General features: G+C 40.5%; 1 long non-coding RNA gene across 1 annotated transcript; it reads right to left on the bottom strand.

Moving 5' to 3' along the window:
• Positions 1-12677: 12677 nt before the first annotated feature.
• On the bottom strand, positions 12678-34063 carry LOC148130054 (uncharacterized). Its single transcript, XR_015750328.1, has 2 exons — positions 33756-34063; positions 12678-12875 (listed from the first exon to the last, which is right to left on the bottom strand). It is a non-coding gene; the product is annotated as an uncharacterized LOC148130054 (long non-coding RNA).
• Between the last annotated feature and the right edge of the window lie 38026 nt (positions 34064-72089).

The raw sequence follows: 72089 nt of genomic DNA on the forward strand, positions 1-72089 counted from the left end.
ATTTTCAGCTGGAGTCCCAGAGTTTTGCCAAGGCCTTATTGATGCACCAAAAAGCTCATTGAAAGAAGTGATGGTACACAGATCTGTTGGCAAGGGACAATTTCGGTAAATATGAACTTTTGCAAATGCCAAAATGAAATAAATTAGATATTATTTCCTGGGCTGATGTGTGAACTGGGAACTAATTGGCTTTGGCAATTTTATTTGACACTTTCTCAGAGCACACACAAACACACACACACACACACACACACACACACACACACACACACACACACATAAAGAAAGAAGTCATATGTTAAATATGCATGTGGACTTTTTAAAATGCAGAATTAGTACAGTATAGAGAAAACACTGAATGATCTGCCGGGAGAATACTGATAAAGGTGGCTTGAACCCAAATGAATAGTTGACATTCTTATTCCAAATATTACTTCCAGTATTTGAGGGGGCTACCACAAAAAAGAGGGGGTCAAATTATCCAACAAAGTACCGGACGGCAGGCCAAGAAACAATGGTTGGAAACTAACCAAAGAGAGAAAGCAACCTGGAATTAAGGAGAAAATTCCTAAAAGTGAGAACAATTAACCAGTGGAACTACTTGCCTCCAGAATTTGTGGGTGCTTCATCACTGGAGGTTTTTAAGAAGAGACTGGACTGTCTCTTGTCTGAGATGGTATAGGTTCTCCTGCTTGAGCCAGGTGCTGGACTAGAAGACCTCCAAGGTCCCTTCCAGCTCTATTCTATTCTAAATTCTAAGTCTCCAATTTCAAGGTCATTCTACCATTCTGTCTTTCATGATGGCTAACCTGGTTCTTCACGAACTTCTTGAAGTCTCTGGTCTTTTGCTGCTTCTATTCCTTCCAACTGGAAGCATAAGACCGAATTAAACAAGAGGAATTTAGAAAGTTACATTTTTGACTGAGGACATAGCCCCTTTCATTTGGAAAATTAAGAGTCATTCATGGTTCTCTGGTTGGTCCTCATCATAAATAAAACTTCTCTTTCTACCAATTGCCCTCCTAAAAAATATAGAGACCAACTTGAGATACAGATAGGGGCTGGGTGGTGGAAAAAGATGCTCAGTTGGGTGGAGATTAAACTTTCAGTGATGAGATTCTAATAAATCCATTACAGCTAAAGCCTTGTCTCCTTTTCTGGAAGTGGTGTCATCTCCACTCAATGGGGCAATATTCAAGAGGACTTTTTCTCCACTTTTTTTTTAAAAAAAGACATAAATAACATCCAGTTCTCAATATACAAAGAAGGACATTCTCTAAATGCAAAAATAGAAAAAAGGGAAAGTCAGCTGTAAGAAGAGTAAAATTGGGGAGATACACCAAAAAATGGACTGAGCTATCAATCGAAAGGTCTTTTCTGATCAGCTACATCTTGGCTAGTTAACAAAGAATGGTTCATTTGCAAAGCTCTTCTGTAGTTCCTCTCATTAACATAAATATTGTTTTCCATTATTAGCCGGGCTGCAGATTCAACAGATGCATATTAATCTGTCATCTCAATGGATCTGAGGAAAGGGCAACTCTGAATTCAATTAACTAAGATGTATCATATTCTTCTTTCTGGAGGATGAAAAGGTGGTTGTTGGTGGCACAGAATGGCAATTGCATGATTATTTTCCAGTTTGACACCAATTGTTTCTGGAACTATGTGATTCCTACAGGCAACAGAGAACGCGAATACAAACAGCGTAGTTGGGGACTATATGGGTTTTGGCCTTTGCTCCTTTTGAGGATCTTCAGAATGGCTGAAAATAAGAAGTGGTCCATTTCTGGAGGTGGAAGGAGGCTTTAATAGGGAAAGAGAAGAGAAGAGAGGAGAGGAGAGGAGAGAGAGGAGAGGAGAGGAGAAGAGAAGAGAAGAGAAGAGAAGAGAGAGAAGAGAAGAGAAGAGAAGAGAAGAGAAGAGAGAGAGAAGAGAGTATTGGAATAAAGAATATAATAGAATGAAAGAGAAGAGAGTATTGGAATGAAGAGAAGAGAAGAGAAGAGAAGAGAAGAAAGAGAAGAGAGAGGAGAGGGAGGGAGGAGAGAGAGAGGAGAGGAGGGAGAGGAGAGGAGAGGAGAGGAGGGGAGGTTAAGAGAGGGGAGGGGAGGGAAAGGGAGAAAAGAAGAGTTGAGTTGGCCTTAAGCTTGGCAGATGCTTTAACAGGTTGTCTCTGAAAGATGCAACTCTTCAATCCCTTGAACCCTTTTAGCAAAAGAGTTCCTTGTCATACCCAATTTTGAAGTGTGGCTTTAACATGCTAGAGAAAGCCTGTGTAGAACCATAGATTCAAAGGGCTAGAAGGGGCCTTGGAGGTCTTCCAGTCCAACCTCCTGCCAAAGTAAAGATTATATCATTGGGGACAAATGGTTGTCCAATTTTTTTTTCTCTTGAAAACCTCCAGTGATTGGAGCACCCACAACTCCGGGAGACAAGCTATTCTGTCAATTAATTCACTATCAGGAAATACCTCTATTTCCAGGTTGGATCTCCTACTGATAAGCTTCCACCCATTACTTCTTATGCTGCCCTCAGGTGCTATGGAAAATAAATTAACACCCTCTTCCCTGTGACAATTCTTGTATTGGACGATGCTATCAGGTCTCTCCTAACCCTTCTCTTCATTAGGCTAAATATACCTAGTTCCTTTAGCCATTCATCATATGGTTTAACTTACAGCCCCTTTATCATCTTTGTTGCTCTTCTCAGAATTCTTTCTAGGGACGTAGCATCTCTTATTTTTATCCTGGGGACCAGAACTGGACACAATATTCCAAAGGCGGCCTCACCAACGTGGCCTGGAGTGTTACTTATCTCATCCCATGATCTTGACGCTATGACTCAAGATAATGGAAGTTGCAGGGCTAAGCAAAAAATAAAAAAATAAAAATCATTGTCTCTATTGGTTTTGTTTTCCACTCTAGATTTAACCAAGAACATTTCTGTCAATCATCCCACTGCATTAAATAGCCAAAGAAATTCCTGGGACATTTTTCCCCCGCCAAGGCTATCACTTTACTGAAATGCCATAAAGGTACAGAAAGAGAAAAGCCAGTTCTGACATTTTTGCACACAAACAGCATAGGGAAACTTTTCCTCCCCCTCTCCCTGGACCTCCATTCATTGTCATCAATCAGTTGGACTTGCTTTATTTTGGGAAGAGTCTTTCTGCCTCGGACCGTTCCCAGGTGATGTCCTTGGGATTTGGGTCTGTCCCATGCTTCCAGGTGGATATTTGCATTCCAGAGCTTCCTCCCAAACCTCCCTTACATGCCAATGCCTCATTTCCCCTCTTTCCATTCCTGTTGTCCAATTGTAAGCAGGGCTGGTAGTGAGGCAAGTATGACAATTTCTTAAATGAATCCTGGAATTGGATGTGTAGTTCTTTTTCAAGTTATTTGCCTTTTTGTCCCCCCTCTACATACTAATAAGGGACACGGTGGCTCAGTGACTAAGACGCTGAGCTTGTTGATCAGAAAGGTTGGCAGTTCGGCGGTTCGAATCCCTAGCGCCGCTTAGTGGAGTGAGCTCCCGTGACTTGTCCCAGCTTCTGCCAATCTAGCAGTTCGAAAGCACATCAAAAATGCAAGTAGAAAAATAAGGACCACTTTGATGGGAAGACAACAGTGTTCCATGCACCTTCGGCATTTAGTCATGCTGACCACATGACCGTGGAGACGTCTTCGGACAGTGTTGGCTCTTTGGCTTTGTAACAGAGATGAGCACTGCCCACTAAAGCCAGAAATAACTAGCATGTATGTGCGAGGGGAACCTTTACCTTTACATCACTGATGCATTGACATGCTTGTATACATTGATACAAACATTAAACACAACAGCTTACTGCCAACTAAGCCCACATTTTCAGGAAAGGACATTCTACATTAAAAATTGAATTTGAAAGATGTTAGGAAAGTCCATCCTGGAAAATTCTACTTGAGCATTTCTCCACCTAAACCAAAATTTATTCCAGTTTCATACTAAGCGATAAACTAAGAAGTTGGGTTGCCACAAAACAAATATTGTGTTCCCTTCATCAGGTTCCCACCTTCTGGATCCCTACATTTCTTCCATTTTCCCCTTTAGAAACAGCTTGTTAAGAGTATTCAAGACAATGTCACTTCAAAACAGAAATGAACAATGACATGTGAAGCAGCAGAAGGTAAACGGATTTTAACTGGATAGATTATTTCCTTTCTTGTCACTTCTTTTTATTTTGTAGGGTTGCTTGATTGGTTGTTACTGACAACCTCTGAGAAAAGTTTTGCCCTCAACCCTTAAACGTGACAATTACCTTTACAGTTGTCTGAATAATATGGCGACTGAATGAGAGCATAGGTACCAAAAAAAAAAAAAAAAAACTAAGTCATTGTTGATCTTCTTCGTTTTCCAATGTTCTTGTTCAGAGACTCTCAAAGTAAGTGCCCAGATATTACCTCGCTTGGGGAAAGGTGCTGAAAGAAGCTTGATTGATGCTAAAAAAATAAATAAATAAAGGCCAAGACCATTCAGAAGAAGTCAGGGATCTTCTAATGTATTGATCGAACGTTGCAAGATCCCACTTCTTCCCCCACAAGCAAACTGTAGCAAATTAATGCATAAACTCCATGATAGCAGTCATCCAATATTTGAATGGCTGTCACAGGGAAGAAGGGATCAATTTATTCTCCATACACCTGAAGGTAGGACAAGAAGAAATGAATGGAAGCTGGTCAGAGGGAGATCCAACCAAGAACTAAGAAGAAACGTCCTGACAATGAGAACAATTAATCAGTGAAATAGCTTGCCTCCTGAAGTTGTGGATGCTACATCGCTGGTGTTTTCAAGAAAAGGTAGCACAACTATTAATCCAGGGTGGAATAAGGATTCCTGCCTTGGGCAAGGGGTTGCACTAGAAGACCTCCAATGTCGCTTTCAGCTCCATGAGTCTATGGTATACTCTATGGTAAGAGATTGTGGGATTCTGAGGTTTATGCCATTTCCATCAAAGGATCTGATAGAAACCCTTACTAGCATGCAGAGAAGATAATCAGAACAATCTTTTCAGACCAACCCTTCTGATAGATCAGCAAAGTTGGGTTCTATCACCAGCCGGTCTTCTACTGCATTCACTAAGCACCAGAATAGAATTATACAGCCTTTAGACTCATAATCCTGGAAGTTTACCTACCATCCTGGCTTAATTTAAGATGATTGGAGAACAAGTCTCCCTTCTGGTGGGGAATGGAATGGAATGGAATGAAGGGAGAAGGTGGTATCCATCATAAATTATTTATTACACCTACAAAGTTTCTACAAAGCATTAAAGATATCAAACCGTCTCTCATCCTGCTAATTAAGAAGAAAGTGAGTTTTAGTGTACCAAAAGAAAAGTCCCACTTCCCTCCTCCCAAGTTCCAGTTTCAGAGACGATAATTGTGTCTAATTACTTAATTTTCATGCCAGTATTGTGCCTGCTTCCCTGTTAATAAGATGCAAATGCCTGTTGCCCATTTGTGGATGTATTTAATTGCAGGGTAGTTCATGTGTGATTGGTTGGCATATTAGCCTTTAATTGACTGCTGTAGCTGGTTTGATCTGCTAATCTTTTTCCTGGACCTATCATCTCCTTGGAGATATATGTCCTGAGTTTTGGAAGTAGCAGTGGCTAATTGGGAAGAGGTAGACCTGTTTCTGATTCTTCTTGCTTGGACCAGGAATCCTACCCATCTGAGAGGACATCCAATTCTTGGAGCCCAACTGGTTTGAAAAACAGCTCTTGTCAAGATCCAGCAGGCTCTGAAATGTGGACTAGGTGAGAGATCACTGTTTGAGTACCAAGATATATATTCTGAAATTTATTCTGAAGAAGTGTTTCAACCCTTTCACTCGATCAAGTTAATGGAGACTCTTAGTGGGCAACAAACAAATTTAATAAATAATACTAATAATCTTTGTTTCAAACTCACATCCAAGATTGCACAAAACCTTCTGATTTTAATAAGCAGAGCAGTGTTATGCTCACACAAAATCTCAACTTCTTTGGAATTGTTCTTTGTATTTTTCTTTATTTTTATTTCCATATCTTTTATTTCTAGGTCTTGTCTAATATTCCTGTTTAACACTTCCAAGGTTAATATAAATAGCAATGGGGACAGTGAACATCCTTGTCTTGTGCCTTTTTTTATACTAAAATTCTCTGTAAAGTCCCCATTTATCCCCAGTAAAGTCCTCAACTATTACTTCTGCTGTTTGTCTATAGTATATTGTCTTAATCATGTTTATAAATTTCTCTACTTTGGAATTGCTCTTAAAGCAAATGTCGACCAAGATCCATCCCTCTTGTTTCCCTCCTTCTTTCCCTTCCTCCTGTCTTCCTCCCTTCCTCCCTTCCTCCTAGATATTAGATTGTTTTTGTGTCTGCTATTGAGTTTCTCTGTTTCTGTGCTATAGTGTGTTTATTGCCCAGCAAAATTGCCTAGAAGTTTGTGGAAGGTGGGCAGGATGCACACATTTCAAATAAAGGAATAAAGCACCCACGATCCCCGCTAGTGGAATGGGTTCATTCCCCTGTCTGCCATCCCAAAGAAAAGTTCTTTGCCAGAAAAAATATGAGAATACGACTGGAAAGCAAGTCCAGTTCTGACCTCTGATATCATACAATAGAAGCCATGATTGCAGGCCAATAAGTAAGCTTAGCTATCTCTGGAGAAAAAAAAAACCCACACAAAGGCCTTTTGTGCTGATTGTGTAAAGAACAAAAGAGCATCAATGAAAGAGCTGGCAGCTCAGAGGATGATTTAAGAACATCGGAGAATTAAGTTATTTGGAAAGGTCAAAATAACCCGAATCCGTCAATTTAAGAGGGTTGTGCTTTTGGGATAGGTTTTGAACAGGTCAATTACAGAAGAGAGAATAGATTAAATGAATCTAGGGGTAATATTTTAAGTAACCAAGAGGTGAGGGGAGAAGGAAGAGGTGGGACCTTGCTCTTCAATCTGCCCAAGTCACCCTTTTCTTTGCTGTTATAGCTGAAGCCAGCTGAGGCAGCTGTAATTGGCGATGCATAAACAAGTTCATCACTTTGGGCTGCATTACGATTTAGGATCACCTATGTATTTATTTAAGTCATTTGGAGGCTGGATGATTCATGATCATTCTTACTGACTTGTAGTTAAAAAGAAGAGAGAGCGGAGCCCTAAAAGATTAATCAGTATCCTGAATCAAACCTATCAACAAGAACCCATCGGACCAGGCTCAATCCTCAACCTGCTCCCAGGAAGAGTAGCCAGACCTTTCCCAATGTCATCAGCATGGTTTCTCTTTTCTCATTCCTCACTCTCAGAGGAACTAGGGGTGTTTGTTTGTTTGTTTACACCTCACCTTTATTATTTTTATAAATAAGTCAAGATGGCAAAAATATCCAACACACCTTTCTCCTCCTATTTTGCTCACAACGGTAACACTGAGGTGGGTTGAGCTGAGAGAGAGAATGGTTGGCTCAAGGTCACCCAACTGGCTGTCATGACTAAGGTAGAACTAGAACTCACAGTCTCCTGGTGATTGCCTCGAAGTTACTCAGCCAGTTTTCATATCTAGGGCAGGACTAGAACTCCCACTCTCCTGGTAATTGGCTCAAGGTCACCCAGCCAGCTTACATGCCTAAGGCAGGACTAGAACTAGGTCACCTAACTGGCTTTTGAGCCTAAAGGGAGACTAGAACTCCCAGTCTCCTGGTGATTGGCTCAGAGTTACCCAGCCAGCTTTCATATCTAAGGCAGGACTAGAACTCCCAATCTCCTGGCGATTGTTCCAAGGTCATCCAGCTGGTTTTCATGACTAAGGCAGGACTAGAACTAAGTCACCCAGCTGGCTTTTGTGCTTGAAATGGGATTGGAACTCCCAGTCTCCTGGTGATTAGCTCAAAGTTACCCATCCAGCTTTCATGCTTGAGGAGAGACTAGAATTTACAATCTCCCGGTTTCTAGCCTGGTGTCTTAACCACTAGGCCAAACTGGATCCCATCTTTAGTGCTAATGAAGTGCAATTCACAGGTAGACAGTGCAAAAGGCATTTTTCTCAGGGATTTTAAGAATGCACAGCCATATGGCTTCTTGTCCACCACTGTTGTCCATGCATAGATTTGCAAGGATGCAAGCTGGGAAAAGTCTGATGGGCAATATATATATATAGATAGACATATGTGTGTGTGTGTTGTGTGTGTGTGTGTATATATATATATATACACACACACACACACACACACACACACACACACACACACACACACACACATATGGATCTATGGTTATTCTGGTTTTCTCCCGCGTAAGATACTTCCAATCTTATTCCAATTGCCTAGATACTTCCAATCTTACGCGGAGAAAACCCGAATAACCAAAGATCCACATACAAATACCCGAGAACCTCAGAAAACAAATATATATATATAATATATATATATATATATATATATATATATATATATATATATAATATATATATATATATATATATATATATATATATATATATATATATATATATATATATATATATATATATATATATATATAATATAATATAATATAATATAATATAATATAATATAATATAATATAATATTTTTATAGAGAGCATTTGCTGAGAAAACTCATAATCACCAAACCAAGGCTGAGCTGGAAGGAATTTACTTAGCCCTACAATCCAGGGAGTATTTATCAAGATTTGCAGGTTATAGTTATAGCCTTAGTACATTATAAGGATTTCCCTGAGCGCTTAGAGCCGTGTACAAATCTATCTCCCATTTCATCCTCACATCAATATTCCTTAGAGGTGAGTTGGGCTGAACGAGGGTGATTAGTCATTGCCTTTTTCTGGTGGGGGAATCAGACCCATGGGATGCAACAGGGTTTCTTATTAAGAGTCCACAAAGCTTTGCTTTCCCAGGCAATTATGAGTTGAAACTTCAAACTGAATGGGAAAAGTCAAACAGTATCATCAATGGGAAATCTTCAAATGGATTCAAGAGTCAAACCAATTGAACATGTCTGCACGGAGAGTCCTCAGTGTACTATCAGAATTTCAGTTCCTACGCAAGGAAATGGTTAAGTGAGCTGTCTCTGATTTGATGCCCCCCCTTTTTTGCCATTGTTGTTAAGCGAATCGTTGCCATTGTTATCACACAATGGTTAAGTGCATCTGGCTGCCCCCTTTGATTTTGCTTGTCCACAAGGTCAGAAATGGCCATCAAATGACCCCGGGATGCTGCAACCATTATAAATATATGCCTGTTGCCCCAGTTTTGATCCCATGACGGTGGGGAGGCTGGTTGTAAGTCTCTATTCTATGGAGTAGAGGAGAGGAGAATAGAATTAGAATAGAAAATAGAATAGAATAGAATTAGGAAAGAATAGAACAGAATAGAAAACAGAATAGAATATAGAATATAGAATATAGAATATAGAATATAGAATATAGAATATAGAATATAGAATATAGAATATAGAATATAGAATATAGGGAGTGGAATAGAATAGAATAGAATAGAATAGAATAGAATAGAATAGAATAGAATAGAATAGAATAGAATAGAATAGAATAGAATAGGGAAAGAATAGGGAAAGAATAGAGTAGAAAATATGGAATGGAATAGAAAATAGAGTAGAGTAGAGTAGAGTAGAGTAGAGTAGAATTAGGAAAGAATAGAATAGAATAGAATAGAATAGAACAGAACAGAACAGAATAGAATAGAATAGAATAGAATAGAATAGAATAGAATAGAATAGAATAGAATAGAATGAAATTAGGAAAGAATAAATAGAATAGAATAGAGTTCTTTATTGGCCAAGTGTGATTGGACACACAAGGAATTTGTCTTGGTGCAAATACTCTCAGTATAGAATAGAATGAAATTAGGAAAGAATGAATAGAATTAGAATTAGAATTAGAATAGACTAGAATAGCAGAGTTGGAAGGGATCTTATAGGTCTTCTAGTCAACCCCCTACCCAATCATTTATATGTCTTCCTATGTCTGAATGGGCACTGAACAAATACTTGTGAGGTGAGAACTACCTGTACAATGATTTTTAGCCTGTTAACCTGGCAACAGCTTTTCTCCACTCACTCACCTCCTTGCTGGGAGTTGCTATGTGTGCAGCGACTCATCCAAAGTGTTCCAGACGGCCCGTCTATTGCAGATTGATGAAAAGGCTATATTGAAAACAACAAGTGCCACAGTGCATTTAAATAACTACTCCCCCCCCACATACACACATTTTTTCCTATCCACCAAAGCAATGCTTATTATTACACTTGTTATCTGATGATTGTTCAATTACTATTGGGTAATTAGTTCCCTTCTGCCTTTCATTGTGACATACATTAATTTTCCTGTTACGTTGAAGCAGTGACCTACATTATCCAAGCTGCAGAAAAGTCAATTATGCTGCCTATGATTTTTCAAGTGGCGTTTAGCAAATGGGCTTTTGTGTATTATCCCAGCCCATCTGCTGGCTGACTGTCACAAGCAGGGCTCCTCTGTTTGGGGATCATGTTTGGCATTTTGGGTTGGCCTGAGGAGGCCACTTAACAGAATCACAGAACAGAATAACGGAGTTGGAAGGGACCTTGGAGGTCTTCTAATCCAACCCCACTGCTCAAGCGACTGTCAGTGACGGTCCAATTTATTCTTTAAAACTTCCAGTGTTGGAGCACCCATAACTTCTGAAGGCAAGTCATTCCATTGGTTGCTTGTCCTCACTGCTAGGAATTTTTTCCTTAGTTCTGGGTTGCTTTTCTCCATGGTTAGTTTCCATCTGTTCTGACCCAAACCTGGTTCCAAGAGAGCAAACATAAGACAAAGGCAGCAGCACAACCTTTTAACGTTTCATCTGTGAATCCTGTTTCTTTGCAGATAAAAGGCTGCTTCCAACTAATTAGCTCCGACAAGAAAGAGCCTTGCCAAGTTTTGGCAAGGCTGCCAAAAAACAACAGATAAGAAACAGTTTACAAGAGTCTTCAAATACCAACTGTAATGTCCACGAGGCTGAGTTTCAAAACGTCTTTGCTTCCTGCAAAGAACATTTGCTTCACAGCTGGCTTTTATCTTCTTGAAGGAGGGGCCATTACCTTGCAGCCTTACTCCTGAGTTGCCCATGCTGTTGCAGCTGCTCTTTCCTGCAAGCAATCCTGTGCACACGTGCACTTGGCACAGGCTCCTCGGGAACCTCCTCATCGCTGCTGCCAGCCCCCACAATCTCTGAAGGCAGCAGTCCACTCCCTAATGGTCCTGGCCCCTCATCTGAGTCCTCGGTCTCCTCAGCCATCTGCACCTGCTGCTGGCTAACCACAACACCATCCATTGTCTTACCTTCTGGTGCTTTGGACAATAGGTTGACCCCCTCTTCTTTGTGGCAGCCTCTCAAATATTGGAACACTGCTATCATGTCACCCCTACTCCTTCTTTTCATTAAACTAGACATATCCAATTCCAGCAATCATTCTTTGTATGTTTTAGCCTCCAGCCCCCTAATCATCTTTGTTGCTCTTCTCTGCACTCTTTCCAGAGTCTCAACATCTTTTGTATAATATGGTGACCAAAACTGGATGTAGTATTCTAAGTATAGTCTTACCAAGGCGTGATAATGTGGTACCTACAGCACATGATAGCAATAGCATTATATACCACTTCACAGTGGTTTTACGCCCTCTCTAAGTGGTTTACAGAGTCAGCCGATTTGCCCCCAACAATCTGGGTCCTCATTTTACCCACCTCGGAAGGATGGAAGGCTGAGTCAACCTTGAGCCTGGTGAGATTTGAACTGCAAATTGCAGGCAGCCAGCAGTCAGCAGAAGTAGCCTGCAGTACTACACTCTAACCACTGTGCCACAGAGGCTCAACATGGGGCAATTACATTAACCCAGGTCAATGCTTGCACACAGGAATTAGATTAACTGACTGCTATGTAAGCTACAGTACTGGCTGATCAAAACCCAGTTTTGATACATGTACATGCACAAGTATGTACACAAACATGCACACACACACACACACCAAACATAACACTCCTAAGGAAAAATAGTACACTACTCTTAAAAAAATAGGGCAAATGTAACTGTGTTTTAAAATCAGGCTTAGATGTATGTATGTATTCAATTTATATATCCACCCAATCTCACAATACAGACATTCTAGGTGCGTACAAGGATTAAAGCCTAAACATATTATAAATAACAACCAGAACCAACATACATTGCTTGGGAGAAATACGGAGTTTTATCCTGCCACAAAAAAGGGGGGGGAGGAGGCGGGTTATTGATTTGTTGTTTATTTAATATATTTATGAACAGTCTTGTTGGTTAATAGGCACTGGAGATAATATATGAAATCAAGTAAAACAGTAATAAAATTCAAATCAACACAATAGTGGGGTAGGTGGCGAGATGGATGTTATTACCGCTGCAAAAATAATATTGGAAAACAGAACGCAAGCATAGGAAAGGGAGACGTGAAACCCCTTTTAAATGGAAATGGGACTATAGAGTAGTGTTGTCTCAACCTTGAAAACTGTAAGTTGGGTGGACTTCAACTCCCAGAATTCAATTCTCTCTCTGTGTGTGTATGTATGTGTGTGTGTGTGTGTGTGTGTGTGTGTGTGTCATCTGGGTGTTTAATTTGCTTAACAATACAGATTACATTTTTAATCTCCACCCCTTTATTTCCAACCACTGGTAAAATAAATTCCACATTTGATAATAATCTGTATCTTCTTTCGTTTAATTTTCAAGTCCATCTATCCCTTTCTGCACAATGCAGTATCTTCCTAATTATCTCTTCATCTTGCGATGTTTCTTCATTTTTCCAATATTGTGTGAATGTAATCCTCGCTGCTGTTAAGACATACAATGTGAAATATATACTTTGCTTATCAAGTTTTTTCTGGTGTTATACCTAATAAGAACAGTTCATCTACATGTTTCCCTATCATCTTTTCTAACCACCTGTGTAACTTTGCCCATTTTTTTCCCCTTTAACACAAGTCCACCACATATGATAAAATGTGCCCGTTTTTTGGTTACATTTCCAAAATTTGCTGGACATATTTTTAAACACTGGAGGCTTATTCTATTCCAAATTGTGGTCATAAGTTGCGAAGTACCCTTAATTCCTGGTAGGGAAAGCGGGAACAAGTAAATAGGGTAGTTGTGTTGAGCCTGACAAATGACTTCATGAATGTTTCTGAACAGTTTTCTTGGTGACAATATCAAAGTGGTTTGCCGCTGACTTCTTCCAGAGATAGTTATTTTGTATTGTTTTGTCTTTTTGATTCGACTCCTTACTCTAGCCTACAGTTTTTGAATTCACTGGGGAATCTGCCATCAAAAGGAATTGTAGTAACCCTTGCATAACCACCTTTCTTTTCTTTTTGTAATTTTATTTATAGTTTTTTTTCTTTAACATTCATAAGTGCTTGGTGAACAATGAATTGTTTGGGTCAATGTATATAATGTATATTATACACAATACTAATAACAATAACAACAATGCTATTTAGATGTGCATATAAATAATCTTTCAACTTCTAACATTTACGTATACATTATAATTATAATGTATTCTATTATATCTCAGTATGCATAATGCTATTTTCCCAATTTCTACTTTCTACCTCTATTTTCTAACCCTTAATAAAGCAGTTACCATATTAAGAAGTATTCTATATCTAACCATCATCTCTTGTTCTTTTTAGTATTTCAAACTACCTTTATTTTCAACCTGGCCTCCTGAGGCAATGAAATATAGAACAGGACAGTTATAATGACACATCAATGACAGGTTACAGGTAGTCCTTGGCTAACAACTACAGTTGGGATCAGAATTTCCTTGGCTAGGCAAGGCCGTTGTTAAGGAAGTCGTACCTGATTTGGGCCACCGTTCTTAAGTGAATCATTGCAGTTCTTAAGTGAATAACACAGTTATGAAACAAGACCGTATTCCTTCATTGACTGTTTGCCAGAAGCCAGTTGAGGTAATAAATGAGGATCACATAAGCCGAGGACACTGGAACTGTCGTAAATACAGGTCCATAGCGAAGCGTCCAAATTTTGATCAGGTCAGGATTGTGAGTCACTTTTCTTAGTGTTGTAGTTTTGAATAGTCACTAAACAAACAATTGTAAAGTGAAGTCTACTAGTGTGTGAAAAAAAAAATACTGTTCCTTCAGTTTCTTGGCTCATGACTTTCAGATAGAAGAATAGAATATAGAATATGGAATATGGAATATGGAATATAGAATATAGACAGTAGACTGTAGAATATAGAATATGGAATATACTGTAGAATATAGAATATAGACTGTAGACTGTAGAATATAGAATATGGAATATAGAATATAGAGAGTAGACTGTAGAATATAGAATATGGAATATGGAAAATGGAATATGGAATATAGAATATAGAGAGTAGACTGTAGACTGTAGAATATGGAATATACTATAGAATATAGAATATAGACAGTAGACTGTAGAATATAGAATATGGAATATAGAATATAGACAGTAGACTGTAGAATATAGAATATAGAATATGGAATATGGAATATGGAATATGGAATATGGACTGTAGACTGTAGAATATAGAATATGGAACATAGAATATGGACTATAGACTATAGACAGTAGACTATAGACTATAGACTATAGAATATGGAATATAGAATATAGACAGTAGACTGTAGACTGTAGTGTAGAATATAGAACATGGAACATGGAACATAGAACATAGAATATGGAATATGGAATATGGAATATGGAATATGGAATATGGAATATGGAATATGGAACATGGAATATAGAATATATATACTGTAGACTGTAGACTGTAGAATATGGAATATGGAATATAGAATATAGACAGTAGACTGTAGAATATGGAATATGGAATATGGAACATAGAATATGGAATATGGAATATGGAACATAGAATATAGAATATAGACTGTAGACTGTAGAATATAGAACATGGAACATGGAACATGGAACATAGAATATGGAATATGGAATATGGAATATAGACAGTAGACTGGAGACTGTAAACTGTAGATTGTAGAATATGGAATATGGAATATAGAACATAGAATATAGAATGTAGACTGTAGAATATAGAATATAGAATATAGAATATAGAATATGAATAGAAGTGTTGGAAGGGACCTTGGAAGTCTTCTAGTTCAACCCCTTGTTCAGACAGGAAACCCTATACCATTTCAGATAAATGATTGTCCAACATCTTCTTAAAAACTTCCAGTGTTGGAGCATTTATAACTTTTGAATTGGAGGCAAGTCATTCAACTGATTAATTGTGCTCACTGTCAGGAAATTCTTCCTTAGTTCTAGGTTGCTTCTCTCCTTGATTGGTTTCCATCCGTTGCTTCTTGTCCTGCCTCCAGGTGCTTTGGAGAATAGCTTGGCTCCCTCTTCTTTGTGAGGCAGTCTCTCAGATACTGGAATCTTGCTATCATGTCACCCCAGTCCTTCTTTTCTCTAGACTCTCCAAACTTGTAAGAAGCAGAACCTTACTCGCAGAGTTATAATCTTTATTTCTAAGGGTAGGTGGACAGAGAGAAATTCTGCTCTTTTAGACATTTGTGTGCTAGAGCTCAGCCTTCACCAGTGGTCTTCTTAGTTACGATGGCTGAGATTTATTATTATTCAGCCAGATCTAAAACCTTTCTATGCCTCCTAAGATGGAAGGGAGGCTAATATTAAAGTAAGTTTAAAATATTGTAGCTCATTGAAGGCCACTGAATAAAATTGAGCTATGCGAGGAATTGATCATCTAGCATTAAGGCTTTTCTCTGGAATAAAAGGTCCATCAATCATACAAATTCCAATCATCCATCTAAAAATGTCGTGCAATCTACTCTTTTGAGCTCCTAAATCCACCCATTTGGCACCCTGTCTCAACCTTTGCGCTGGGTTGCAACTGTGACAGTAACCAAATGCACTCATCACAAGGAAGTAACTGTCAAGCAGGAGAGGGTTGTTTTATAGCTACAGGACTCCAAGAGTAGATTGTCATTGGATTTTGTGACAGGGCCTTAGATGAGTGCAGATGCTTAAATTCTTGCCTGCTCTCCCCTGGAAGGGATTTTGCCATCATTAGTACAGATGCTCTCTACGTCATTAATCAGAGCTGGGCTTGTGCTGATATGGCTTAGAAAGAACAATCTGTCAGGGGGGCCACTCCTCCTCCTCCCTTTTCACCCTACTTCCTCCTCCCTTCTTCTTCCTCCTTTCTCCCTCCTCCTCCCTTCTTCTTCTCCTTTGTCCTCATCCTTTCTTCTTCCTCCTCCTCCTCCTTCCTTCCTTCTCCCTTCTCCTCCTCCCTTTTCCCTTCTCCCTTCTTCTCTTCCTCCTCCCTTCTTCTTCTTCCTCCTCCTATTTCCTTCTTCCTCTCTCCTCCTTTCTTCTTCCTTCTTCTCCTCCCTTTTCTCTCCTCCCTTATTCTCTTCCTCCTTCCTTCTTCCTCCTCCCTTCTTCTTCTTCCTCCTACTCCTTTTCCTCCCTCTACAAAGGATTAAAGCCACCGATTTAATTTGGATGGGGAACTGGGAGACAAAATCTCTAGCCCTTCCCTGAACTGGTGTCACACAAGGGGTCAAAGACCAAGTGAGGGATAAAGATAATAAAAAATGGAAAGCAATTCCATTTTAAACTTCCATCGCTAAAGGGGATTGCAGGCAGACTGCAGAGGCAATATACGAGGAGAAATATATTCCTGGTCCCTGGTTTATTGGAACGCTGTTTTTGGTTCCTTAATGATGGTAAATCAATGGTCTAGAAAATGCAGTGCTTTCCCTATTAACCAGATGAGTGCACAAATTCTACCCAACACACCTCAAAACTTAAGATTTCTCCTAGACCAAATCAACAAAGATCTTCTTACACTTCACCTCAGACTCAGCAACAAGATTCACCCCTTACTTTGGGACAAACCAAACAACTCGCTGTCTGGAGAGCCGAAACACAGACCACCCTCAAGACAGACACACACACCAACAAACTCAGAAAACTACAACAATGCCAGAAACCAACTCCCCCCTCACAGCCACACATGAAACAAACAGTGCACAACATCTCAGACAAGATCCTCACTGAAGCCGAAACCAAGGTCCTTTCAAAAGGATTCAACTTTGCTGTTGCTCCCAAACACATCCCCACAGAAACCATCATATGCGGAGTTGAAACCAGCCTGACCAAAACCAACCCTGATGAGGCTAATAGAATCAGACTCGAAATCACCAACATCCTCTGCACTAGCAAACCACCCAAAAGCAACTTATCCAAAGAAGAACAAACTGCACTACGTAACCTGAAAGAAGACACCAGCATAATAATCCTACCAGCAGACAAGGGCAACGCAACAGTGGTTATGAACACATCTGACTACCAAACCAAGTTAACCAACCTACTCCTAGACCCCACATACAAACCCCTAAAGACAGACCCCACCACCTACCTAGAAAAAACCACCAGATCCAAAATAAAAGCCTCCCCATCAGTGAAGAAATCCAGCAAAGAATCATACCCAGAGAGAAATCATCCAGATGCCCTAAGCTTTATGGTCTCCCCAAGATACACAAAGAAGGAACTCCACTTAGACCAATAGTCAGCTCCATAGGCTCACCTCTACAAAACCTAGCCAAATTTCTGCCAAACAACTACAGCCCTATGCAGAATCCATCAACTCACATGTAAGAAACTCATTCCAGTTCATCGAGATCATAAAGAAACAAAACTTACAACCCAGCGACCTACTAGTTAGCTTCGATGTCATATCCCTCTTCACCCAAGTGCCAATAAAAGAAGCCTTGACAGCCATCCAAAACAAATACAACCCCCAAGCACATCCTAGATCTGACCAACCACTGTCTATCCAATACATACTTCACCTACAATGGACAAAAATACAAACAAATAGAAGGAGCACCCATGGGATCACCCCTCTCACCTGTCATCGCAAAACCTCTACATGGAACACTTTGAAACACAAGCTCTAGAAAAATATGATCACAAACCCAAACTCTGGCTCAGATACGTAGATGACACCTTCATAATCTGGCCACACGGGAAAGAAAAACTGAACAACTTCCTCACACACCTCAACAGCCTACACCCCAAAATACAATTCACCATGGAAACAGAAGCTAACAATCAACTTCCTTCCTAGATGTCTTGGTATACAAAAACCCAATGGCTCCCTAGGACACACCATCTACCAAAAGAAAACACATACAAACCGCTATCTACACGCACTCTCACACCACCACCCAGCACAGATCAATTCCGTAGCTGAGACACTCATCTCCAGAACAAAATGCTTAGCTGATGAACAACACCTAAAAACCGAACTAAACACTCTCACCAACGTACTAACAGCCAATGGATTTCAAAGAAAGAAGATCACCCACCTAATCCAAAAAGAAACCCCAACCAAAATCCAAGACAGAGAACAAGAGAACGGCAAAGCCCTCCTCCCATATATAAAAGGCACTACAGACAAAATCAGCAAGATCCTCCAAAAACACAACATTAAAACAGCATTCTGCACAAACAGAAAAATATCCACCATCCTAAGAAACCCTAAAGACAAAATCGAGGTTAGAAAACCAAGGAGTATATGAAATCCCCTGCACTGCCTGCCTCACCACATACATTGGACAAACTAACAGAAGAATAAGTGCACGCGTTGAAGAACATAAGAACTCAATCAAAAAGAAGAACCAACCTCTTCCCTGGTCCAACACCTCAAAGCCACAGGACATGAGATTGACCTTAAAAATACCAGAACTATCGCCAAAACTGAACACCACAGCAGCAGAATAATCAGAGAAGCCATAGAGATAGAAAACGCCCACACAGCATGAATAAAAGAGATGACACCTCCCGCTTACCAGCCATTTGGAAACCCGCCCTCATGAACAGACAGTACCCAACATGATAAATGACACCAGACCCACACCCATGAGGGCCACACAAGATGCCACCACCACACTTCCACGTAAAAATCAGACTCACACCCACACAGAAGATGAGACACGACCACAGACCAGAAGCCGCACTGCAGCTGCATCACTACCCACTTCAAACTCCTCTGAACCATACATGAAGCGAACTGACCCCACCATGAAGATGTGGCACCACCACGAACTCGAAGCCAAACGAACACAGACCCAGACCCCAAACTCAAAGCCATATTAAAAACCCAAAATGCTACATCACAGCCACCCGCTCAGGACATCACATCAGAAAACTCAAGAAATTACACCTCAAGAACTCAAGAAGTCACAACACAGCAAATGATCCAGGATATCACAGCACAAAACCAAAGATACCACAGCAATAAATCTCACAAGGTCATCACACAACCCATTACCCAAGCTGTTACTACACAGGAGGCTAATGGAAAAGAGATCAAAACACAAACGACCCAGGAGATTACAACGCAAGACCCAGGATACCACAACAAAAGAACTCACAAGCCCATCACACAACCCATTACCCAAGCCGTTAAAACACAAGAGGCTAACGACCCAGGAGATGACAGCACAAGATCCAGGATATCTCTACAACAAAAGGCCATTACACAGCCCATTATACCAACATCAACTCCATCAACCAATCAAGAGGCTGCAGCACAGCCAACCAGCCCAGCACACCATCCCCCACCACTTGTATATATAGAGAGATGGCAGCTCCGGTCACACACTGCTTGCACTGGCACTAAGCCGAAAGCACCAGCCTGAAGATGGCGAGTGGGACCTCGCCAAACGTTGCCTAGATACTTTGAATCTTACGCGGGAGAAAACCCGAATAACCAAAGATCCGTATATATATATATATATATATATATATATATATATATATATATATATATATATATATATATATATATATATATATATATATTTCTGAATAGCACCTTAACTCATGGTCCTGATCCTTTGTGCCTGACCATGCCAGAATCGCGTCCCGCGTTTTCTTTCTGGGTTCCTGGTCACCCATCCAAAGTTACAATTCAAATGAATGAGATGGCAGAGCGGACTTCTTCCTAGAGAGACGCCTCTCTTTCATTTAGCAGTGTTTCTTCTTTCTCAGGTGCCTCCAGACAACCCAGCATCAGCAGTGGTGGGATTCAATTTTTTTTACTACCAATTCTGTTGGCGTGGCTTGGTGGGCATGGCAGGGGAAGGATACTGCAAAATCCCCATTCTCTCCCCCACCCCACTAACCTGCTTTCCAGCTCCGTTCTCCTGTGCAGGGCAACAGAAGAAGACCCAGCCAATCAGCTGGGACTTGGGAGGTGGATAATAGATGGGGGCCAGGCCAACCAGAGGTGGTATTTGCCGTTTCTCCAAACTACTCAAAATTTCCGTTATCGGTTCTCCAGAACTGGTCAGAACCTGCTGAATATCATTTCTGAGCACCAGTGCTTTAAAGGGAATAAATAGTGCAAAACCACAGCTCTCGGTTTCGCCATTCAATCAGCTTCCTTTCCCTTCCTTGATCTCTGAGTAGAGCTCAAATCCATTGTAGATATTTGTGAATTCAGGGCATGCTTGTTAATTAACCACTCCACAACATGGCACTACAGGGTATGGCAAAATGAACCTGTCATTCAGATTCAACTTTTAGTCTGGCCTCCAATTTGCAGGGGTGGTGGGGGAGAGAGAGAGAGATGTAAAAAAATAAAATCGAAGCAGGAATGAAATCAGATTCTCTATCTACACCTGTGTGTCTCAACCTCCAGGCTTCATAAATGGGTGGTTGCCATGGCTACCATGTATTCAGACGAACCAGCGTTAAGTGTCATTCACACTGTGGAACCCATTTGGGAAGGCAAAAGTGTCATTTGATCAGCAGATTTCTCTAAACCGAAAAAGGGGGCAAAAAATCCGTGCTCACTTCAAAGAGAAATGGTCAGGAAAGAAGATAATTAAAATGCCCAGGATGGCATGCTAAATTGGCTAGATGCCACTCTGAAAGGAACTTTGTTCATGCAACTTGGCAGATAGGCACGTCTGGTCTTCAGTTTTATGAAGATGTAAGCCCAGAGTCAAGAGTTAGAATGAACACCAGAATGATTCTTTATCGTCAGACTGATTCATTTGGCCTAGGGAAGAAAACAAATCAAGAGGACCTCTATATTTCAAAGTTCTTGCATCCGGATAAGATAACCTTAAGCAGAAACTACTATGCTGCTACTAACACGGGAGGGGACTCACAGCAGTTCTTTTTCTCTCAAACACACACACACACACACACACACCGCACACACGCTACCAGATTTAATAGCTGATCTACAAACAGGAAGGCCCAATTTTGAATTTTCATAAACTGATTGATTGCTTAATTGCTTAATTCATTGATTCATTCACTCATTGATTGATTGATTGATTGATTGATTCGTTCATTCATTCCATCAATTTCTATAGCCCCCCAACTCAACTGAGTGACTCTGAAAATTTAGGATTCTAAATTGAATTACAATTTGAATTCTAATTGTACATTTTTCAGGGGTGCCTTGAATTGGCTCATTTATTGGGACCACAATGTATCTATCGTTACCTGTAGACCCTTTGGAGGTATGGGACTTTTCTACATGTTTCTGTTATCTTTGACCAGATCGCAAAACCACAAATGTTTGAGAAATCCAGTTCAAGGGTTCAAGGTCTTCTGATAGCTAGAGATATGTTATTCTCTTAAAGATCCTAGTTAATCCAGGAACAGACACCTTGTTTCTCTCCAATGGAGACACCTCAGATCTACTTCCCCAGCCAGTTCAACCACAGATGCTCAGTGGATTGAGCTTAGTTGAAATGGAAAATACCTCTAGTTTAAACAAATTCATGGCAGAACAGAAATCCATTACTGGCGATTTGCCATGATAGCTTTTATGGCGCCGTGAAGTTCATACCTCTAAATTATCACTCTCTGCAGAGGAACGGGTAGAGAATAGTTATCGCTTTTAAGCTCTTTTATGATCTTCTCTTAGATGTCTAATTTGAGCCATTGTGGCAGATCCAGCAAGGTTCTTTCTACCACTTTTTCTTCAATATGAGCTTTCCATTTGATTTCTTTACTTTACAGATTAACAGAGTTGGAAGGGACCTTGTAGGTCATCTACTCCACCCCCCACCCCCCTGCCCAAGCAGACCCCTACACCATTTTTGACAGATGGCAGTCCAGTCTCTTCTTGAAAGCTTCCAGGAATGAAGCTCCCACAACTTCTGAAGGCAACTTCTGTTCCATTGGTTGATTGATCTCACTGTCAGAAAATTTCTTCATATTTCCAGGTTGAATTTCTCCTTGTTCAGTTTCCATCCATTATTCCTTGGCCTTCAGGTGCCTGAGAAAATAGCTTGACCCCTTCCTCCTCTCTGTGGCAGCCCCTCAAATATCGGAAGACTGCTATCATGTCTCCCCTGGTCCTTCTCTTCCCTAGACTAGCCAGGCCCAGTTCCTGTAAGCGTTCGTCGTATGTTTTAGCCTCCAAACCCTAATCATCCTGGTTGCTCTTCTGATTTCTGATTATAATAGACTGGGAATCTATCTGTAGGGAAGCATTCTTTAAATATCCCCATATAGCATCTGGTACAATCTATGGCAACATATTCCAACTGCTAAGCATATGGTCCATCCCAATATACACCTAAAGCAGGTTACCAATGGTGTGCCAAGGACTGGGTGTCCAATAGCAGTGGCCCCTGGGACTGGCACTAAGAACTAGCTCCACGGAGAGAGGTTGTTCCATGGACCAGGGAGGGTATGTGTCAGTGATCCAGAAAAACAAACTCCAACACCAAAACTCTGAGACAGGCATTTTCTCAGAAGTTCCATTTTATTAAAGTTGCCATACTGGCACATCTGGGAAAACCCGAATCTGAGAATTCCAGGTTTTCCTCCAATAATTAAAAATCCCAAAATTCATCCCCTGCACCCACCACTCCATCACGTGCTCCAATCACCATCCGTTCCAACTGAAGACATCCCTTAAGCACTCCTCACCCAGGTGCAGGAATAACACGACCTTGACTGTAAAGAAGAATGCTATTATGTCTAACTCTTCAAAAAAAAAAAAAACCAACCCTCCCAATTTCCCAGGCACAGGAATGTGGCAGCGCGGAAGCTTCTGGTGCTAATATGGCTTCCAAAGCGGACAGTGTGGTTTTGCATGCTGCCTGCATCCTGCAAATGGGGCTTCACTTGTTTGTGCGGTCCAGTTTCCAGCTTGCTGTGACCCAGTGCCAGTCCACAGATCCGTGGTTGGGGACTCCTGTCCAACAGGACCAAATACAGCCAAGAGAGGGAAGGAGGAGATTTTTTTTTTAAAAAAAGTAATAAATTCTTTATTAACTGCCTCAATCAGAGATGAAAGGTGTAGATTTCATTTCTCTCCAAAGAGAATCTATTGCCTTTGTTGTTATATATTCATTTGCATTATTGCTTTATGAGAAAATGCAACACCTCTGCTGTCCCTGGAGTAATGAATACTATGAATTGTTTGATATGATATTTTACTTGAAGGGCTGGCTCTCAAAAGAACCCTAGAAAGCCCTATGAATGAAAGATGTGTGTGTCTAAACAGCATCATCTCTGTAATTCCATCAAAGATTCTTAGATTTGTTTCCCAGGGTTGCCTCCGAGCACACTTTTTAAAGAGGCCACTTTCCAACAGCATGTGAAGAGCTGTAGGCCAGTGAAAGAGTAACTGTGGAGAGAGATGCGGTTGTAACTCATCTGGAGTGTGCCATATTCAGGATATTTGGGGTAAACACATTTATATTTCAGTCGTGCTAAGAAATTTGAGAGACCTTAGCTTGAAAAAAAAGGGCCACCATGGGAGAACACAACCAAGGTCTCTCTCCCCTCCTTTTTTCCTCTCTCTCTCTTCTCTCTCTCTGTCTCTCTGTTTCTCTCTCTGTGTGTCTCTGTCTGTCAGTCAGTCAGTTTGTCTGTCTGTCTGTCTCTGTCGCTCTGTTTCTGTCTCTCTCTGTCTGTCTCTCTCTGTCTCTATGCCTCTCTCTGTGTATGTCTCTCTGTCTCTGTCTCTCCCCCTTCTTCCCTTTTCATTCAACAAGCTGAGATGTAGAACAGATTAAGAAAATGAATAGAACAGAATTAACCTATGATACCCCTTACAAGGCATGGTGATGTCCACTAACTAGCATGAACTTAAAAGGGATTAGATACATTCATGGAAGACAGGTCTCTGGAGGGCTATTAATCTTGAGGAGTCGAGTTACCTTCCATCAAGCACAACATTCCTGTAAGTAGCTCTTGTAGGAGAACAATGGTGAAGGGGCAGTATTGATTACTGATTAAATATTGGACAGCTATTTATCCAGAATGCAATAAAGTCTCCAGCCCTAGGCAAGAGATTGGACCAGAAGACCTCCAAGGTCCATTCCAGCCCTATGACTCTATGATTGTATGTTCCTACCTCCTGTTTGAAAACACTCAGAAGCTTGGCCATCGTGAGAAACAAGACATTGAACCAAGACAGGCCTTCTTCTGATCCCACAGGACTTTTGATAGGTTCTTCTATTTGGACTGAAGTTCTCCGGGGTGGCTTAGTCAGCAACTGATCTGAAGCCAGGGAGACAATGTCAACTACCAACTCTACATCAAGCTGTTCAAGCCATCGGCTGGTGAAATAAGACACAAAACTCCAAGTCTGAAAGGAAGGGTAGGATTTTGCCGACCTGTAGTTAAGAAAAAAAAAAAAGAGTTCATGCAAACAAGCTTTCAAGAATGGTCCCAGATGGCCTACACTGGTCAATTCAAAGAATTGGATGGGATCCAAGAAGCCAAGTACAAACCAAAGACAGATAAAAGCATGAGTCACTGAACATGCATTCAAGCCCTCTTATACAAAAGGGAAATTTCACTGCAATGGATTTCTAGAGAGACAACAGATTCCAAGGGGCTGAGAACACTTTTATTCAGACATCACCAACCTTCATTCTACTGTCCTTCAAGTAGCAAAGGAAAACAGCAGAGTTTGACCTATGGTTAAGGTTGAGTGGAAATGTTCTCCCTGCAGAAATCTCCAGTGTTTTCTTCTCTTGCAAAGAGGCCTTCTGCTTTTCTGTTTCATTCTCAAGATACTTGAGTATTTTCTTTTCTTTTTTTAAAGTTTTATTAATTTTTGACTATTGCATTAAATTAGTGCTTAATAAACATTGCGTTGTCTGGGTTATTTTGTTTGCTTAACAATACAAATTATCTTCCTTATCTTTACCCCCTTTTTCCAACCATTGATAAGACAAATTCCATGTTTGATAGCATCCTGTATCTTCTTTCTGTTTGATCTTCAATGTAAGTCCATCCATTTGTGTATAGTCCAGTATCTTCTTAATTATGTCTTCATCTAGTGGTACTTCTTCATTTTTTCCAGTGCTGCGCAAATACAGTCCTCCCTGCTGTTAATATTAAATATAAGATACTTGAGTATTTTCTGAGCTTGGTGATTAGAAGTAGTAGAGAATGGTAATGTGATGACCCAGGGTATGGCACAAAGGTAACTCAGCCAGAGAATAAGTATGGGTCCCTTTATTAACTCCAACTTTGCCCCCAATGGTCCAGGTACCTTCCAATCTGGAAAAAAAAAACTCTCCCATGAACCTGCAACAGCCTTTGGCTGCAGATATTCCAGTCCAAACATTGTAAACAGAAAACTTAAAATTATAAATCCAACAAGGCAAGATAAGGTGATAAATCTGGCAGGGCAAGATAAGGAGTTCCAGGAGTGAAGTAACTAAGCAGTAAATCAAACCAGTTGGGAGAATGCTAGGAATTCAGATAACAACAAGCCAACATTACATAAACTCAACTTTTGTTCCTGACAAATGCCCCTCCCAACTGCCTCTCCTTTAAACTCCATCCCCAGGGATGCCTTGTGAAGGGAATCAGGGCCCTTTCCTCTCTCGTAAGCCACGCAACCCATGTTGCTCTCTTCTCTGATCTTCCCTGCATGCCCTAGGATGAAGAGGGGGAGTTTGGTCTTCCTCTGAACCCCTTGTTCTACTTCTTCCCTGCTCTGTCCAGCCTGACTTTGCCCTTACCCAGTTTCCTCCACAGCCAAAGAAGCCACTCTCCTGCTCCCTGATGGCTGTTTGTGTTCCTCCTCGGATTCAGACTCCGACGGGGGCGTGAAGGTAGTTTGGGGGGGGGATGTATTTTTCGATCACTTTGAAGCATCCTTGCATTTCCCCACTCTGAAAAAGACCCATGGACTGATTTCTCTTTTTGTGTTCTTCCCACGGAATTCAGTAGAAGGGTGGAAAGCCATGGAGGTGGGAAATGGGATATTTGTACACCAGCCAGGCTTTGGTTATCTCACCACTAGGCGAGTGCAAGACCACACTCACCCACAAAAAATGTCTCCCTGATATTCTCCTTTTCTTTGGAGAGAATTTGCTTTCTTTAAAATGAGTGAGAATTGATTTTTTTTTAATAATACAGCTTTTTTTTTTTCATATGGCATTAACCCAGCTCTAAGTTTGCTGTTTCCCTGCTAAACACCAAACTTTTTCCCATCACGTATTTTCCAATAGTAAGATGTTATTGGCTGTGGTGGCCCCTTTGCTCAGAAGTTTTCATTAACATTCTAGCCAGAATTTTTAACGGATGCCATTAATTGCCTTATTAAGACCTCAAGGTTGGAGGAACTCAACTCTTGCCCAGCTGTGCCAGATGCAGGTGCCAAGACTAGAAGTTCAGGGTCAAGAAAGACTTCAAAATTGCACACATAATTAGGATGAGATCTAGTCTTATCTAAAGGATCCTGTTCATTTATTTCTGCGGTGCTCTCTGAGCTTGGTTGTTTTCTTGCAGATGTTTCATTATCCAACTAAGTAACGTCATCATCAGCCTCCTAGCACTGATGATGGTACCTCGTTGGGTAATGAAACATCTGCAAGAAAATACCCAAACTCAGAGAGTACCAAGAGCCTCACAGTTCGAACCTGAGCTATAAATAGTCCTCTGACTGGTACAATTTATTTCTTTATGTACAGTACATTCCTATTCTGTAGTAGAGAGCATGTTTTGACCCAATGCCCTTGATCACTTATGATGGATTTAAATGAATGCCTGCATAATCATACTCAAGAAAATGTTGCAAAATCACCTGCCTCCCCTCCCTTTTTTGCTCACAAATGGGTGTTTATTGCACCATAGCCTATATTGTTCTTTGCCAAGAACCTTCAAGAAAAGATTTGGCTACAGTGCCAAGGTTTCCCCAAGAGGCTTGAGTACACTCTTAAAGTCTAAATGGACAATTAAGACCTGCAGGACATTGATTTCAAGACAGGCTTTATATTCTGCAAACTCATATTGATTTTGCAGCAATTAAAGAACACATTCGGATTCCACCAATCAACACCAGCAATCAAAATGCTTCTAACATTAAACTGAGCATTAATTGTATAACTGCAGCTATTTTCTTGGCCTGTTTATTGATATTATCTCTTCTAGAAGTATACCTTCGTTGTAAATATCTCATCTAGCTATTGTGAGAGGAGGGGTAAAGAGTAGGGCACAAAACTATGTTCTTCGCTATTATTTCCTTCCTTCCTTCCTTCCTCCCTCCCATTTTTTCTCCGTCCCATTTTTTTCCTTCCTTCCTTTCTCCCATTTTTCCTCCCTTCCATTTTCTTTTCTTTTCTTTCCTCCCTCCCTCCCTCCCTCCCATTTTCCTCCCTTCCATTTTCTTTTCTTTCTTTCCTTCCTTTCTTCCTCCCTCCCTCCCATTTTTCCTCCCTCCCATTTTTCCTCCCTTCCATTTTCTTTTCTTTTCCTTCCTTCCTCCATTCCTTCCATTTTTCCTCCCTTCCATTTTTTCTTCTTTCCTTTTTCCCATTTTCCTCCCTTCCATTTTCTTTTCTTTCCTTCCTCCCTCCCTCCCTCCCTCCCTCCCTCCCATTTTTCCTCCCTCCATTTTCTTTCCTTTCCTTTCCTCCCTCCCTTTCTTTTTCCTCCCTTTCTTTTTCCTTCCTTCCTTCCTTCCTTCCTTCCTTCCTTCCTTCCTTCCTTCCTTCCTTCCTCCCTCCCTCCCTCCCTCCCTCCCTCCCTCCCTCCCTCCCTCCTCTCTTCCTCCATCTCTGCTTTTCTTCCCAGAAAACAGCAAGAAAACATTCAGGATGTTTATCTTATCTGAATGTTTAAGTTCCCTGACCAAGAAAATCCCAATTTCACCAGCAATTCTATACTACAAAACGCCCATAGACTCTTAGGCAATGTAGCTCTATCTTAGCTGTTGACGTTCTGGTTCCTAAGGCACATTTTTGCTGGACTTTAGCATAAGAGCCAGTTTGCTCTAGATCCTGCCCTAGAAATCAGTTGACAGAGAGTTCTAGTCCTGCCCTAGGCATGAAAGCCTGCTGGGTGATTTTGGAGCCAATCACTTGTAGACTCTGAGTTATGGTCCTATCTCAGGCACAAAAGCTGACTTGGTAACTTTGAGCCAGTCACACTCTCTCTCTCAACTCAACCTACAAAGTTCTGTTGTGTGGAAAAAGAGGAAGTCATTGGAGAAATTATTGAAAGTTGACATTGTTCATTGGGTTCTGCCCTTGAAAACCGACAATTTCCTTCCTCTCAACCTTAAGTATCTTCTTATTATCTCGGAATACAGGAAAACAGACTACTTCTCTTAATGAATTATTCACCTCTTCTCCTGTCCATTCCTTAATTTCCCCCAAATAGGAAGTTGTGGAGAGGAATTTTATAACTGGAGGCCCTGAAATATATATTTTAAATCAGTCAACATCAGAAATGCAGGCAGGACAATTGGATGGACGGTTTGTGGGGTCCTCGGAGCTCTCTGAACTGGGTGGTTTGTTTTTTTGCAGACATTTCACTACTCAACTATGTAATATCATCAGTGCGAGAAGAGAGTGGGGTTTGCTCTCTGTTTATGCACACATGACTTGTCCCATTAGGGTTCCAGGAGTGTTTTTGGTGGTTCCATAATTCAGCTATTGTTTCCTGTTTCACTCTTGGTTGTTTGCTCTATAGTATTGTTACTTTTTATTGAGTGTTCTGGCAAATTTAGAACTTCAAAAGGTCCAGGAACTAAAGAAGAGAGAGAACAAGCCTTAAGCCAGTTCTTTTGCATTTTCATTCCTATTTTTATTTTTTTTAAAAAACAAAGGCTTTCATTATTGTTCAATCAAGCCTGGCTTTCCATGGCTATAAAAAATGATGAACACAGAGGCACTTTTTAAATTTCAAAACAACAATGTCATGTTATTTAAGCATCAGGAAGAGCAGCTGGGCAAATGGAAAGAGAAAGCATCTTGGCAAGGGAACTCCTCATATAAATTTTTTTTTTAACTGAACAAAGATAGGTTAGTCAGTAGCCAGGCATCGTTCTGCTGAGTTGCTTGAAAAGAGAGTTGGAACCATAACAAGCATTCATTATTCATGTAGTTTTGAGCACCTCAGCATTTGCTGAAGGAAATGTCTTTTGCATAGAAATGCCACTGACTGTTGGGATGATCCAGCTTGCATGAAGTTATATCCCTCCTGCAATTTTGAAGGCATAAGCAGGCATCCCCCCTTCTCCTTCCACCCCAGATTTTATTCCAAGACTCAACCAATCAGAGATTGCTTTGTAAAAGAGATGATGTCATGACAGATGATGTCAACTCGGCATGGGTAATCACCACATCAATCACCAAAGATAAGTGAATGCAAAATACATGAATATGGAAGTTGTTTTCACATTTTTCTCCCTGCTTTGCAAGCGAGACTCCTTTGCAAGCCTTCTCCACTTCTTCATTCCCATTTCATCATCCTTCAGTCAAGAAGAAATTTTGGTGAAGTCTCCAATGTAAGGTTTTATTTTTATTTTAAGGCTCCTTTTGACTCTAATTCTGAACCAAATGGAGGGATATTTGCTTATGTCTAATTTTGCTCCAACTTTGGAGCACTAAAGTTCAGTCCAAATGATTGATGATTTTCAGGAATCCTTTCTTACTACATCCCAGCTTTTTTTTTTTTTTCACTTTCTGGTGCTGAATAATATGATTGTTTGGGTTATTGTGAGGTTGTTTTATTAATGGCTGATGGTAGGATCACATCAAATACACAGCTGTAATATCAGCCTCCTCCTAATGTGGTTCTTAGGAGGGGATCATGGATAGGACTTTTTAGATAGAAGGAAGGAACAAGATAGACACGAGGGCTATAAAATCAAAATAGTTGCGGAACAGAAATCTTTTCATTAGATCCAATCTTCCAAGTGTTCCTGTTTCTGTTTGAAAAGAAAAGAAAAATCCTGATGATCATTTGATACCATCTTAATTTAAAGTTATTAGTAGCTCCTTGATATGGCCAAAATAGTCTTTCTTTCTTTCTTTCTTTCTTTCTTTCTTTCTTTCTTTCTTTCTTTCTTTCTTTCTTTCTTTCTTTCTTTCTTTCTTTCTTTCTTTCTTTCTTTCTTTCTTTCTTTCTTTCTTTCTTTCTTTCTATTAAGACAATTCTTCAAAGTATTTATCAGCAAAAAAAACATTTATCCCAATGTCACTTAGATTTTAAACTTTTGTCTTAGATTTAGCACCACAAAGGTAGATTCCAAAGTGTAAAATTGATGTAAGACCCAGCGGGTTCTGCATAGTACTAGGTAAATAATATACATGCATACATACATACATGTCCTTGGAAAAGACTCAAGTGGATAAAAGTGCCAAATCTAGTGTAAACATCTGGCTGACTGTGCAACCAGCCATAATAAATAGAAATAGAATGACTGTGGCCAAAGAAAACAAAGAGAGTGCCAATAGTAATAGGTGCCTTGGGTGTAATCCCCAAACACCTGGAGCACCACTTGAAAACCCCTGACATTGACAAATTCAAGACCAGTCAATTGCAAAAGGCAGCTTTACTCAGAACAGCTTACATTCTGTGATGGCACCACCAAACTATACCATCTACCCATCCCACATCCTTGGATAGGACAGGAAAGGTAGATAAACATGCCAAATCCAGTGTAAACATTTGGCTGACTGTTCAACCAGTCGTAATAAATAGAAATAGAATAACTGTGGCCAAAAAAAAAAAAAAAAAAAGCAGAGAGTACCAATAGCAATGGGTGCCTTGGGTGCAATCCCCAAACATCTGGAACACCCCTTAAAAACCATCGGCCAAATCCAGTATAGACATCTGGCTGACTGTGTAACCACCCATCATAATAATATGTTGGTGGAAGAAGAAGAACAGCAAATTTCTCTGGAGAATAATCACTGCTTGAGACATGCTGCCCTACATTGGAATAATGCAAATATAAAGCCATCAAAGTTTAATATATTCTCAGCATCTTGAGCCTCTGTCAGCAATCACTGATGGCATTTCATAATCTCATTGTTAATGATTTAGCATCATTGGTAAGACACTCCTGTGGCATAACTAAGCACAACTCAATTTTAATTTTCACTAAGGTAATTCCCCCTTGACTAAATTGTGCTCCTATTTTCTGGGGGTCCTCTCTGTCAAGGACTCAAGATTTTCATTTTGACTTGTCACCCTGCTGGCTTTTATGCCTAAGGTGGGACTAGAACTTATCAGTTTCCTGGTTTCTCGCCTGATGGCCTTGACCAGACAAAATTTGGCTGATGTTATGCAACTCTTGCCTGTTTGTTTACTTTAGGGCTCCATGTCTGTTTGAAACTCAAATATCTTAATCCTAAACGGGTGGTGCAAACGCAGCCAGAGAATCTTCAAGAGAATGGAGCTATAGGGAGGTTTTGATGTTGAGTAGATAAGAAAGGAACAAAATCAAAACAAACTTAAAGAGTGTAAAAAGGTAAAGGTAAAGGTTCCCCTCGCACATACATGCTAGTCGTTTTGGGCTCTGGGGGCGGTGCTCATCTCCATTACAAAGCCAAAGAGCCAGTGCTGTCCGATGACGTCTCCGTGGTCATGTGGCCGGCAGGACTAAACACCTTTGAAGACACAGAGAGCTGTTACCTTCCCACCAAAGGTATTTTTTTTCTACTTGCATTTTTTACATCCTTTCGAACTGCTAGGTTGGCAGAAGCTGGGACAAGTCATGGGAGCTCACTCCATTATGCAGCGCTAGGGATTCGAACCGCCGACCTGCTGACCTTTCTGATCGACAAGCTCAGTGTCTTAGCCACTGAACCACTGCATCCCCAGTGAAAAAAGTGTAGCCCAGGTCATTTCACTGGTCATGTCCCCACAAAGACTGTGACAGGTGTAGTATGTCATCAGACAGCTGATAAACCTTCATTTTTATTTCACAGCTCGGCACAGATCTCAAAGTTCTTACAAAAAAAGGCATAAACGGCAGCAATTGAGTGGAGAAGTGTCACCAGCAGAGACGAGTTCCTCCTCTTTAACTATGACAATGGCCGATCGTCTCCTTGCAGTGTTTCAAAACGGGATAGCAAGAGTGTACTTTCCTCTGTCTCAGATATTGAGCGCAATTCTGGACACCAAACTTTAAGAAAGGAAACCAGAAGGGGTTCAGAGAAGGACAAGGAAGATCATCAAGGGACTAGAAGCTAAGTCCCATGAAAAGAGACGGGAGGAACAGGATTTAGTTCACTTTGAGGAGATTTGGGAGTGAAAATGGATAGTTTTGAAATGCATAAATGGATATCACAACAATACAACAATACAAGAGCACACAATATGTACAAACTCAAGGTTAATTGCACCAAACTTGATTGCAGGAAATACAACTTCAGCAACAGAGGGGTCAATGTCTGGAATCCTCTACCTGACTCTGTGGTTTCTTCCCCAAACCCCAAAAACTTTAACCTTAGACTGTCTACTATTGACCTCACCCCTTTCCTAAGAGGTCTGTAGGGGGCGTGCATAAGCGCACCAACGTGCCTACCGTCCCTGTCCTATTGTTTCTTTTTTATTTGTATCCATTTCATGTATTCATAACTATGTTTATACTTATACCTGTTGTCTAATACTTGCTTGACAAATAAATATATAAATAAAAATAAATACAAGGTCGAGATTTGTTCAGAGTGCAGGATGTGGAACAATGGGTTGTTAAATTCTGATAGAATTTTAGAAAAAAAAAAAGTAAGAATAAGAGCAAATCAGTAGCAGAATCTACCTAAATTAGATGAAGTCTCCTTGACAAAATCCAAGGCTAAAGGGTCGTTCTGGCTGTTTTAGTTTAGATTCTTACAATGAGAAAAGCTTTATAACCCCAGGGTCTTAGTGCCCCCTCTTAATTCTTAATTCTATGATTCTATAATTTACGTTCAGCTGTAATCACCCTTCTATTCAGGAATTAAGCTTTTGAAGCATTGATTATTTCACAAAGTCTGACAAAAGCCAGCAGAAACTAGTATGGAAGGACAATATCTATTTTGCATAACTTTATTCATTTTGATGTGGAACAGATGAACATGCAAATCTATGTTGCTACAAAGAACAGAGTTAGGTTTTTGAACTGTCAAATGTCTATCTTGGACTGCCTCCCAAGAAAAAGACTCTATTATTCCTCATTAAATCAAACCTTGCTTGTGTGGGTGTTTTTTTTTTTTTTTTAAATGTGGTATGAACTTCAAGCAATAAGGTAAACAATTTGCTTTTGGGTAAAATATGTAATTCAATAAGGAAAATATTCTGGCAGCTCTGCAAGGAGAGGAAAAAGATGCGGGGAAAAGATACGAAGCAAAGTTGGATGGCACAACTTCAGATCTGAAATCCTACCTGGCTTGTAGGTTTCTTGGCTCTCTCTACTCCAGCTCCTGTTTCTGAAAAAAAACCCAGAACCCTGAAATCTGGATTTCTTCTCCATGCTTGTTATGTTCGCTGGCCATTTTTGGATAATCTCACCCTTAAAAAAAAAATCTGTCTAGAAATGAAAGAGAAGAGCAAAACCTTTTGTAAGATCTCAGATACAAAAAGTGGTGAGATGAGTTTGAGAGCTAGTCAAAATGGACGTCTAATGAATAGAATAACAGCTTTGGAAGAGACCTTTGAGAGAATTCCTCGTAGTGGAATTAGTACAGTGGTAATCTTTGTCCTTTAGTATTTGGCGCTAACAGATTTATTTATGCCTTAATTTATGAAGGCAACTCTGAGCGGCTTAGACTGCATTAATGCAGCAATAAGATTAAAATAGGTTATAGAACAACCTGACTAGCCATAATAACATAATCCCCAATGATGTCCAAGCATCAGTTCTTCCAGAGCAATCAACATTTACAAGCTCCTCAGGGAATTCTCCTGGAAGAGGCAGGTTTTAATCACCTTCTGGAATGCTTGTAAGGATGAGCTTCTTTTATCTCAGGTGGTGTCAAATTTGATTTCATTGAGGGCCGCATCAGGGTTGTGTTTGACCTCTGGGGGGGGGCATGGCTGGGGGAGCATGGCCAGCTCAATGTCACTCTTGTGGGGGGCACCTGTGGTAGCCAAGTGCTAAGTCCTTCAGACTCTCCCTCCTTCTCATTATAATCTCCTTCCTTCCTTCCTTCCTTCCTTTCCTTTCCTTCCTTCCTTTCCTTCCTTCCTTCTTTCCTCCCTTTCCTTCCTTCCTTCCTTCCTTCCTTCCTTCCTTCCTTCCTTCCTTCCTTCCTTCCTTCCTTCCTTCCTTCCTTCCTTCCTTCCTTCCTTCCTTCTTCCTTCTCCTTCCTTCCCCTCTTTCCTTCTTTTTCCTTCCTTGCTCTCTTCCCCTCTTCCCCTCTTTCCTTCTTTTCCTTTGTCCTCCCTCTTCCTTTTTCTCCTTTCCTGTCCCTTCCTGGATGCTCAAATGCAAATGGGGAAACATTTCTCCTTTTGTTTTGTTTTTAGCTTGTTTTGATAGCCCTCTGCCTGTGAAAATGGCAGAGGGCTGCAGGAGGCCATCATGGCCAAAAATGGGGCCTGGGGGCTGCGCACGGGCCCCCTCAGGTCTCCATTTTCACTGGCAGAGGCATCGCGAGCCAGTCCTTCCCTGTTTCCAGGGTGGCCCCACAGGCCAGATTCGCCTTGAGTTTGACACCCCTGCTTTATCTCAATGGTTATGTTACTGTAAGAGGATAGTTACAGAGGAACCTGCTGCCAAAACTTCCTAATGGTTGGGAAGCACAGCAACCCTTCCCTCTGAGATCTTAGCTAATAGGCAGATTCAACTCAGAGTAGGTGGTCCTAAGCCTTGAAAATGTTAACCAGCACCTTGAGTTGTACCTTGAAGGCTACAACTAGCAGTGCATCTCTTAAAGCAGATTCGACCAGTTTGGAGAAGTGGTCAAGGCCCCAGACTAGAAACCAGGAGACTGTGAGTTCAAGTCCCACCTTGGCAGGGAAACCGGTTGGGTGACTTTGGGCCAATTACCAGGAGTCTGGGAGTTCTAGTACCACCTTAGGCATGAAAGCCAGCTGGGTGACTTTGGGTCAGTCACCAGGAGATTGGAAGTTGTAATTTGCCTTAAGCATAAAAGCTGTCTGGGTGATTCTGGGCCAATTACCAGGAGAGTGGGAGTTCTAGTACCACCTTAGGCATGAAAGCCAGCTGGGTGACTTTGGGCTAGTCTCTCTCTCTCTCTCTTTCAGTCCAATTCACCTCACAGGGTTGCCGTGTGAAAAATAGGAGGAAGGAATATTATGTATGTTTGCCGTCTTGAGTTATATATAAAAAATAAGAAAGGCGAGATAAAAAATTAATAAATAAATCTACAGCACATCAGTGAAAAGAAGTGTCAGGGATCTACCTAATGTTTCAGTGGGAAAAAATACTGTCCTCAATGCAGAACAGTAGGTAGATTGATACCAGAACAGGATGGGGATAATTAAAGCAAGTATTGAGAACCCAGATTTGCAGTGAGACTGTGCTTGTCATCAAACATGTTGTTGTGCAAGATTTATTCCCAACACAAGCTTTTGATAAAGAAAACATCTGTTGCAAGTGGCACAAAAGTGAGGGGGAAAAAAAAAGATTTCGGCATGGCACGAATATGAAAATACCTGTTTTAAAGTGGGCTTAAAACAGAAGGGAACACAGAAAAAAAATAGACTTTTCATGGATCTTTTCTGTTTTTCAATATTGGGTCAATCGCTTCCAATAAGCTGTAGCAATTCGTTCAAATCGTTCTCCCAAAGTTTGAGAAGCTTCATAATTTGTCTGGTCAGAGAAAAGGGGTGGGGTGGGGAGGAGTGAGTGAACTCCCTTTTAAAAACCGTGCCTTGATTGAAATTTAAAACAATGGGCATGGAGCAGATGGCCCTTTCTCTCTTCATGGATAGAAGGGAAGGAAAAGGAAAAGCGGAAGAGGACATTTGAAGGGGATGCTAATTAGTGACAGCTTTAATTGCGTCTTACTTTGAAGCTGGGGAGATACGCAAGGCAGTTGCACAGTGGGAAAAACCAGCAGGCTTTTACCTGGGCTTCCTCAAGCAGCACAAACCCACAATACACAGGTCCTAGTGCAGAGGTGTCAAACACAAGGCCCTGTGAGCTGGATCCAGCCCATGGGATCATCCTGGACCACGTAAGGGGCCAACTCACGTCGCTTCGGCCCGGTCTACCCTAGTGCGAAAAGGAAACATGCCAGAAGTTTGGGGAGTGGCGTGAAGCTGGCTGTCAACTCATAAAACATTCCTATGCCTGTTTTAGTAGTTGCCATAAAAAATGGGGGGGAGGAAAGAAATCTGGAAGAGCAGCGCCACAGTTTGAAAGCGGAAGTACATTCCAACTCTTCATCTTTAAAAGATTGTAACTAAACTACCAGATCACAATCCAGACATTTTATAACTGGCATGTATTTATAAATTTTTTGCAGGGTCCCAGGGCTACCGAAGTGCCACTGACAGCCTTCTTAGATGGCTTTTTCTAAGGAAAGTCAATGGGGGAAGCCAGATTCACTTAACAACGTTGTGATATGGTAAACAACTGCAATGATTCACCTAATGAACATGGGGAAAAGATCATAAAATCGGGCAAGACTCACTTAACAATCAACATGCTTAGCCATGGAAATTCTGCTCTCCGTTGCTGTTGTACATTGATTGCCTGCCAAAGATGATCCCTCACATATTTGTATTTACCTACATATTTATATTTACCCCTAAGTAAATAGTGCCAGATAGAACACACCCATCCGAAACAGCCACTCAATCTATCCTTCATTTATACTAAGCACCAAAGACGGTGCTTCTCACAATAGCTGGTGGGCTGGAAAAAAAAGACTCAAGGAGTTTCCAATGATGAACATCAAGCCAACTTTACACCTGCCCTTTCTGATCCACTTCCATGGAGATAAATTTGAACTGACAGCCTCCAGGCCTTTCCTCAAAGAAGTCAAAAGCAGCTCCCAGTAAGGCCCAGAACATGGTTTGCGCTCTCTCTTCCAGGAGATGAAGCTTGCAATGATCTACAGCACCACACATCCAAGCATTTTAAAGTATAATAAATTTAATGGGTGGGCAGCTGGAGATGAAATTTGTCTCACTCATCAGTGCAGACAGCCAGAATTTATTGATAGTGCCGTTTCCCTCGGAGAAGTGCAGGCGAGTTGGCTGTGGATTTGCTGGTGTTTTGAGCCATCTCCAGTCCACCACCGGTAAGAATGTTGGAGATTACTTTTTAAAAGATCTTGGGGGTTTCTTTAACGGGTGCTACAAACTCCAGGAGATGTCCGCACAATTGTGATGGATGCTGCTTGTTTGACAACAGTTTATTTTAAGCTTTTGTCATCCATCATTTCAATGACAGCTTCCCCCCAAAGATGCCAAACTCAGATAGTAGGAAGCTTCAGATTTTCCTTCAGTACTGCAGCCTGGGTATAAGGAGATTAAAAGCGGGGTAGTGTCAGAACAAAAGACTAATTGATGAGAACTAAGATAATTTCTCCAATATTTCCTACCCATCACCAGAAAGAGGCTTTGTCAGAATGTCAGCATGACTACTATTGTGAGATAACCCATGAGCAAAACACAGGATACAGAGGCTTTGTCTTTTAACAGTGGTTTATATGCACTACTATATACATACATACACGTGTTAGGCAAATACCAGGCAATCAATCAATCTTCAACTCTACATGGAGAACTACAATGGAGATAGAACATGAGGAGAGAGACAGAGAGAGATGCCCTCACATGGCTCCCTTTATATAGACAGCTTCTTAAAGTACCCTGCTGACTCATCCTCAGTTCATCTTCTTGGCTTACAGCCTTACAGCATCTGGTCAGCTATTAAATCTTCATTACCTTAACAGGCTTCTGTTTCCTTACTTCTGTTTACATTGTTTGAGAATCTGGCAGAGTGTTAGAGTGGGGGCCATTCTATTTCCCAACACCCTTTAAGAACAGCCCCCTCATTCCATCGCCCTCAGAAGCTTCAACCAAACTTAGCTCAGACAAACACCTAGGATTTGTACTTTGCGTATAGAGCCAGCGATGACCCTTACATAACCCCTACATGATGCCATGGATTATATATATATCCCTCACTCTCAACTGCATGTGGTCAGCTGCACCAGAACCAAAAACATGTGGTTCTGTTCATCAATAAATGGACCCTCTTCCTAATCAGCCTCCAGTCTCCATTGCCTTTCTCCTGACTTGGATCTGAACCAGATGGATATTTCTTCCCACAGATGGTTTCCAGCTAAGCCAAATGAACAAGATTTTAAACAACAGTTAGAAGAATTGCGTGCCTGTAATGGGAAAACTGACTTTTACAGTGCCCTATGGGCACCTGATCAAGTCCTACAGGAGATCCGCCCTGACTGCTCTTTAGAAGGCCAGATCCTGAAGATGAAACTCAAAGACTTTGCCCACTTAATGAGCAGGAAGACTCCCTGGAGAAGAGCCTAATGCTGGGAATGATGGAGGGCAAACGAAGAAGAAGGGGGCTGCAGAGAAGGAGGTGGCTGGTTGGACTCACTGGAGCAATCTGCATGAGCTTAAATGGACTCCAGAAGATGGTAGAGGGCAGGAAGGCTTGGAGGAACGTTGTCCATGGGGTCATGATGGGTCAGACACAACTTCACAGCTAACAACAACAACAACAACAATATGGTCACATCATAGTGATTTGCAAAATCTGGTTTATACTTTGGGTTTCTGTCAAAAACTGGCCTGTAATGAACCATGGCCCCCCTTAATGTCCTCAGCATTCACTTTACCATGAAAAATGTTGTACAATCAGGTTGGGTCATGCAATGACTTGCTTTATAACTGTCACCACTTCCAACTGCAATTGTCGGACCCCATTACAGTTGTAACTCAAGGACTGCCTTTATAATCCTAATTTTACAGCCACAAAGCCTAGCTGAAGCTTTTCATACCCGCTCTCTGCTTCTTTTGTAGCTTTCCCACTCCACCGATAATGGAAGCTTATGATTCAAGGACTTTCTCGAGTTGCAAGAACCCTATGAGTTAATGTCAGCCCACTTTAACTTTTAATGTATTCAAAAGGGTTTGTTCAACAGCTTTTCAGAAGGAAAGAAAAGCTATTATGGGGGGGGGGGGATACACAATTCTAGGCAGTTTGAAATGCCAGCTTTAACAACTGTGTTTAAATTTGCAAGACATGTTAAAGCACGGTTTGATTTTTTGGGGGCTCTAACAGCCTGCACAAACCCAGCTTCTGCAACCTACAATTCAGTTTAGTCATTTCTAGACTTACTTGTTGGCTTAAAGCATGTTTTTGTTAAACCCTGTAGACAGGCACTTTATTACTTTAGCTAACTTATTCTTAAAATGCATGTTTCTGCGTTCTACTACGTTACATTTTAGCATTCACAATTGTTAGCCGGCTACATAGCCGGCGAGGCAGAAATGGTGAGAACTGACATTGCAAGCGTCTAAAGGAATGTTTTAGTGACTGCAGAGGAAAATGTTATGCCATAACTGCACATTTATATTTAAGAACCATTTATCAACAGCATAAGAGAGTACAATGCTAAGTGTTTCCTGATTCAGCTGATGATTGAAATATATTTTCCAGGCCTGTTGCAAACTGCATCACATTAAACAAGCATGCACAGAAAAACAGCATCCGATGAGGTCACTGAGTTTGGGTAATGAAACATCTGCAAGAAAACCACCAAGCTCAGAGAGCACCAAGGACCCCTCATTTCAACCCTGAGCTACAAATATTCTGTTTTATTGGTGAAAAAAAAAAGCATCGGAGAAGGACAGTGCCATCCTAAACAAAAGAATAAACAGACCTGGCCATTCAAAAGCAGTCTGCACAAACTCCTTTCCCATTGTCAACATTTCTTACAGTCTCTTATTTAAGGACAAGGCAACAGAGTCACTCTAAATCTTCTCAACTTCCAATACTTTGTTCCATCTGAGAAGTGTTCTTCTTTCCCCTTTCTATTAGATGATAACTTTTCCAGGTACTGCCAGCTCCATTGGGCTCCAATGGCTTGATTCAGCCATCATGATTTATGCTTTGATGAATGGCAAAGAATGAGGTTAATTGGTTTGGAAGCTTTTTCTAGCATACTGGATTAATTCTGAAAAATTGCACCTATGGTGGGAAATGAGAAATCAGCACATGAGTATCATAGGACAAACAACCTCTAGGATCATTCACACCAACACTGACGGGGCAAGCCACTAGACCAGTGGTTCCCAACCTTTTTTTCGTCCCGCACCCCTAAAGAAATTTCACTCGAACCTCGTACCCCCTGAAATTTAGACTTTAGGAACTACTGAACGCGTTAAATATATGGTAGGATTGAATCTTTTCAGCTATGTATGTGACGGCCACTAAATAATGATACTTAACTCTAAAATGAAAACAAAGTTAATCCATTTCAAAAGAAAATAAAAATGCCAACATATAGCCAATATCCTATTATTTACCTGGACTTTTCTCGCACCCCCTGGAATATCGTCTCGCACCCCAGGTTGGGAACCCCTGCACTAGACTATAAATCAAGAGCAGAGCCCACTCTTTATAAGCACTGTGTCATCTTGTAGAATACTCCTATGCCTGTTTCCAGGTTGCCATGAGAAAGACGGGGGGAAAGAGCATACAGCAAATAAAATATGGAAGAGCATATGGAAAATAAAATCAGAAGCACATTCCAAGCTTATTTCACAAAGATTGTAACTTAGGCAACCGGGTATTCTGCCCACGAAAATCCTTTATTGGAGAACGTGATTGATGATACCCAGCCCATGAATGTGTTTCGGTTGGAGAATCTGAATTATGATACACTCAGGGGGGTGAGGGAAGACAGGGATTGTAAATTATGTGTCTCAGAGTCAGCTTCATACAGGCCATGCCAGCATGTTGCCCCTAATAAATCTTTTGAAGTTTTTTGAAGTTTGGCTCAAGGCTGATTTAATTAGGGTGATCACCGGAATCCTAACATGCTGATGATGTCACCTAGTTTGGATAATGAAATGTTTGCAAGAAAACAGAGAGCACGAAGAACCCTCCAGGTAGACCCTTGCATGGGACGTTGGTGAAAAACAAGGACAATCAGACATTCTTCTGAGTTGTAGAGCAATGGTGTCTGACCTTGGCCACTTTAAGACTTGTGGACTTCCACTTCCACATGCTGGCTGGGGAATTCTGGGAGTGTAAGTCCACAAGTCATATCAAGATTAGATATCCTTGTTGTAGAATCTTGTGGAAAGAAAGTGACTTCTGTATCACAAAACAATGAACCACTTAAGCTTTTTTGCCCATAAATATTTTCTAGCCTTTCATATCTTGTTCCAAAGGTGCTTTTCCAAAATGCAAGTGGACTTTCTTGGTCTTTTCCTTGAAAAGGTTTCGCTTCTCTTCCAAGAAGCTTCTTCATGAACTGAAGAAGCTTCTAGGGTGAGAAGTGAAACCTTTTCAAGCACTAAAACCAAGAAAGTCCAGTTGTCTTTTGAAAAAAGCACCTTTGAGATAATCATGACCTGGATGATTGAGAATCTCCATAGACACTCGATATACTTGGTTTTCTAATGACTACTTTACTTCATGAATTTTTTGTTTTGCATTTGATTTTTGCTGCTTCAGAAATCAGGCTTTTAAAATGTTTTCCTTCCCTTCTGTTTTCTTTCAGATGTTTTATGCCTCTTTACCCATTAGTCCTTGCGTTATTGTTGCAGTTTTAAATTTCTGTTAATATTGTAATCTTTAAAAGTACACTTTTGTGGGAGAGCCAGTTTGATTGAGAATACTTGGGCCAGCCACTGGTGTTATCCAACCCTTTGTTTCTCCTCCAACTATAAAAAACTAGACGTAATATTGAGGATTATATTTTCCATTGCCAGTTGCTTATCTGTTGATTCAAACCAATTGTTTGAGCCAACTTTCTCCTTGGGCCAAATAAACTCACCTTTTGCCAACACAGCTCAGAAATTGAAAAAGAAAATAATTCTGCAGTCAGAAAAACAACAATAGTCGATTGCAACTGATTTTAGATTTAAGTCTGAGTCCCTGCTGCTCTAGCCTGACAGCCAACCCATAATACACCCTCTTCTTAATTTTGCACAGTGTATTTTTTCCAAAACAAGGCTTATATTATTTCTCTGCAAGGAACGCCTATAAAACAAAACCACGATAATTTATTGGAATCAACAAAACTGGGCCAGGAATATGCAGCACTGGGCAAGAGTAAGAAAAATGGAATGAGAATTTATTACAACTCACCTTCCAGGAAAGTACTAGAATAATCAGAATTGATAGACGAATTCCAATCTTGAAATTAAAGAAAGAATGTAGGATGTTAACCCTGGCCTCCATTTGTGTTCCAGACACAGAAAATTTCCCCCTCTCCAGATGTTAAAAGGAATTGCAAAGGAGGAAAAATAGGAGATATGTATGGTGTGTTAGATCCAAGTTCAGATAAAATGTGGTAGGGGAAGGAAAGAAGGAAGGAAGGAAGGAAGGAAGGAAGGAAGGAAGGAAGGAAGGAAGGAAGGAAGGAAGGAAGGAAGGAAGGAAGGAAGGAAAATGGCAATAGCACTTAGACTTATGTACTGCTTCACAGTGCTTTCCAGCCCTCTCTAAGCAGTTTACCGAGTCAGCATATTGACTCAAAACAATTTGAGTTCATTTTACCGACCTCGGAAGTATGGAAGGCTGAGTCAACCTTGCGCTGGTCAGGATCGAACTCCTGGCTATGGGCAGAGTTAGCCAGGATTACTGCATTCTAACCACTGTGAAGGGAAGGAAGGAAGGAAGGTTTAGAAACCTAAAATATTGAAATACTGGTTTTGACTGATGCTTGGGAGATTAGAAAATCTAAAAGCAAGTGGCTACTTTTTTTCAGCAATGCATAGCATATTTTTGATGTGCTGTTCTCTGAGTCATACACTACTCTTCAGCCAAAACCACAATGTAGCCTAGCATCATTTATTAGCCTTGCCTTGTGATGTATAAACCACAATTTATGGCTTTGTTCATGGAACAAACCCAGTCGCTACTGGATTATTTGATTAACCATGATTAAGCAAACTGCAGTTTGGTGCAAGATTAAAGCCAGGCTATTCACTGCTTGCCTTTCCAATCTGTTTGGGCTTCTAAATAATCTTTTTTTTTTAATTTTTATTGGTTTTAAACATAGACAAACAAAACATAAAAACATCAAGCCATCTTCCATATATATACATACAGTGTGCCAGTTGGTTTACAAATTGTTTTGTGCTAGGCTTCTGTTAGGAATATAAGTCACTTAACAGGTATTTGGGTTAGAAATATATAAGCCAGGATAGACATTTTACTACTGTCTCTTTAAGGGAATGCAAGAACATGCAATTGGGTGTAGTTTCTCAAATGGCCATAAGATGGAGCCAGAAACCTGGATTGTTTCGTTTTAGCCTTAGTCTCAGAAGAGAGTGAATCTCTGTTTCCTTCTGTTGGAAAGTATTGCCGTTCCTGCATTTTTCCTAATTGATATTTCTGGATTTGACGTAAGTCTGATACTGAACTGTTTTTGACACTGGAATTTGTTACTGGATTATCCCTGGATTGAAAACTGACTGATTTAACTTGTGAATGACTTTGAATTGCTTGTTTGGACTTTGCTTAACGTTTCTGGAAGTAAAAACCTACATTTACTGTACAGTGTATCTGTGTGCTGTGTATGGGTATTATTCAAACACTACGCTCAAATACATCTCCCTGTATGCGCTCATTCTCCTAATGGGGAATTACCTCAACAGCTTCTAAATAATCTTTAAACTCCCTAATAAGCTGGGGACTAACTGCCCAAGATCCATTTTCCTGGTTGACTGTGATAATTATGATCAGTGGATCTCCTTTGGCTGCATGACTCTCCCAAGCTGCAGAAGTCGAGTCAATAATTGCTTCTATTAAAAGGGAAACTGTTATAATGATTGTCCAATTCCTAATTTATCTACAGCTCTGTTGCTTTCAAAAGTAGAGATCCTGACATTGTTAGGCTGATTTTATCACCAAGCGATTGGCACCTCTTGGAATTGCCTCAAGGCACTGCTCTGCTCCGTTTTGTGAATCCATGCAGCTGAGAAACTTATTCAGCCCTGTAACCATGACAAAACCTTGCTTCCATAAGTAGATCTGGGTGAAATGTTGGGATTTCTTTAAAGAAAAATACCTAGAAAGTTTCTATTGCTATCAGCAAAGTGATACTTCCCAACCACCCTTAAGTGTGAGATTCAAACATTGGTCTGCACACAAACATTGGTCTGCGCACAATTTTGATTTGGTTTAAGCATGGTTTGTTAGACCAGCCATAGTTATCACACGCCACACTCACTTCAGGTAGGGGGATAACATGCTGGGCCAAAATCCGATTAAGTACTGCAATATCAGATAAGTTGGAAAATCAGTCAGCTGCAGACATCAACTCTAGATAAACATTGCTGACATCCATCTTGGCTCTGTGTGTATAGCTCCATTCATCATCATCTTCTTTTAATAACCCCTTAATCCCTTGTGGGGTGGAGTCTAGGCAACTGAATGGAGCTGAGTGTTTAATGGCCAGATGCCTTTCCTTTTGCCAATGTGGAGTTTTCTTCAGCAGATATATTCTCATTGTGCTTAGAGAGAGAAATATATGCCTCTATCTAGGGTTGAACTCACAGCCTCCTGATTGTGAGGCGAGAGCTCTACCTCTAGGCCACAGCACCACTCTGTGTGTAGCTCCATTACCTTTTAATAATTAAGACCAATAGCTTTTGATGGGGAATGTCTTTTACAATGACAAAATCATACATGTGTCTGATCCGCAGATTTATGCTGGTCTAGAATCACTCTAGTTAAGCCGATGTTCTTCAGATAGTTTAGACTTTGGATGCTTACAGCTCCCATAAACTCTAACAAAAAGAGGTTGTGAGCACTGTCCTCCCACACACTAAAGATCCCATCAGGTTTAAGGTAATAGTGATCCAGATCTCTATTTTTTTTTTTTTTAAATAGCTGGGCAGAAAAGGGACTTTTGGCAGGATAAAGCTTCACTTGAAATCCCTCCTCCCAAACTTAGACTAAGCCAGGATATCGGTAGCTAACTTCCGTTGAACCTCCTTAGACTGGTTTATATGTAGAGAGAAAACCCCTAAATGACTGAGTTTGTACAATTGCAATTAAAAAAAAAACCCTGTTACAATTTAGCATTAAGTTGTGGGAACACCAGCAGTGGTATTCTACCAGTTGGGCGTGGTTCAGCCGAACTGGCAGTTCCAATGATCACACAGTCTCACACCCAACTGAAACCCACCACTGGGGGAACCCCCCCCCCCCATAGGAAGAATGAAATATTTTGAGGAATATTAAAAAAGGTATATATATATAGATAGATATTATATTTCCCCAAAGGGAGAAATGGAAACTATCTATATATATATAGATAGATATTATATTTCCCCAAAGGGAGAAATGGAAACACATGCTCTTAAGGAAGACAGAAACCAGCCCCAGTCTCCTGGCCCCCAAGCAGAAACTGAGGAGGCCAGCTTTTAGAAATACAGATTTGGTAATCCATTCAAGACAGGATGTTTTGAGACTCCTTGGAAGAATGGTAGGATTAGAAAGCATCTCCTCGCCCAAGATCCAACACAAGACGAAAGCCATTAGCCACAATAGGAATTGCCCAATGCCTTTCAGAACACAAGCCCCTTCATTGCACCACCCCAGAACAGTCCAAACTTCAAAGTCACAGAAAAACAATAATAATCTTACTTGAAGGATACAATAGAGAATTGACATATTTGATTGTTAACGTTTTAACTGTAGCTAGAATTGTATTTGCTCACAACTGGAAAAATGAAAAAATTCCAATAGAAGAGGAGGTGATAAAGAAACTAATGGAATGTGCAAAGATGAGTAGATTGACATTGGCAATTAACAAGAAGAAAAAGAATATTATAAAATATGGGATTTATTTTATCAGTGGTTAGATAGAAAAATAGGAAAATGAAATATATTATAATATAAATATAATACAATGGTAATGATATGTTATAATTGATTATTATGGGAGGAATTATATGAATCAGAACTTGTAAAAATTGAGATTTGCTCGAAAAGGATAATGTGAACTTGCAATTAAAGTCTAATGATGATGTAATAACATAATATGACATGGAAAGTTGATTAATATAATATGAATATAAATTTAAATCTAAGAGGGTTAGACTATTGATATTGTGCACAAGAAATATGTACCAACCAGCACACTGTACAACTAAAAGAAGGTTTTATTTGTTGTTTTGTGTTTGTTTATGTTTGTTGTTAAAAAATACAAAAAAATACAAAAAAATACAAAAAAGAAGAAAGAAAAACAATAATCCAGAGGTTGACCAGATTAGTTCAGACAAACACCTAGGGTTTGCATTTCCTCTTTTGCCTATAGAGCCAGCTATGACCCCTATATGACCCCATAGGAATCTGACCACAGCCAATAGAACAGGAAGCTCAAACACAAAGCCCAAAGAAGGTATAAAAACCTTCCACACTCAACTCCATCTTGTCAGCTGCCCAGAACCACAAACCCATGAGGTTCTGCTTCATTCAATAAACCACCTTCCCAACCAGCCTCCATGTTTCCAGTGTCTTTCTCCCAGCTTGGGACTGAACCAGATGGATATTTTCTTCCGACAAAGTGTAAACCAACATTTGGGAGAATGCCTTTTAGAACCCGGAGCCTCTCTGAAAAACATGGTCCTTACCTTCCCATTTGGAGCCAGAGAAGTTTATAGCTGCTTAATTCTATTCAGGATTGTAGCTGTCAGCCCTTCTGTTGACAGAGGTTAAGGAGTTCAGTTGGCTGTTCTTGTTAGAGGAAAATTGAATTGCCTTGATTTTTTATTATGAGCCTCACCATTCCGTTCAACATTGTTCAAGGAGCTCCTGAGATCAAGACTTCAAAGGAAAACCAATCAAGCAGGCTCTTGTGAAACATAGCTCCCATATAAGATATGCTCAGTCTCTTTTATCAGTCAAGATAAGAGAGTTTCCAGGGAGAAATTAGTTCAAAATGAGTTACGACCTCTCTTAATTCATCTCCCACAAGCCCAGCATATTTTATTAAAGTGATCATAGGTTTACATATCAAGACCCTTAAGTGTTTCCTGTAGAAAGGAGTGCAAGATTACTTTTAACATTTAGGTCTGCTAAATCTGTAAGAGTAAAAAGAAAGTTATTTAATAAGCCCAAGAAGATCCAGTTTCCTAAAATTATAAAATAGGTTAAGTCATATACCCACAATGGAAAACGGTTGGTGAAGATGATGGAACTTGCAGAGATGGCTAAATTAGCTTTTGATCATGGAAAATGTTACTTACATTTATGGCTGACTTACAGACCTTTACCATGAAACAGGGGGAAAAAATCACTTATTGTTTGTGGTTATCCTAATTCAGAAAAAACCTGGATAATAGGGGGAAAAAACCTCAGCTGTTTTGTAACCCTAGTATAAGAGATGAGTTTGCAAATTGCACTTTTATTTGCTGCAAAACCCAACAGAAACTGCTACTTATTCTTTCTTTCTGCACTTTTCCTTTTTTTCTTTCTTCACTTCTTGCTTCTGCTCTTCATTGGTTTGCGTTTTGATGTTTTTTGCAAGACTTTTAATAAAACTTATTTTAAAAAAAGAATTGGGCTGAAACACAGATCAGTCATTCATATTATTTGAGCGATGAGCAGCAGTAATTCCATCTTTATATTTATTTATTAAATTGATATGCCACCCATCTTGCTGTCCAGACTCTTCCAAGCTACTACCAGTAGGAAGCTACTGGAGACTACTTGGTGATATGGTACTATCACTAAAATGGTAAGCATCAGACTAACCAGATATGGATGACAACCAGAGGTGGTATTCAGCCGGTTCTGAACAGTTCTGGAGAACTGGTAGCAGAAATTTTGAGTAGTTTGGAGAACCGGCAAATACCACCTCTGACTGGCCCCACCTCCATCTATTCTCTGCCTCCCATCGAGTCCCAGCTGATCGGCTGGGTCTTCTTTGGTTGCCCTGCACAGGAGAATGGAGCTGGAAAGCAGGTTACTGGGGTTTGGAGGGAATGGAGATTTTGCAGTATCCTTCCCTCCCCCACACCCACCAACCCATAATGTTTTGGTTTGTTTGGCCTGGCCAAATTTTTAAACCCAACCTCCCCCCTCCTGTTTTTAGGGTGATCATGGTTTATCGTGAAGGCAATTGTCCTGGTTCACCTCCCAACATCCTGAAAATTTTCATTTGGCCTTTGAAGCCAATTACAACTGTGTTTTTTGGGGAGGCAGTTTTAAGGATTGGAATCAAAATGATTTGTCACTTTTGAAAACTGGAAAAAAAGCACGAAGAAAAAAGGTCAAATTATTATTCGATATTTGATTTTGAAAATAAAATTGGCATAGTTGTAGGGCCAAAATTCAGCCATTTCACTGTATATCAGCGAGGTTCACATCTGCAATCAATCATGGTTTGTAAGCCACACTGTCTAAGCCAAAGCAAACCCAACCAAGTTAGGGTTTAACATCCTAGCCTGCAAAAGTTTCATTTCTATGTGACCCAATATTGGAGAACAAAGGAAGGAATTCTCCCATGATTTGTTTTAGAAACACAATATTGGAGAACAAAGGAAGGAATTCTCCCATGGTTTGTTTTAGAAACACATCCCCGACACCAATGGAATTAATAAGTAACTGCTGAGTTTATGTGATGGGGAAACATAAACAAATGATCAAATCACCATCTGTTGCTGTGTCTATTTCCTCTGTATATTTATTTCTTTTGACACAATCCTATGTCACACTGTGTTGTTTCCCAAGTCACCTTTGCAACATACAAAACATATGCAGGAGGCTGTTGTGTAGGCCTGTTCAAATGTTCTTCCTTTGTCTCTTTTTTTGAGGATAGAACTCTAGATGCAGACTTACCAAATGGTGGGACATGACCCAGTAACTACAGCATGGTACCAGTCTCTGTGTACATCAATCTTGTGAAGCAACTTTCTAGTAACTTGTTCCCATCCCGGGTTTACTTAGAAAGGAAAACCTGAGAAACCCAAGACTGATTCCCAACGAAAAATCCAATTATGTGTATTGCGCCAAGAAGAAATCCAAGAAGTATGTATGGAGATTCTCAGTCCTCCAGGTCATGGTTGTCCCAAGGTTCTTGTTCAAAAGGCAACTGGACTTACTTGTTCTGCTTGAAGACGTTTCACTTCTCATCCAAGAAGCTTCTTTGGTTCTGACTGAATGGTGGGGAATGGAGGATATAGTCATGACTGATATCATCATCATCATTTTAGCCATTGTCTGTCCACTGCAGGATGAAGGCTTCTTCCACATGTTTCCAACCAATATGGTCCAGAACTTCCTTTTGCCAATTGTAATATATGCTGATGTCATCAATCCATCTTGTTTCAGGTCTCTTTTGTGGATGCATTCATATTTCGAACTGTTACCATCAGGGAGACATTATAGGTGTCTTAAAATGAGGACTAATAGACTGAGAAACAGTTTCTTTTCCAAGGCAATAATTGTCTTAAATCAAACAGTGCATTTGTGATTTAGACCTATGTACATGTATATAGTGGCATTTTTAAACTATTTAACTTACTAAATAGATAGGTTTTAGACTGGGTTTGTTATTGTTATTGTTGTTGTTATTGTTGTTATTGTCATTGTCTTTTGTCATTGTCGTTGTCATTGTTGTTATTTTTAAATACTCTAGTGTGATTGTGATGTGGTGTTTGGGGCACTATGCTGGAGTAGTTTTCAAATTTCATTGTATTCGTGGAATGCAACGACAATAAAGGTATTCTCTATTCTCTTCTCTTTTGACCAGGTGGGATCCATTCTATGACTGCCTTGGTCCCCTTGCCACATATATAAATCCTTCCAATTGCCCCCATTCAGTTTGAACTGAAGAAGCTTCTTGCATGTGAAGTGAAACATCTTCAGGGAAAAACGAAAAAACTCTAGTTGCCACTTGAAGGAGCATCTTTGGGACAATCCAGGAAGTGATTTCCCTCCCATCTTCTTGATTTAAATCCATTGGGGTGGAGATTAACCTACAAGGATATATGAACTTGAAGATAAGAGTGTTTGGTGTGCTATGGAGAGACCTGAAGGAGTCAGATCGGGGACAGATCTTCTGAGACGAGGTCTATCTGTGTGGTCGCTAACAATCATTTCTGACTTGAAGACTACAGGAACCATTTATGCCACTCAGGTGACCCTGAAGACACAGAAAAACCTCTCAGTGCTTCAATGACCCTCTAAAAGGATGCAAATGACCAGCTGTCTGCAAGGAGAGATCCTTCCATTCCCCACCATCCTGTCAGACCTGAAGAAGCTTCTTGGATGAGAATCGAAACATCTTCAAAAGAAAAACCAGAAACTCCAGTTGCCTCTGGAACAACCATGACCTGGATGACTGATAATCCCTATAGACATTGACTTGGAGGCACTCATTCCATCCCTCCATCCCTCCATCCATCCCCCAGCCTTTCATGATAGGGTTGATTTCAGAGTTGTTGTTCAGAACACAAGAGCGTAATTGCCAGCTCAAGATTTCCATTGTTCATCTCATCCTGCAGAATTAATTTCAGTTCATCTGAGACATGCAAATAAGCAATTGGAAATGGTAAAGTGAAGATAGGCCCCGAGATATTTGGCTGGGTTGTTTCCCCCTCGTGCTTCCAAGGAAACTTAATTTGCTTCTTTGATTTGATTATGTGTAAAATGCTTGGTTGGTTCGCAAGCCTCAAGAAACCAGCAGGAAGAAAAGAAAAAGAAAAAAGAAAAAAGGAAAGGAAAAGAAAAGAACATGATGCCCAAGAATGAGTTTTACTCACCTGGACCAAAGAGGACTTTAGGGACATCTCACTTGAGTTGACCTTAATTTAAAAACCGTAGATTCAAAGAAGTGCAGGAGAAGCAGCAAGGGAGAATTTGGAAGTTGTCAACTCATTGCTGTTCTACACATCCTACTGTACCTGTTTCAACAAGGTCAGAGATGGCCTTAATTGCTGGGAAGAATGTGCTCGGGAGGACAATTAAAAATATGTTTTAAATGTCCCAGCATGTTTGCAGTTGCCTCAACCATTACACACCGACAGAGGTTTTAATCTAATAGGGGAATAGAATTTCTCCTGATACCCTGATTATGAACGATCATGTTCTGTCTAATTAAACATTTTGCTTCCCTCCCTCCTTTGCCTCAGCAAATAACTGAATGAATATCTTTGCTTTTATAGTTCTGTGGATGTTTTTCTTTGCATGGAGGTGTCCTCTGATACGACTGCAGAAACCCCTTGAGTAGGAGCATCCAACCTTGGCAACTTTTAAGACTTGTGGATTTCAACTCCCAGAATTCCCCAGCCAACGTGGGAGTTGAAGTCCACAAGTCTTAAAAGTTGCCAAGGTTGGACACCCCTGATCTTGACAGATTCAGCCCTCTCCTTGGAGAATATTTAGCAAAACTGCTTATCAGTGTTGCTGCCTACAAATGAAGGGAACATTGCCAGTATAATTTAATCAATCTGCTTTTATATTGTTTAATATGGCTAAAAGGAGTTGGACATATTATGTTGTTTGCAGCTTGTTGTTAAAACAGCAGTGTGCTTTTATACAGTATTAGCTGAGCTGAATTATGAGAAATTTCTAAGATTTTTCTTCCTGATTTCTCCAAAGCGTCAATTTTCCAGAAAATAATTTAGCCTGTTTGTTGGCCTTCTTTCTAATATTCCTATTTACCTTCCCTCATCCTCTATCCTTGCCTTCTCTATTATAATGCCCGTTGTATCTGTTTCAAGACTATTTCAGTTCAGGTAGGTGTGAAAAAAAAGTTTGGCAAAGTTTCTGAACTGAGTTTTTGAATCAGCACCTTTGTGTGTTGTGAAGTGTTGCTAAAACTATGGAAAAAAAAAAGCAACGTCTTCATGCATCTTAAATAACATGAACATTTCTTGCTGAGGAAGACAAAAACTCATAAGTTGCAGTTACAAAATGGCACTTTATTGGCAGCAAAACACAAAATGTTTCATGAAGAAAGACTACGCAGCAATATTATTTATCTCCATCAATAATTAGAAACATACTAATGGGACTTATTTAAGTAGTAATACATTGGAATATATCAATTGCGTAGTTTTAGGCACAATGGAAAGTTGAGAAGAGCAAAGCAGGGATGAGGTCAAGGATATATAAATTACATTTTTAAGGATGACAGGCAGATTTAAGAGCAGCCCTGTTTAACTGCTGTGCTTCAGGATCCCTGCATTTGTTTCCTATGGCTGCACTGGAAATATATTTCAGGACTTCATGGAACACAAGATGAAAAACCCTTCCACTTTAGAACCCAGAAGGTCATTTCTAGCAGCCAATGAAGCAGAAGAAAGAGTTCCCAATCAGTAAGCCAAGCTCAACATCTCAAAATACTTTGTTCTTTGAAAGAACCTTTGAAGAGGTTATCTCAAGAGTTCTTTAGCAAATCCAAGATCCTTCTGGGGCGGAAGAACCATCTAAAGCAGGCTAGTCAGAGTCATTTCCAGAGGCTGGTGGAAGTAGAGGCTGTTCGTTAGGTGGCAATTCCTCCTCAGGTGGAGGTCCAACTTCTCCTGTTTCCGTCTCTACTATTTCATTTTCTTCTTGTGCCATAGATGATTCGGGTTCTAGGTGGGGCATTTCAACTGGAATTTCAGCGGTAGGATGCGGTTCTTCTCCTCCTGGATTAGGAACTTCAGGGATGGCTTCAGGAGTGTAATCGCTCGGTTGAAAAGTTTCTTCTTGGACGCTGGAGTACTCACACTTGCTCATCCTATCTCCCATCTCTCAATTGGCAGCGACACAACAGGCCAAGGAACTGATCTATTATGGAAATGGCAAGCAGCAGCAGCAAAGTTGCAGTGAGAAATCACCTGGATGAAAACACCACCGTGAGTTATTGATATTTTATTATGACTGTAATGAAAAAGTTGCTCATTGAAACAACTAGGTGGGGGGGGGAAAAGGGGCATTCAATTTCAAGAGGAAGCATGATATATGTCATGTTGGATCATCAGGGCCTTCAGATGATAGTGGGGTAACAGGAAATTGTGGGGTGGACACAACTAGGCTGAGAGACACCTGTGGTGCATCAACTACACAACAGACACTTAAATCTCTTTTCCCAGAAACACAGCAGTGGAAAGAAAGAGCATCTGACTGTAGCATCATAATCCCAGCTGGCAATCTTAAAAAATGAAAACAGTAAAATAAGCTTGGATGGATGGAACAATTCCACATTCCCCGACAAACTAGTGTTTGTGACATCAGGACCACTCCTGCAGCTATTTTGTGAGAACACCCAAGATTTGTTCACAATTGCAGAGAGGATAATGATATGTTTCCTAAGCTTGAAGCTGGCTAGATTAAAAAAAAAAAGCTTTTGACCAGCTCACCCCTAGTAGACCAGGGGCAAGTAATCAGATACCTCCAGATGTTTAAAATATTTTTCTCCCAGCTTAAGCCAGCATTATCAGAGGCAAGGGACTGGAGAAGATATTCCAAAGTATCTAGAGAGCACCAGATTTTCTATCCCCATGACAGAACTTCAATGGTCCCATCTGGAAGACACTTTCTCTATTTAGCTTCACGTGGACTAGTTGCCCTAGAATAAGTACAAAGCCTGTTTTACAGGACCAGAATTGAACTTTGGCACCAAGTACAGATTAAGAAGCCAAGCCAATTCATCGCTTTGGCTTAGTCAACATCCTCTGGCAGCAAACCAACTTCAGTACAGCAACTTGATTAATCTTGTTAATATAGGAGGACATTCTGTAGTTTGAGGTGAAGGATAAATGGTCTTTTCCATCTCCCTGTATAGTTCCTGTGTAGGCAATAAATTAAACCATCCAAACTAGCTAACTGGTTTAAGTTACCATAGTGAAAGGCTTAGTTTAACTTTGCACCATGGTTTGTATCATTATAGCTGAAGAACCCATGGTTTATTGAATAAACTCACCATTGGATAAATTTGACCAACATTCTATTCTGTAGAATTTGACCCTATAAATCCTATAGAGTTCAATCCTAGGTAGAGACAGATATTTTTTCCCTCTGGGCACACTGAGAATATATCTGCTGAACAAAATTCCCCATTGGCAACAGGAAAGGCATCTGGCCATTAAAACACTCTGCTAGCTCCAGTCTGTTGTCCAGACTCCACCCCACAAGGGATTATGGGGTTGTTAATCGATGGTGATTCTAGTTATAAACTGGGTTCCAAAGTAACTGGGTTCACACAGCCCACTAAGCAAGCTTAACCATCTTATGGCTTAGTAGAATGTGTGAACTCAGACACAGAGCTAAAAGAATTATGGGCCTCAGTTTCCCCAGGCAATTGTATCAGCACATTTGCTTGCCTGGTGTTAATATCCCACCTTCTGAAGTCAAACATGGGCCCACCACCCTGTAGTGGCTTTATTTGCAATTAGTTTTATAGAATGCCTGCCATTGACTGTACAAGCTAATGGCATAATTTACATACCATAAAGCTATAAAAGAGCAACCTTTATTGATAGCTACATACTTCCCTGCTGTAATCAATATCTTTTCAGAGGGAGATATAACCCTTAGCCTAGCATTCTACTTAATGCTTGTCAGTTCTATTAAGCATCTTCCCACAAAAAGGGTTTTCTTCTGCAAACACAACCCACACCCAAAAAGAAAACTCACCTGCAATGCTCTTCACCAAACAGCCTCATTTCCTGCCCGGCAGGAAGTACTTTTATAGTATCTGGGAGTCACACACACACAAAAGGCTTTCCCATGAATCTCCAAATGCTAGTTCTGCTAAACTATCATTCCTCTGAGGGTTGCAGCTATTGGCTGAAGCTAAAGGCAATCTTCCAACTGAAACCATGTCTGCATTGACAGCCATGTCTGCAAGACAGCCTTCCCTAGCAAACTGAGTTTAACCTACCATACATCCTTAGCCCTTTAGTTTATGTATGAAGTAGGATATGATAGGAACTCAAGAATTTACTCATGCTTGTATTCTCCAAAGACAATCACTGTAATATTTTTTCTTATCTTCTGTTACGGTTTTGAGTTAGGACTTTGGATAAAAAAACGGATTCAGCTTTAAAAGAGAAATGGAAGATGCAAATTATCTCTCAAGCTTCTAACTTTGAATGTGCCCTTGAGTGATTCTATTAATCTGTGTTTACACTTACAAATGATAGCCAAAGCTTTGATTTTGCAGAGGTGGATGCTGTGTATATACTCCGTGAAATTACTTTCCTTGTGCTTAAATTGTGAGTTTGAGCATGGGATAGATCATAATCCCTGCTGGACTCTGATAAATGGATTGGGGAAAGTTCTTGGAACTTTAGAACATGTTTAGAACAAAGAGGACAGGATTTGGTTCCAATAAATAATATTTGCAGCTTGGGGTTGAAATAAGGGGTCTTAGGTGCTCCCTGAGCTTGGTTGTTTTCTTACAGAGGTTTCATTACCCAAACTAGGAAACATCATTGGTGCTAGATGATCATGTGCTGTCACTGATGATGTTACCTAGTTGGGTAATGAAACGTCTGCAAGAAAACAACCAAGCTTAGAGAAATTCTAAAGACCCCTTAGGATTTGGTTCACTGACATTTTGTAGAGCAGTGTTTCTTAACTTGCATATGAATTGGTGTAGGATCCCCTTCTTGGGCAGGGGGCTGGACTAGAAGACTTCCAAGGCCCTTTCTAGCTCTATTCTGATTCTGAGAACCCTGCCAAACTTAAAAATGTGTGGCCTTCAACTCCCAGAAGTCCCCAGCCAGCATGTACACAATCTCAGATTGTGTAGCAAGAGAAGGAAAATGTTCACCCCAGAAGGATATTTTGCATTTCAAGGATTCTACAAATGAGGATGGCAGTTACCCTGAGATGTCTACCTCAATTTTTCACACTGTTTATACCCGGGGACAGAACATAAGGAACATTAAAACGTTGGAAGTGGCAGAACATGGACAAAAGGATGATCCAGTTCTTTGAGGTCTACTTCTCCTTTTTTTCTCTTTCTCCAAAGGAGTGTCAGGAAGCATTTCAACCCGAAGGGTCGGACTCATTTAATGGTGGATGCTGGGTTTTGTCCCCTGGCAAGAGAATAACAGATACCGGAAAGCAGGCAGTGCTAGTGCCAATTTTTACTTCTTTTCCAACAGAAGCTTTTGAACTATCATTTCCCTGGGATTGTTGGTAGACTGAGATAAAGAGAAGCCAATGCTAATAGGCTTCGAAAAATGTAGGATTATTTCACAGCCAGCCAGCTGTGTTTGCTTCTTTTCTTTTACCTGCCTTTGTTCCAAATTCCCCATCTGAATTTATTTATTTGCATATAGGGTTAAGTGCCTTTGCTCATGATACATGATGCGCTGGGTTGCTCATGATGTTTGGTGCAGGAGGATTAGATTAACAGAGTTGGAAGGGACCTTGTAGGTCATCTAGTCCAACCCCCCCCCACCGAAGCAGGGAGACCCTACTGACAAATGGCAATCCAATCTCTTCTTGAAAGATAGATTCAAAATTTGTTTAAGGTTTTTTTTTTCCTCTTTTTTTCTCCCTCTTCCTTTCTGAATTCTCCATAGCATCTGGAGCAGGACAAGAAGCAACCAGTGAAAGTTGGTCAGAGGGAGATCCAACTTGCAAATCAGGAGGAATTTCCTGACAGGAAGAACAATTAATCAATGGAGGCTTTCAAGAAACAATTGGACAACCATTCACCATGGATCATTTAAGGACTCCCCCCTTGGGTAAGGGGCTTGAACTAGAAGACACCAGCAAGATCTCTTCCAGCCCTTTGATTTTCTGAATGCCATTGTCAGCCTCAAGATATCTTCTACATCTTATATCTTTTGCATCCTATCTGCTGCATCTTTTCTTTCTCATTTCTTTCGGCTGTCATTAGCAACGGGGAGGGGGACCTGGAGGGGAAGAGAGCTGGAGGTGTTTTGCATTCTTTGCTGTGGGTAAGCAAGGGGAGGGTGTATGAATTCTTGTCTTTAACTTTCCATTTCCTTGCTAGCTTCTATCCCTTTTGCGCAGCTGCGAAGTTTTATCAAAATATGTCAAGGTCAACGGACAGAGGCCTCATCACCACCTGAAGATGCCCACATGATCATATTCAGAACTTTTAATTGAAAGAGTCATTTGGACTTTGGGGGTGGGAACAATTCCATTCCTTTGTATATGTGATCTGCGTACAATTCCTCAGATTGAATTCAATCTGTAGCTTCCACTTTGATTTCCAGTAAAAGGAGAACTTTGCTCTAATCCATGGAGTCTGAGTATTTCTTTCTTGGATCTTGAAGGGAGCACACACTGACAGCCATGCTTTGGAACATGGGTCCCCAAACTTGTCAACTTTAAGACTTGTGGACTTCAACTTCCAGAATTCTCTGGCAGTTGAAGTCCGCAAGTCTTAAACTTGACAAGTTTGGAAACCTCTGCCTTGCAGAGACAGGCTTATATTAAGCCAGTTATATTACGTATTTCTCATTCTAGGGCTATTTTCTCCTTGATGTAGGAAATGAGCAGTTGTGCTACAGTAGTAGTACCTTGTTACTCATTATTAATTGGTTTTAGGAGGCATGATCAATAGCAATAGCATAGCATTTAGACTTATAAACTGCTTCACGGTGCTTTACGGCCCTCTCTAAGCAGTTTACAGTCAGCATATTGCCCCACAACAATCTGGGTCCTCATTTTACCGACCTTGGAAGGACGAGTCAACTTGGAGCCTGGTGAGATTCTGCCAAATTGCAGGCAGCCAGCAGTCAGCAGAAGTAGCCTGCAGTACTGCATTCTAACCACCACGCCACCGAGTACCAAAAATGATGAGTGCCAAACCAATTTTTCCCATAAGGAAATATTTTCCCATAGTGAGTCACAAGGTAGCCGACACCGGCAATTTCTAGCTTGTGCCTTGAGCACTAAACAAACAATGAGTACTGGGTCAAACTTTTCATGTCAAAATGCATTGAGTACCAAATTTGATGAGTTTCAAAGCAGTTGGGTATCAGGGTACCACTGTACTTTAATGATGTAGATGTTAAATTAATGACTTGAGATTAGGATTCATGGAATGCTATTTCCTTCCATGTGTTGTTCCTAAGTTGGACAGTTGGATGGAGAGGGTTCTGCTTCGGTCTCTTTGTTACCATGTGATGGTAACTTCATGTTTAACGCACTCCAAGTTCATCTATCTTTATATTTGGTCTGCTAAAGCACAAGTTATCCCTCTGTAGAAGCTATCCCACTGAGTCACATAGAGCTACCAAGCAAGCTTCAAGAGTTTGAATCTCAGTTAATAGATTGTTAGGATCACTCTGGAAGCCCTCTGGAAGTCACAAATTGTAGCTTATCATTGTTGTCACAAATTGTAGCTTATCACAAGACTTCCAACTAATGTGATCCACACCTACTCATCGCAAGAGCCATCACTAAACCCTTACCTGATATGACCCTCCCATCACAAGACCTACACAAGACACAAAGCCCTTATATTGGCCCATAGATTTCCACTGCTCTCCTCTCCTCTGCCTTCTGCATATCCACAAATCAGGCACTGGACCCAGCTGTTCCTCTTCTTCTTCATCAGCCACCTTCATTTGAGGGCTGATGGACGGCCCAGGCTCCACTCTCTCTCTCTCTCTCTCTCTCTTTCTCTCTGACAGCTCCATTCCCTCTTCCCCATTGGAGCTCTCAGGTTGCCTTGATGCTGGTTCTGACTCCCACGCTGTCTCCTTATTTGATTGGCTGCTGGAGGGGCTGGCAGCTGACAGGCCATAACACAGAAGAACACCAATACTGACATTCCCTAAATTGCACTGAAGACATTACTTAGCCTAGTAACATAACATTCAGAAAACAACCCACAAGCTTGGAGGATAAACCGCCACTCTCATCTTATACCTGAGCTTATAGCTATTTGCCACTATTGTAGCTTTTTCATCTTATGGTCATTTCTGTACAGGTCTTGTCAATGATGGCCCCTGATCCTCAAAATGTTCTATGCTAATATTCAAGAATCATGCATTGTTTTGGTAACTACAAAAAACTTCTCTTTTTTATTTAGACCTTCTATGGAAGGCTAGATTTTATTTTTTATTTTTTTTAAAAAAAAAACCTCTGTCCATCAATCTATCCAGCTGTCTCCTGGAAGAAAACAATGGCAAATTCTTTTGTGGAGCTGCCAAGAAAATTGCATGGCTTCAGTCAAGAGGAATCAGGCGCAATTTATGAGAATCTTTACGCCTAACTGGAAGAACCCACACATTAGCTACACACATTTCAGAGAGCCATTCTTCTGCTTCGGGGAGAGAGAAAAAAATTCAAAGGCAATATCTTTTCATAGAACTGAATGAGAACGGTTTTAAAATAAAAGAGAAATATTAGGTAGAGCGCTAATTAATAACAGCTTAAGTGCTCCATAAATGGCAGGTCTTACTACTTCAGAGATGCCTTTGTAGAAATGTGCAAGAGACTTTTTTGCTAGCCAGAGTGACAGGGAAGATTATGTATGAGGCACAGAACATCAGTGACCCAATGAGATTTTAGCTAAGAGCCAGATTAAACAAAGATCACAGAAAGGCAATCATTACATTTAGCAAAATAAAAGATGACAGAATGAGAGTTTCTTAATCAGTGTCAAGTGCTCTGCTGGCATCACAGCACAGAGGGGGTTTTAATTAAAGGTGAGACTGTAATTATCCAGAAGTGGTCACTCTTTATCAGCTGAAAATAGTGGGGAAAATAGTGCTTTTTTGCACATCAAGGTTTAAATCGGATGGGTGAGTTGGAGCTGAATAGTAGATAATGGAATGGCTTTCAGAAAATCAAAGGAATGAGTCATTCTCCAGTTCATTGGTGGTTCAACATGTTTTGAATTTGCCTAGGAATAGAAAAAGCAAATAATACAATGGGAGTACCTACATTTATATTAGAAAGAAAAGAAGAAGGAAGGAACCAATTTGTATTAGAAAGATAAGAGAAAGGAAGAGAACCAATTTGTATTAGAAAGAAAAGCGGAAGGAACCAATTTATATTAGAAAGAAAAGAGAAAGGAAGGGCACCAATTTGTAGTAGAAAGAAAAGAAGAAGGAAGGAACCAATCTGTATTAGAAAGAAAAGAAGGAAGGAACTAATTTGTATTAGAAAGAAAAGAGGAAGAGAGGATCCAATCAATAAGGTGGCCAACCGTCCTCCTTTAGGGAGGACAGTCCTCCTTTTGTAAGTTCAAAAAGTGTCCTCCTACATGTCCTTTTTTTTTTTGATATTTGAAGACTAATCTGTAAATCTCCGTATTTGATCGATACCTATCCGATCCATTGTGTGTGATGTGACGTATTTGTATTTGACATGGCGATTCGTCAAGGCTCGGTACAGTGCGGCGAGACGCGATTATGAGAGGCATGAGCTCCACACAGGAGAATTGTTTTGAGAGAGTGCGCCGTGCGCAAGTGGCTTTGTTTTTTTTCTTCAATTTATTTGTGTCCTCCTTTTCATTGTAAAAAAGTTGGTCACCTTACAATCAACTAATTTAAAATTTGTGTATTGGGAAAGGATTTAAACCATGGGGGGGAGGGAGTAAGTAGCATACATATTTCACACCAGTAGAAAGTTTCAATGGTTAAAGGTCACAAATTGGAACAAGGTCACAAATTGGGAGGTTTTCCCTCCCTCCAGGAGCTGAACTGCACTCTTGCAGAATATTTGTTTCTAAAGATAACTTTGCCGAATCAGATCTTTCTCATTTTAATTAGAGGCTAACTATATATTTCCAAAATTAAAAAGAAGAGCCATAGAACTTTTAAACATTTTTAAATGCCCTTTTGGAAGTGTGTCCTAGAAAGAGTGCTTTCCATATATGGGAAAAATATGTGTTGGGCCCCAAGAACAACATACCGAATTATTTCTGAGTAGTTCCTTTATCATTCATCTACAAACAGAATCTTGCCAGACTAAAGCACCTTTCTGCATGATTAGAGATATACTCTGTGAACTGCTAGGGAGGGACTGTCTTTACTTTCTTCCTGCCTACCAGACATTCCACGTTCTGCTCCCTCTTTGCCTTCTGGGGAACAACTTCTCCCTCCTGCGACTCCAGACTATGTTCCACCACAATATGGCAAATAATTTCAAATAACAAACCGTAGCAGCTTTTGCACAGACCATTGGTTTTGTTGTGGTTTGTTGGCAGTCTGTGCAGACAGCAGTGGAATCAGACAGTGGGGAAGAATGGGGACCGGTCTGGAAGTGGACTCGGATGAAGGTCCTGTGTCCAATGCAGAGATGGAGCCAGGACCATCTGGGAGTGGGGTGCTGCCTTCGGAGTCTGGCAGCAGCAAGGCAGAGGACCCAGAGGAGCCTGTTCCCAGTGCACAGAGCTGCTAGAAGGCGAGAGCAGCTGAAACAAAAGTGGCGACTTGGGAGCAAGTTTGGGAGGTGATTGTCCCTCCCATAAGATATAAAGGACAGGAAAAGATGATGAAACCTTTGCAGGAAGCAAAGTCGTTCATTTAGTTCAGATTCATTCTTGAAGCTCTTTGTACTTCGGTTGGTTTTTTTTTTTTCTAGTTCATTTGACACTTCTGTTATTGGCAGCACTTCACAGGAAAGAAAGGTGGGTGCTTATCTCGAGGGACTGTTTGAGATTCATTACCAGCTGGGAATGAAAATAATTCCCAGAGTTGCAATAAAACAAGACTTGTTTTTAAAATAAGTGTGTGCGTCATTACATTCTTGAAAGCCTTTGTCAGAACAGGTTTTATAATCATGGTTTAGTGGATGACCTGACTCAGTTGATACTTGTGCTCAGCCACCTGTAAGGATAATAATTTCTTTCTGGATAATATTTAATGCATCTGTTACATACTATGCTGCATGTTCCAATATGTTTGTTATGTTTAAAATGTTCCAAGATTGATGCTCCAATAACTACCCCACCATGTTTTAGGATAGAATGCTAGGTGAACTCAGTTGGTGTGGTTTGTTTATAGTTGTGTAGATCATGGAACACAAACACATTGTAGAAACATGTTTTCCTTGTCTCTTTTGTGCCTGCACACTAATGCAATCAAACCAGAAATCACTGCCATCCCTGTGCCTTTAAGAATGAATTTCCTCCCTTGATGTTTCACAGGCAGAACTTCTAAGTGGTAAGTTTTCTTAAAGCAGTAACTCCCTCTCAGGATTATTGTGAGCTTTAAGAGATATGTGATGCATTCGGAAGATATCTACAACAGCTTTGCTTTAAAAAAAAGAAATAACAAACCGACAGATGTGAGTCTACTAGGCGAACCTAAGAAATCTGCCCAAGTGAATTTCTTTTAGGACAGAAGTATCCAACCTTGGCTGGCTGGGGAATTCTGGGTCTTAAAATTGCCAAGATTAGACACCTCTGCCTTAGAGCTTAAAGACATCTTGAGTGATTTCATTATAGGAAGGAAAAAAACAAAACAAAACAGAAAGCAGACCCCAAAAGATTGCTGGCAAGAAGGAAAATTCTTGCTTCAAGGACATGTAATTATCTTGGGGTCTTGATATCTGTTTGGGATCCATCCTCAATTTGCACAATCTGTTTATTTCCGAAAAGAAACTCATAACCCAGAGAAAGACCCTCCCACAAACCTTATGAGCTTCCAAGATGCATTGTAGAAAAAGCTGCCCTTGAAATTTCCTAGAACCGTTTTTTTTTGTATGCCTGTGAGTGAAGCCACAATGATGGAGACGGAATTAATTTATTTGTGTAGCTGCAGCATGTCATTCTTTCTAGGATACATTGTGTGAAAGTAAAAGTAATATCCAACTCACCCCCCCTGCCCCACCCGCCATTCTTTGCTTTATTGCCAGAGCACGATAAGATATAAAATATACGGCTCTCTGACGACATCGTAACCTTGAGATATGACTTTCTTCCCCTTTTATTGGGTGAATTGGCAGGTATTCTAAGATGGGGATAAATTAAGGCAGCTACAGATCAAGGAGTCAACCACAGTCGACCACCTGTTTTGCTTGTCTCCGCAGATATTTGGGGGCATTGAAGGCAGCCCCCCCTCCCCAATGGCAAATGTCTTTGGCAGTAATTAAGTTGATTATTTGCCTTGGGTCTGAATTGCTTTGATAAGTATACATGTTGGAGAGATGCCTTGAAACTGAAAAAATGTTCCCCAGTGTTAATGAGATTTCATTTTGTGAAGCTTCTGCTCTGGTAACATTGAACTGCAAACCAGGGCATACAAAACCTTTGCCGGACCAATTCTTGAATACAGTTCATCTGCCTGGAATCCACACTGTATAATGGACATTAATACAACTGAGTGAGTCCAGAGATATTTCACGAGAAGAGTCCTCCATTCCTCTGCTCGCAATAGAATCTGTTATGTCACCAGGCTTGAAATTTGGGGCTGGAGAACTTAGAACTATGCCGCCTACAGTCTGACCTTACGCAAAATTGTCTGCTATAACATTCTACCTGTCAGTGACTACTTCAGCTTCAACCACAACAACACACAGGCAAACAATAGATACAAACACAACATAAACCGCTCAAAACTTGATTGCAGAAAATACGACTTCAGCAACAGAGTGGTCAATGTCTGGAACTCACTACCTGTTGTTACATCCTCAAACCCCCAAAACTTAAATGTTAAACTGTCTACCATGGACCTTACTCCATTCCTAAGAGGTCTGTAAGGGGGCATGCATAAGTGCACCAGCATGCCTATCATCCCTGTCCTACTGTCCCCATTTATTAATAGTCATTTACTTATACCTGTTTATACTTATATTTTATATGTTATGTTCATACTTATACTTATTTTTTTCATACATGCTTGACAAACTAAACTAAATAAATAAATAAGGAGGCAAGGAATTTCCCTCCCTCCCAAATCTTTATGATACATGTCCTGAGTCCTAAGAGAAAGACTATGGATATCGGTGTGCCTGTTCATATATTCCTTGATCCTTGCTATGCTTCTGAATTAGCAGTGATGATGTTACCTAGTTGGGTAATGAAATGTCTGCAAGAAAACAGCCAAGCTCAGAGAGTGCTAAGATTATTAAAGTTTGGTAAGGCTACTAAATATGGGCTGCATAGCTCCATATAGTCACAAGATAGCAGCAGAGAGACATAAAAAAGTCCAACTGTTTGCTGCCACCCAGTGGTCATCCGAATCCCTGCCGCTCAGATATAGCAGAATTACCCTTGATGCCAACCAACCAAGTTCCTTGGCTCATCTGACTTTCTTTTTAAAAAAACCTGCAAAAGTGTGAGAATAGATTGACAAATTATCCCCATGCCATCTATGGGTCCAGATGAATTGCAGTCCCAGACTCTGGACCTCTGAAAACTTTGGCTAAATCTTATGCATTTTGCAAGTAGATGCAAATTTTCTCCAATCTTCTAAAAGAGATTTCCTATGAAGGTAATACCTCAGTTATAGCGGCCACCTTCTGCTATGTGGCTGGTCCTGGTATTATTATTAAACTATATTAAGAAGTTATGACTGTTCTGTTGCCATGGTTATGATTGTCCCTCACCTCCTAATCCCTATGTTAACAACCGAGAAGTCAAACAGCTTAGAACAGGGTAAATTTGGCTTTTGGCTTTGAGTATTCATTTATTTATAGTCTTCATATACCACTGGATTCAATAAAAATGACTCCCTGTAGTTTACAACATAAAAGCAGAGGAAGGACCTATAAGGTAATAAAGATATAAACTGGTACAAAGTAGGAGTGTAAGGGTGACCACTCATTGCTCTAAGACCCTCTGGAACAATTCAGTTATCTTTAACAATTTCTGGAAGACCAACAGTGAGGATGTCAATCTAATCACAAGTAGGAAAGAGATCTGTAACATCGGGCTGCTTGTTAGACTTTACAGATACAGATCAACAGAATTGGAAGAGATCTTGTAGGTCATCTAGTCCAGCCCCCTGCCCAAACAGACCCTACAACATTTCTGACAGATGGCAGTCCAGTCTCTTTTTGAAAGCTTCCAGTGATGAAGCTCCCACAACTTCTGAAGGCAACTTCTGTTCCATTGATTGATTGCTCTCATTGTCAGAAAATTTCTCCTTATTTCCAGGTTGAATCTCTCCTTGTTCAGTTTCCATGCATTATTCCTTGTGTGGCCTTCAGTGGCTTTGGGAAATAGCCTCTCTGTGGCAGCCCCTCAAATATTGGAAGACTGCTATCCTGTCTCCCCTGGTCCTTCTCTTCCCTAGACTAGCCAGGCCCAGTTCCTGCAACTGTTCATCATATGTTTTAGCCTCCAGTCCCCTAATCATCCTGGTCGCTCTTCTCTGCACTCTTTCTAGAGTCTCAGCATCTTTTTTAGAGTGTGGTGACCAAAACTGGATGCAGTACTCTAGGTACTAAGGCTTTATAGAGTGGTATTAGTAGTTCACTTGAGCTTTCTACCTTCACCTCCCAACGGAGCAGAATTAAATGTTCCTGGCACATCCACAAGACGAATTGGATGGACCATCTCTGATGCAGAAAAGATCATCTTCTAAATACTTCGCTGCTAAGCTACCAAGTCAAAACTTCCCCCCGCTTTTTATTAAGGTTTTATTTTATTAGAGTCTCCTATTTTATTAGTAGGGCCTCCTGCTTGGGCAGGGGGTTGGACTAGATGACTTAAAAGGTCTTTTCCAACTCTGATTATCTGTTATCTGTTATTATATAAAATACAAAGAAGAGAAGAAAAAAAAAGAGGAAATTAAGGGAAGGAAGGAGAAAGGGTGTGTGTGAGATACAAGGGGAAAGAGAAAAAGAAAGAAAGGGGCCATTGACTCCCAATTCTTCTTAGCACAATACAAGGTAAACACACTCCAACCTCAATTTTGTGCTTTTACACATTAATATATAGCTAGCCATTCCTATAACACCAAATCGTTCTAATCAACAAAACCAAAGTCAATGTTTCATTTTTTTTTCTTCGCAAGCACAAATTCCAAAAGTGATATCCAAATATTTTTCTGTTTGAATAAAATAATCAATTTAACCATTCCTGCTTTATCTCCCTTGCTATGGAAATAATGGGTATTTCTATTTGCACCTAGTAATCTTTGTGAACTGTCACCTTTTTTATTTACAAAATTCATTGTATTCTTTCAAATCTTTCACCTTACTTGTTACCCAGTCAAAACCTTGAATGATACCCAGAAACTAACCAATGCAGCAATTGTATTATATGATTATAATGACATCCTTTTTTGAATAATATTTTAAAATATTCCTGGACAAAATATTTAATGTTAAAGATGATGATCTATTAAATTATGCCCCAAAGCTTTGGACATTGGACTATTTTTGAGGAGTTATAGTTGTATCGGGCCTGGGTAAGAGAATTATTTTGAGAAATTGGAAAAAGTAGTAATGTTATTAAGAATTGGATTTAATTGATGCACAACATCCATTTTTGAAAAGTCCATTTTATCTGCTTGTTTATTTATTTGTGTCAGAAGCATTGCAATTAAAATAAGGCATACTATATGACATTAATTTAAAATATCAAATCTTCTTCCTCTTCTTGTGCCTTATCTGTCATCGGATGTTGGTGATCGTGTTGGTGATCCTATTTTTATCAACAGCTGCGGGGAAAAGGGCTGCTGAATTTTGTCCAAACCAAACCCTTAGATTTTGAAGCCATAATGTTCTTCTTCTACCCAGACCTCGTTTGCCTTCAATCTTTACCTGGAGGATTAAGTGAAGTATGCCATTTTTTTCCGGGTATAGAATCACATGTCCAAAATATTCTAATTTTTACTTTTTTAATGGTTTTGATGATTTCCCTTGGCTTTCCCAAGTGGATTATCACTTCCTCGTTTCTGATTTTGTCAACCCAGCTTATACATAACAGCCGTTTTGTAAATCCACATTTCAAATGCTTCTAGTTTTGGGGTTGTCGTGCTTCTAGCAGATATCAAATATCAAATACGAGATTAAAATGTGGATGAATTAAACAAATCTTGTCCAGATACTAGCCACATTAATTGTGTTCTGTCGTGCTGTGAGGTTCTCAGGTCTACACTGATGAGGGCACAAAGGACAGGTGTACATATGTGGTGTTGTCTGCATATCTTCACCAGAATCGCAAAGAACAGTAGCCACTGGATAGTCCCATTTGTTCAGGATGTGTCTGGATCTTGTTGGGCCCCTGTATCTATTCGACAATTTACTTTATTTTACTTTATTGTTATTGCACCTGGTACAATGAAATTAAATGCCACCTTCAGTGTACATTATCCATAAGAAAACTATAAAAAAATAAAACACAAACACACATCCTTCACATTCTATGCAATTGAATTGAAAACCCCTGATATTGCATTAATATTGTGCTATACAGTATAATTCAATAGAGCTACTGCCCTGGGATAGAAGCTGTGTTTCAGCCTATTTGTCCTTGTTTTTATTATCCGGTACCGTCTGCCAGATGGTCATAGTTCAAAAAAAGAGTTCCCAGGATGAGATGGATCTTTGATAATGTTTTGAACTTTCTTAAGGCAGCGGGAGCTATAAAGCTCTTCCAAAGAGGAGAGAGGGCAACCAACAATCTTCTGGGCAATGACGTTAACCCTCTGGAGCGCTTTCCTATCTGCCCCAGTGCAATTGGCAAACCATACAGAGGTGCAGTAAGTTAAGATACTCTCTATGGTGCAGCAGTAGAAGGTCACCAGCAGTTTTTCATTCCGTTGTTGTTTCCTGAGAAGTCTCAGGTAATATAATCTCTGCTGGGCCCTTTTGACCAGGGCTGCAATGTGGGCACCCCCAGGTCAGGTCCTCTTTGAGGGTAACACCCAGAAACTTAAAACTGGCCACTTGCTCTACTCAGTCTCCATTGATAAGCAATGGCTCCGATGTCGGATCTGTTCCTTCTATAGTCCACTATAAGCTCCTTTTCCTTTTCCATACTTCCCAGCTTTTATCAGACAGAGCTGCTAGCTCCTCCATTGGTTCCATCCAGTGTTGATTCCTTGTAGCTTTCCATTTATCCACTAATATTTTATCTGCTAATCAATGAATGATTCAGTGTGTTTTCCCATGGCATAGATTTTAGGATATTTTGTAATGTTGATTGATCTGATTCATTCTGTGCCATCAAACTATTGTTAAATCTTAGCGACCACATAGATTTTGCTGCATAATGATCTCTCCCCAACTTTGCAATCTGAGATAATCATTTATTATTTTTCCAGCTAAAACAGATTAAAAAAAATCTATCTGACATTTGATTAATGGCTATGTACTACATATAGACCCTCATTCATCAAACATCAGCTATGTATTGATAATTTCCCCCCTTTCTGTTGTTTTATTGGGTTGATTGTTTTTGTAGTTTTTCATGTATGCCTCTTCTTTGTTTTTACACTTGTAACCTTTCTGTAAAACTTTTGCTAAGAATAATAATAAAATAGCAAAACAAAAACCATTGAAAAATTACTATGGTTTGCTAATCTACAGGCCACTGCATTTGGCCAAATGTAGTATTTTTCAGATGCAGCTCCATTTACAGTGCACTTCAGTAATCTAAAAATGTGAGGTTGATAGCTGGAATTACTATGGCAAGAGCCTTCCAATCCCAGTAGGGTCACAATTATGAAGTTACTAGGAGTTTTTCTTGACAAGTAATTTTACATTTTTTGATATATCAGAATTATGATTTTTTCACATCTTTGGGAGTGGGGGGGTATTTATTTTGTGTGTGTCTTCAAGTCAATTTTGAGTCCTGGCAACTACCTGGAACAATCCTTGCAGTTTTCTGGGCGAGATTGTGAATTGGTTTCCCATTGCTTCCTTCCTAGGGCTGGGAGAGAGTGGCTGGCCCAAGGTCTCCAAACTAACTTTGTGTCTAAGGAGGGACTAAAACTCATGTTTTTTTGAGCCTGCTGCCTTAATCTTTAGACCAGTGGTCCACAACCATTGTCACTTGGTGGCCTGCCCAGGCAGTGTGTGTTTGTGTGTGTGTGTGTGTGTGTGTGTGTGTGTGTGTGTGTGTAAGAGAGAGAGACAGAGAGACAGAGAGACAGAGAGACAGAGACAGAGGCACACACATATGTGCACAGTCCCATTTGTGTGAGTGGTGCATATGTGCACCCTTCCCTTGTGTGAATACAAGTGGAGGTGATCGTGCAAACACCCTCTGATCGTATGACTGGAGCTTTGTATGTGAGTAGAAGTGCGCTCCACTCATGCCCTCCATTGAGTGGAGCTTTACATGCATATGCTTGCCTTTTTCTCCTGTGGCCCAGTTTCAAACAGGCCACAGTTCGGGGGTTAGGAACCCCTGCTCTAGATCAAATTGGCTCTCTTTCTAAGGAGGTGGTGGTGACCTATAGGGCAAGAAAACATCATTTTAAATTTATACTTGCAATCATTGAGCAATTCTTGGAGAGATAGCAATAGCATTTAGACTTATATACCGCTTTGCAGTGCTTTTACAGCCCTCTCTAAACAGTTTACAGAGTCAGCCTCTTGCACCCAACAATCTGGGTCCTCATTTTATCCACCTCGGAAGGATGGAAGGCTGAGTCAACCTTGAGCCTTGAGATGATGATGGACAAATGAGATGATGGACAAATGATAGATAGATAGATAGATAGATAGATGATAGACAAATGATAGATAGATAGATAGATAGATAGCAATAGCGATAGCACTTAGACTTAATATACCACTTCACAGTGCTTTACAGCCCTCTATAAGTGGTTTACAGAGTCAGTTTATTGCCCCCAACCATCTGGGTCCTCATTTTATCCACCTCGGAAGGATGGAAGGCTGAGTCAACCTTAAATCTAGTGAGAATCGAACTGCTAAACTGTAGACAGCCGGCAGTCAGCAAAAGTAGCCTGCAGTACTGCATTCTAACCACTGAGCCACCGCGGCTCTTAGAGATGCTTCTATTACAGTAGCCATCTGCTGTGGTCTTCCTCACGTTGCCTCCAAAGATCCAGGGAACTCAAGGGGCTTTTAAAAAATAGCAGGGCCTAACATTTCCTCAAAAAGTCAGTGATGTCTGAGGGATGACTCATGTTTACGTGGACAAGGACCAAGCATGATCCGGTTGAAGACTTGGACAATGCAATCTTCTCCAAGGTTCTTAGTTCATCAACCCAAGCTCAGTGGCAGGCAAGCACACCCCGCAGAGGGAAAGAGTTATTCCTGAACTAAATTGGAGAACGGATAGGACGCTGAGACTAAAAGTCCCCGCAGGGTGGTTTATGAGGTCACAGGGCACCAATCTTTGCAAAATAGTCAAAGTATTTGCTCCATCATGCATCATGACTTCTCGTCAGGGTTGGCTCTCTCCAGGAGCAATTAAGAGCAGTTACCACCAGAACCTCAGGGTAAAAGCTGACAAAAGCGGCAACAGTTAAAATGTGTCATTTGGGCTTCTTGAAAGCAATCAGCCAAGCCCGCCATCTCCAAACCCTTTGTGGGTTATCAGTCAGAAAATAAATTAAAGGTTCACTGGGGATGACACGCAGCAATAAATTTGTCTGGCCTGTCAACGTGTAAATAAATAAATAAATAAATAAATAAATAAATAAATAAATAAATAAATAAATAAATAAATAAATAAATAAAGCCTTTGGCTCAGGCCACGATTGTAACAGCATGGTGGCTAACAGGCAATTCAGCAAGCTGGGGAGGGGGCAAAATTTTGGAAAGCAGTGGCCTGTGGGCCAGACGGTGCTGTCCACCTAACTTCAAAGCAGTGCAACAAGGAAGCCACAAGAACACAGGGAGATGTTTCCTCTGGATCTTTTCTCTGGTGACCAACTTTTTTACAATGAGAAAGAGGACACAAATAAATTGAAGAAAAAAAACAAAGCCACTTGAGCACAGCGCACTCTTGCATGCGCCGCCCTCTTGTGCATGGCAACTCTTGCGCATGGTATACTCTTGCACATGGCACATTCTCTCAAAACAATTCTCCTGTGTGGAGCTCATGCGTCTCATAATCGCGTCTCGCCGCACTGTACCGAGCCTTGATGAATCGCCATGTCAAATACAAATACGTCACATCACACACAACGGATCGGATCGGCATCGATCAAATACGGAGATTTACAGATTAGTCTTCAAATATCGAAAAGGAGGACATGTAGGAGGACACTTTTCCAGAGAGGACAGAACTTACAAAAGAAAGATTGTCCTCCCTAAAGGAGGACGGTTGGTCACCTTATCTTTTCGCTTTGGATTTAAAGGGAGTGTGGCACACAGGAGAATGGATACTAGTGAAGAATAACAGAAGGGACTTTGGAGGTCTACCAATCCAACCTTATACAATTCCAGACAATTGCCTGTCCGAACTCTTCTTAAAATCTTCTGGTGTTGGAGCATCTATAACTTCCGGAAGCAGGTTGTTCCACTGATTAATTGTTCTAGCTATCAGGAAATTTCTCCTTATTTGTGGGTAATTCTCCCCTTGATCAGTTTCCATCCATTGTTTCTTGTCTTGCCTTCAGATGCTTTGGAAAACAGATTAACTTTCTCTTCTTTGTGACAGCCCCCTAGATTAGAAGACTGCTATCATGTCACTCTTAGTCCTTCTTTTCATTAAATTAGACATATCTAATTCCCACAACATTTTTTCATATGTTTTATCCTCCAGCCCCCTAATC

Source organism: Notechis scutatus, chromosome 7 (assembly GCF_049901735.1).
Source record: "Notechis scutatus isolate UNSWTSFEM ecotype Mainland chromosome 7, rNotScu1.2, whole genome shotgun sequence".
NCBI lineage: Eukaryota > Metazoa > Chordata > Lepidosauria > Squamata > Elapidae > Notechis > Notechis scutatus.